The sequence below is a fragment of the Procambarus clarkii genome, chromosome 48 (genome assembly GCF_040958095.1).
Source record: "Procambarus clarkii isolate CNS0578487 chromosome 48, FALCON_Pclarkii_2.0, whole genome shotgun sequence".
NCBI classification, from domain to species: Eukaryota; Metazoa; Arthropoda; class Malacostraca; order Decapoda; family Cambaridae; genus Procambarus; species Procambarus clarkii.
In genome coordinates, this window is record NC_091197.1 from 15575240 (window position 1) to 15647328 (window position 72089).

Below are 72089 nucleotides of genomic sequence, written 5' to 3' on the forward strand. Positions count from 1 at the left end.
TGTTTTTGGTGAGACAAAAGTTATATAAGGACAAGCAGACCAAAATATTAAAATGTACCGAGAATCCTAAATAATACAAAATCTTAAAATTTAAGGGAATTTAAGCATAAAAAAAGTTTGACAAAAGGATATTACAGTATGACAATGTATCAGATGATAAAAATCGAGAGAAAATCACAAATGACAGAAAATAAAGATGTTAACAAAGACTCAAAACAGGGAGAGGCAAATACAACACTTCAATTACTTACTCGCTCAGGCGAGACTGAGCACCGAAGAAAGAAATACGATAGTTTAATTTGGGCTCGAATATTAAGGCTTCCAATTGTGTAAAATGCTAGAAGTAAAAAAAAAAAGGAAATTTAAAACTTACTTTAAAGGTCTCATTCTACGCGAGATATGTGAAGAAATCTTTTATCTAACCGGTTCTAGATATACAATGTGGTCCAAGTCGTTCGTAATATATACTCTGAGCACGTCACAAGCAAGATATCTAAAAGACAAGATATCTACAAGAATACAAAACTCCCTGACTTATATTTCCATACTTTTTCACACACAGGTGCGTACAAGACCAGACAGACGACTTCTGACTCTAGTTATCAGGCTTATAGAGCTTTCCCTTCCCATAGCTCATGGTAAAGTTGAAATCACTTGTTTTCGCTGAAACACGACCCACCAGTCTTTTACACAACCAGGAACCCAATCACTGCTGGGTGAACAGAGGAGAACACTTAATGTTTAGCCCCTTAGTGAGTCCTCCCTGGCAAGGATGCGAACCTGTACCAAACCCCTCACGGGGCGAGTGTCTTACCACTGCTCCACCATGCTATCAAAAACAATGTTATATCGTAATATGGCAAGACCCAATATAATAAGAGACCTTCTACTGAGATAGAAACTATTCAAATTGAGTATCAATTGAGGTCTTGAGAACATACTATGTGAGGAGAGACTGTATCACCGTACTGTGAGGAACGACTGTGCCACCATACTGAGAGAAGCGACTGTGTCATCATACTGTGTAAGTGCTGCACTAGACAAAGCTTCAGATCCTCACAAGCTTCCACTAAAAATATAATAACTTGCAATGTTCTGTAGTTTATTCACTTGCAAATAACAGCCGAGCTTTGTATTGCATTGTTTTTAGTGCTGCAGTCAGATATGCATTACGAGAAACATTACATTGCACGACGACCTTTACATCATCTTTATTGGTCATTTCTCTATAATTAAATACGAGCGTAATAAGCAAAGTAAGGCAGTAATGGCGGTAATACGTCACATCAGCGCCCATTATAGCCAGAGATTTAGGTACCACATTAAATATCATTAATCCTCCTCTAGGAATTGAATAACTGCGCCAATTACAATGAATTCTCAAATACCAGTTTTGTTATTTTTTTGGATCACGATTTCAAGGAGTCAGGTGTAGATGAAGTCTCGGTTCTGCGCGCGTCCGCAAGTCTGTATCAAATTATTATGAGTAATAAATGTGGTAGAATCTGCCTCAAAATGCAGAGATTTGGGAAAGTAATTTATTTCCTTGCTGTTGGATTAAAACTAATCTAAAGTGTCAATATAATTCACGTTACATTTATATGACTTAATGAGGTTTTAAGGCGTTGTATTTCTAGGCGTTTGTGATTGATAATATCTAATTACTGCTCGTTACCTCATTGAAAAAAACATGTGAGGAAGCAAAAAAAAAAAAATACTGTTCGATTTAGAATCTGGAGACTAACATATGTCTTGCCTAATAGCCAGAACAACACTACTTGGCTTAGTATTCAACGTCCGAATTGCCTAACAGGTCAAATGATTTTCGTTATTCTCAAATAATTCTTTCCAGATAGATTATTATTGTTAGAAAAGAACCAATTGTATAGAAAACATGAATTACTGACTTTGTTACGCTATATTATGTTAGGTTAAGTTATGTTATACTTGGTTAGGTTAGGTTAGGTTAGGATAGGTTAGGTTAGGATAGGTTAGGTTAGGTTAGGATAGGTTAGGTTAGGTAGGCTAGGTTACGTTTGATCTAATTTCAACGCTAGTTTTAGCTGAAATAACTTAAAAATAATAATCATATATAATATAATGAAACATTTAATATTTCACATGAAAAAAAGTTAGTTGCTATTAGGTACGACACACTCACACATTATATATATATATATATATATATATATATATATATATATATATATATATATATATATATATATATATATATATATATATATATATATATAATTTATGTAAAAAATGGAATGTTAGAAGCGCCTGGGGCATAAGTAGTGAAGAAAATCCAGATTAAGGTGATCAAGGTGACTGTGAGGTCAGGCGTGTGGCTGCCAGCCTCCTCCCAGTCGACCCATTAGATAACCCGAGTTACAGCACATTACCTCGACCCCCGTTCATGGATGGTTAACCAACCGGGCGAAGAACGTCCCATTCTGCCACCATTCCCAACAAATTATCCTATCGCTCTGAGTCTAGTATGACAACACCTTTAGCATTGTTATGGTGCCGTCTCTGTCACACTCCTGTCTCCGGTTCCCGTCTCTGTCACGCTCCATGCCGGTTCATGACGGTCTCGCTTCATGCAGGTCGGCGTTCAATCCCCGACCGTCCAAGTGGTTGGGAACCATTCCTTTCCTCCCTGTCCCATCCCAAATCCTTATCCTGACCCCTTTCCCAGTGCTATATAGTCGTAATGGCTTGGTGCTTTTCCCCTGATAATTCACTTCACTTCTCATCTTCATCTCCCGTCTATCTCAGGTTCCTGTCTTCACCTTCCGTCTATTTCTACATCTCCCGTGCTCTTGTGTCCTCGTCTCCGCCTTCTGTCTCCGGTGCTCCATACCAGCTTTGTTGTCGAGATTAATTGGGCATCTAATGAAATTCATTATAAAATGATGAAGAATTCTTCATCATTTTACTTTTCCTCAGCTAAACCAATTCATTCTTTTCACAAGACGAGTCAGTTAGACACTGGTGGAGTCCATAGAGAAAGAAGTTATTATATTTATATATTTTTTTGTATAAAAATGGTTCAACTTGGAGTATTTTGATAACTTAAAAAAAAGAGTCCGAGACCGAGGGGGGGACTATTAGGAGAAAATACCCAGCCATTGCGACTATATAGCACTGGGAAGGGATCAAGATAATGATTAGGGATGGGACGGAGGGAAAGGAATGATGCCCAACCACTTGGACGGTCGGGGATTGAACGCCCACCTGCATGAAGCGAGACCAACGCCCTACCGTCCATCCCAAATGGTTGGGCGGTCCGAGACAGAAAGAAACGTTATTTAACTTTCATTTCAGTATCAGTGGATGAAGGGGGTTATTAGTGTGTTCTTGCTTTTTAAACACACTCTACAGAACATATTGTCTCTTCTACCTGAGAATCTGCGATAAAATATAGGAGTATATTATTTGATGACGTTTAATCTTCAAGTGGAGCTGTTCAAGTGGTATGCTGTTCAGTAGAGCAGTACAAGTGGTATGCTTTCTAGCAGTACAAGTGGTATGTGGTAAATTTCTAGTGTGTGGTCTGGTCAACAAGTGGTATGCTGTTCAGTAGAGCAGTTCAAGTGGTATGCTGTTCAGTAGAGCAGTTCAAGTGGTATGCTGTTCAGTAGAGCAGTACAAGTGGTATGCTGTTCAGTAGAGCAGTACAAGTGGTATGCTGTTCAGTAGAGCAGTTCAAGTGGTATGCTGTTCAGTAGAGCTGTTCAAGTGGTATGCTTCCGCCTTATACAAGGGGAAAAGTGAGCAGTATTTGTCGGCAGTCAACCAATTATCAGATAAGGTTAAAGTTGGCAGTGTCATCACATAAGCCATCTTAAAGGTCTAGAAACACAATATATTAATTTGTTGCTTGGGTACGTGGATATTAGAGATAAATCGGATGCCCTTGCAGGGGTTAGCGCGGCCGACCACACGATCCTAACACAATAATCAGGAGCAATAAGATAACCAAAATCGTACGCTTTTATCCCTGTGACCGAGGCGTTGTCTCAGTTGAAGTGTTATTGGCATGCCATGACAAGATTCTCCATGGCATAGAGGAAGGCAATTTCAGATTTTTCTTCCCCTTAATGAAGTTTCATTACCTGTAAATAATAGAAAAATAAAGGTGTTTTTTCTCAATTTTTTTTTAGTTTCCTGGGTTTGCTTGGCAGCCAGGAGGCAAACCCGGCCATACTTTTGGTCCCCTGGCTGATGATCGTGTCCGTCCATCTCTACAGCACACTAATTAGTGAGTTACGGAAATGGGAAACCTTAATTACGCAACTCAGCTATTTTCTGTATTGCCAAATAGCTAGGGAGGCGTGATAGTCTGGGAGTTGTGATACTTAGGGAAGGGTGATAGTCCAAAGGCGTAATAGTCAAAATTGTCACGAGTGCTGTCGGGAATTGGGGGTTAAAAGTCAGACGACTTCGCAATACTTTTGTACAGTCTGTTGGTTGAGTGGTTATAGTACTGGACACGCCAAGGGTCATGGTGGCTCTGACTGACCAGGTTCGAATCTTTCAGGGGTCAAGAGCTTTCTGGTGCATGTTGGTTTAGGGACCATTCAAGCTTGATGCATATGTGTGTGTGTGTATATATATATATATATATATATATATATATATATATATATATATATATATATATATATATATATATATATAAGAAATAGGGAAGGGAGTACCACCTCTGGCTGGAAGAAGGGGGACCCATAGCCTCGGAGGAAACCACACATAAAGCATTGGAGGGATTGTAGATCCCCTCCAATACAGTTTCTGTGTGCTTTTCTCCTACCACCCCCTTCCTTTTTTTTTTTTTTTTTTTGCTTTATTGTGTATTTAAAGGTTACAAAACATACAAGACAAATGCCTAAAGGTTATGGATCTCTTGAAGCTCCTCCGCTTCCGGACAGGAACCGAGGACGCAGCAAGCATTTCCCCTCTGGATATATACATACATATATACATATATATATATATATATATATATATATATATATATATATATATATATATATATATATATATATATATATATATATATAATGTTTATTTAAGTCCAGGTGAATATATTCCCCTTCTTCTCTACGCATGTTTATCTGCAAATTTTAGTGTAATTGAATTACATAACGTCATCAAAGATATTACCACCTATTTACAACACCCTCCACGGCGATCTCATTCATTTTCCCCTGCGCACTAAACTGTCCGAATCATCTATTGTTGCGCATGCTGCGGTCAGCCACTGGCATGCCAACGAACCGCCCACTGAAAAACACTAATAAATCCCTTCTCCCCTCCCCTCCCCCAGAGATACCCCATGAAGGGAAGGTAGTGGTGTTGGTATCAACTCATGGCTATTCATGCAGATTGCGATCAAACTCTCACAGCCAGATATGCGTTTAATTAAAAGAAACTGTTCGCTTCTCAAGAATATACGGCCCGATTAATATCTTTCTTGGCTGCTCTGTTACAAACAAAAATTAAAATTAAAATCTTAAATGCAAGGGATTTTGTAAATAAAAATTTAAGAAACGTATGGAACGGTTCAGCTACTGGAATATTTAAGGAATTTATGCGCATCTTGTGGTTTTTCGTTAATTGTTACTGATTGATTTTTATTATTGTGTAACTTCCTCTTGACAATTTTAATTTTTTTTTTGCTAAACAGTGATTAGTACAGTATTTAAAATAATAAATAGTCCATTATATATATATATATATATATATATATATATATATATATATATATATATATATATATATATATGAGAGAGAAAGAGAGAATGAAAGAGAGAGAGAGAGAGAGAGAGAGAGAGAGAGAGAGAGAGAGAGAGAGAGAGAGAGAGAGAGAGAGAGAGAGAGAGAGAGAGAGAGAGAGAGAGAGAGCTTCGGCACTCTATAACAAATCCGTCACCATTATCGGTTTATTACGTACTTGATTAAATGTGAGTTCCACACTCTCTCTCGCCTAATATTCAAATTCAGGTTCCTGAACGATACTCGTGTTCATATGACGCAAATTACGATATGATGCCCGTCTATGCGTTCTTTCAATGTTCGCTGAAAACTACGAGTGTTCTTATGTCAGTGCTTCAGTTCAGTTTATTATGCACCCAATACCCATACTTTGAGCGGTAGTGGTGAAGTTTGCAGTGTCACGTTCAGGGACTGATCCACAATTGTCGTTTAGCTATGCAAATTATACAGCCATTGAACAATTGCAGAGGTTATTAAAATACCAATCACCAGCAGAGCTGTGTTAAGTCTTTGTTGGAAGCCCAACTTTGTTAAGTTGGGCTTCACCTTCTATATATTATGAAAATTTAAAAAGGAATGTTTTATCTGTTAATGTTATTTTTAAAATAGTCTTTGGAAAGTGGTTGAAATTGTTAAGTAATTACAGAGTTATTATCAATTTTTTATGTAAAGTTTCATGTAAAGAAGACAGAATCATTACTTCAGTTCGAGTCATTCATTATAAACTGCCTATTCATTCCCAAACCATTTCTTTCACACTTATTCCCTCTTCTACAATTTTTTTCCCAGCTCCCATTACCAACGACATTTTCATCACAATAAACCCGCGTTTACAGAGCACTCAATGCATATTCCCTCATTTCCCTCATTTCCTAGCACTGAATATTCAGAGCACTGAATATTTCCTCATTTCCCAGCGACTCCTGTGTGTGTGTGTGTCCAATTTCCGTCTATTACCATTTTATTTTAATTTGAACAGTCACTCTTCATCTGCTTGGTCCTTGTTTCTCATTCTTTTAAATGTAAAAATCATTCCTCAAAATAGTTAGTTTTCTTCGTCAATGTCTGTTATTTCAAGCCCTTTCATGTTATCCTTATGTAACTTCCTCTTGACAATTTTAATTTTTTTTTTGCTAAACAGTGATTAGTACAGTATTTAAAATAATAAATAGTCCATTATATATATATATATATATATATATATATATATATATATATATATATATATATATATATATATATATATATATATATATACTTGTAATTACTACTATTCGAATTTCCAACCTCATTCTCTGCAAATATTTGTAGATTTTCAATCTTCTTGTTTTATTAGGCGAAAGAAAGGTAATTAACGATGAGAAAAAACACGGTAATCCTATATTATTATATTGCACGTGGACGATACGTGGAGACAAGACAAGGAAGAGGACGTAGGGATGGAACGTAATCTGACCACTTGAACCTTTGGGGGATCGAACGTCGACCTGCAAAAGCCGAGGCGGCCGCTATACCGACCAGTTGAAGTGGATGGTTCGTGTATCTATGCCGGTTGAGCATATCGGAAAACAGATCTTATGTAACCTAAGTACAGCTGGCTAAATGATTCCTTGTTTAGGTTACTCAAACAAATTTATATTGCATCTAGTTTTGCATTTGCTCGTAACGGTATGTTGCTAAACTTAATTTTTATCTGGACAAGTACATTGCTGCAGTTAATCTAATTTAATTTAATTAGTAATCAACTAATTACTCTACTAATTATTAGAACAATTGGTATATTACTTTATTAATCTAAGAGTAGAGCATTTTAATCTAACTGCTAACTCTTACAGCGGTTAGAGAAAATGCTGTTATTGTAATGTAACCATTAGAGTTACAACAGCTTACTGCAACCGAGAAGGTCGCTGCAATTACATGCATTGCACATCATGTTTCAACAACGTTTGTAATACAGTTTTGTATTTTGTATGAATTAAGCTATGATCGAAAAAATTAATTGAATGAACGTTAATGCATTATTTTAGGAATTAAGCTGTTCTTCTGCTTCTCATAATAAATCCCTAGACACGTTAAATTAGTGTCAAAAGTATTATTACAGTGTCATTATATTCAAAAGTGTGATTTTTTGCTATAATGCAGGCCCAGAATACTGGATATCTTTAAACTACAGTGAGTCATAGAAATTGCAGTGTCAAGTAAGAACTATAGGGATGAGTATAAACTATAATGAGTAATATGAGCTATAGTGATGAATTTTAGCTATATTAATGAATTCTAACTAAAGTGATTAAACTCTAATCATGAGTATTTACAATTCAGATGAATGTGAACCGTGATGACTTTAAACTCAGTTGGCTAATTGGTGCCAACACAAATGATCACAGGAAACCACCACCGGTAACACTACAGTTGTGTTGATATATACAAGTGCCCCATCCTCTCGTGTTGCCTCGACAGGCAGAAAATGGTGTATTAAACATCCGAACCTAACCCAAATTAACCTATTGACTCACACATTGAAAACGTGAATGTTAGGGAGTGGCTTTGATTGATAGTATTCCTGTGGCCATTGGAGATTTTGATGTCAAATGCGGTGTATTATTCAAGAGGACAGATTGTAACAAGTGTGAAGACACGCAGAATGATTTGTGTGTGTATATATACGTGATTTTGTCTGCGTGTGTGTGTGTGTGTGTGTGTGTGTGTGTGTGTGTGTGTGTGTGTGTGTGTGTGTGTGTGTGTGTGTGTGTGTGTGTGTGTGTTTGTGTGTGTGTGTACTCACCAAGTTGTACTCACCTAGTTGTGCTTGCGGGGGTTGAGCTCTGGCTCTTTGGTCCCGCCTCTCAACAGTCAATCAACTGATGTACAGGTTCTTAAGACTATTGGGCTCTATTATATCTACACTTGAAACTGTGTATGGAGTCAACCTCCACCACATCACTGCCTAATGCATTCCATTCGTCAACTGCTTTGACACTAAAAAAGCTCTTCCTAATGTCTCTATGGCATATTTGGGCACTCAATTTCCACCTGTGTCCCCTAGTGCGTGAGCCCCTTGTATTAAATAGCCTGTCTTTATCTACCCTGTCAATTCCATTGAGAATCTTGTAAGGTGTGTGTGTATCTTGTAAGGTAATCTTGTTTGTGTGTGTATGTGTGTGTGTGAGAGAGAGAGAGAGAGAGAGAGAGAGAGAGAGAGAGAGAGAGAGAGAGAGAGAGAGAGAGAGAGAGAGAGAGGGTCGGCGTTCAATACATCATAATCTCTTGAGAGTGGTGTGTTGTTAGACAATGTAGTATATTATATTGGAACAGTCGGGGAGCCAGCACCCCTCCCATTTCAACGCAATTACAGCCATAAATCGCTCCGCTCCACGAGTGCAATCATAAATAACTCTTTGACACTCTAAATTGCATGACGCGATCAGAGGACTGCACTCAATGATAATACAGGTCCGAGCCAATAGCTTCGTGTTTTCATTGCTAGTAATCGTTTGAAAGCTTCTGTTATTGGGGCGTAGGAGCAGTAGGAGGGTAATGGAGCTCTTATTGGCCTATTCGCTCTGGTGCTTGTAGAAGGTAGTCATTGCATGATGCTCTCTTTTTCACCGATCTCGCTCTTTCTGGCACTCTTTCTCTCAGTCACTCTCTCTCTCTCTGTCTCTCATTCTATACCTGTGGCCCCCACCCTATCTCTCTCAGTCTTCTTCCCTTTAATTTTTCATCCTACTCTTCTCCTTCGTTGTTCTCTTATTCTCTCTACCTTCTTCCATCAATGTAACTCATATTTCCACTCTCTTTCTCCCATCTCTCCCCACTCTCATCTCATTTTCTTATTTACCAGGTATCATTCATTCTTCCTCACCTCACTTATTTTCATTCTCAACCTTATTCTGCCTTCCTCCTTATCACCTTCAATATCTTTTACTGTCATATTTACTCTTTCTCTATTCTCCTCTTTACCTCTTCCTCCCCATGGCTAGAAACTAGTTGAGATATGAGTAAATTGCAACGCCCTTGAAACAATAGTAAGTATAGAACACCTTGAGGTGCTTCCGGGGCTTAGTGTCCCCGCGGCCCGGTCGTCGACCAGGCCTCCTGGTTGCTGGACTGCTGAACACAACCCAACACCAGTGATCAAATCCAAAATATCAACATTAATATTTTCCTCATTCCCTGACATTCGAGGAACATTCTTCCCTCATACCTTGATGTTTAGTTATTCATGGACTATAAATTATTACTTTGTATTAATTTTATGGACTAATTTATGGACATTTTTTTTTACTTTTAATTAATCAATGATGGGCTCAATTTTGCAGAATGAGACTATTTTCCCACAAACCAAAAAGTTGAGAAAATGACAAAATACAGAATATATAGAGGGGAGGTAGGAGAAGATAATATGTGAGTGAACGAGGGTGCCTCCACAAGGCTCCCCCGAATGCTACATATGCTCTTCGTAGAGGTTGAGGGTCCCTACAAATGTAACCAAAGGTGGTACCCCTATATTTATATATATATATATATATATATATATATATATACAAACACTCACACCTTTACATTCTTCTCTTATACCTTGATATTTCACTCCACTATCATAAATTCCAAATTCCTTATTTTTTTTGTAGATAATTGGAAATATTGATGGGATTGAGAAACGATTTTGCGCATGTAAAATTTCCAAGTGTGCAATTCCTGAACATACTTGAGGATATTCGAAGCGATTGGGTAAGCATAAGTTCTCCCGTCGGCCAGCTGTTAAGTGGAACTGAGTTTAACGACTGCATGACAATCTCTGCATTCTAGTTCTTAAGTACAGGCCCATTGTTACAGCTCACAGGAGTACGAAGATCCCTTAAGACAAATCTCATTTGGTGTTTCCAGTTAAGAAAACGTGAAATGTAAGAATTTTGTTGTCTTAAATGTGAAAATGTAAAAATTTTGTTGTCTAAATTGTGAAAATGTAAAAATTTTGTAAGAGGCATAAAGGAGTGAGGGTTGAGAGAAGAGGGGGGATTTGGAGAGAGAAGAAATGAAGAAGGGAGAAATAGGGGGTTGAGATAGACTATCCTGGGCACTGCAGGATACCTCGCCTATAATATATTTAAGAGAGAGTTTGTGTGAATTTTAAGGTGATATCCATAGGGTAGTCAGAGTCGGACTAAGAACAAAATGCCTTAGAGATGAGTCGGTCCATATTTCCCTTTCCCAAAGTTAGTGCATATGAAATGTGGAACTCAAAGACCGTAGACTTTAGCGCCTATATTTTTTTTTTTTATTAGCATCACGTAGTTAGCTTTTTGACACACTGTACTCCCCTGCATATAGTCTCGGACAGCTGCACAAATGCAGATGTACCTAATATATTAATAACAAAAATCATCATGTATAGTGCAGACTACTTATCACATGCCTCTGTATGACTATCCTGTGTGAATGCGATTTTTAGCATCACGTAGCTTTTTACACACTCTGTACTTCCCTTCATATAGTCTAGAGCAGCTGCACAAATGCAGATGTAGCTAAATGTGCTAATAAAAAATAAAAGCAATCAGGTTCAAGGGGTATGTTGAGTAACATAACCACCTTAGTGGTTATGTTATATATATATATATTATATATATATATATATATATATATATATATATATATATATATATATATATATATATATATATATATATAAAGTTTACACTTTATTTTACCATAAAACCCCGTAAAAAATAAGCAATGTATCAGCCTCAAGGGACGGCATGTACAAGCAATGTTTTAAAGACTAATAATTAATCTATACTACAACAAACACCAAAAGTAGCACGCCATCGCTCCTGATGTAACGACGCTTACCAAAGCTGTAAGCTTAATTAGAATAATCTACTTATAACCTGCTGTCCCTGGGTTGGGGGAATTGGCCTTCATGATTTATACTCGATAATAGACTCTTGAGTATCCGTTCATTTTCCTTTGTCTTCTTTATCACTTCCATTAACTTCACTAATTTGCAGAGGGTTTTCCTGGACACACACACACACACACACACACACACACACACACACACACACACACACACACACACACACACACACACACACACACACAGACACACACACACACACACAGACACACACACACACACACACACACACACACACACACACACACACACACACACACACACACACACACTCACACACTGTGTGTGAGAGAGATAGACCTGGGGGTTGATATCACGCCAAACCTGTCCCCTGAAGCCCATATCAAGAGGATAACACCAGGGGCATATGCCAGGTTGCCAGGCAATAAGAATGGCCTTTAGAAACTTGTGTACGGAATATTTTTTGGAGTCATATGTAAGGAATATGATTCCATACACAGTTTCAAGTGTAGATATGATATATCCCAGTAGGCTCAGGAACCTGTACACCAATTGATTGACAGTTGAGAGGCGGGACCAAAGAGCCAGAGCTCAACCCCTAAGCAGAACTGGGTGAGTATAACTAGGTGAGGACACACAGACACACACACACACACACCTATAAGAATATGTGAGGAACAAATTGCAATCTTCCATGGGGCATTGACGACTGAACCGGACCAGTTCCACGAGGCAAGAGAAGAGAGACATCCAGATGAGAGACTGACAAATAATGAGATAACCGGACCCGATATAATGAGGTACGTATAGGTACTCAGTATAACCAGGGAAGGAGGAGCAGACAACGTATCACAAATGTTGAGAAAAGTTCACAGACCATCAGAATGCTACTTGCATTTATTTGTAATGATTTACTACCAAGAGACAAGCTTCATAGCAGCTAAAAGACGACAAATGTCACTATACATGGAAGGAGACAGGCAGGAGGCCTTTAATTGCAAAACAGTGTGACCTTCCTGTAATGATACGACTAGTATGACAGTTCAACATAATTAGAGTTATAAATTAGCGGCACCACGAGATTAAGCAAGGGAGACTATGCCAAAAAAATCCTATTGGCGTTATACAACAAATTTATGACACTCAAACATAGAGAAAGATAGACTGTAAATTTCTAAGTGTCAAAAGTCTATGACACAGTTTTTTCGTAAAGTTCTAATAAAGAAAGTACTCGCCCGGTTCTTAGCGAGCGCTGATGCCTGGGTTCGTATCCTGGCCGTAGACCATTGGCCGGGTGCCAATTCTTACCAGTAACCTCTGCTCACCCAGCAGTGAATGAGTACCTGGTTGTTAAACGATTTGCCCGGTCGTATTCCAGGGAAAAGATTAAGACCTGCCCGAAACGGTATGGGTGCTAGTGGGGCTTCACAAGAATGTATGTTGAAATTGAAATTGAAATTGAAATAAGTTTATTGAGGTAAAATACACACAAAGGGATGAGGTAGCTCAAGCTATTCTCACCCCGAAGAATGTATGTTTGTAATACATAAACTAAAGAAACTTCAAAAAAAGTCCCACTTCAAAATCACATAAAATAAGTTTAAAAATATACAGTGATTTATAACGAGGCAGATTCCACAATTACATTTAAGCTGGACCATACAAAGCTAAACAAAAAAGGAGAAAAAGAGCAAGGAGACACGATAGGGGTGCTATGGTGACTCCATAACTCTCCTTGTACCTTCACCATAACTCTCACCTTTGACTCAACAGAACACTACAAAACGTCTAAGGTCTACATACCCCATCAACAGTGTCCAGAGCACTCGCACCCGTCGCCACTCCTCTTCCTGCACATGTGGACATTTCTCTCCTCCAAGTCTACTGAACCCTCAGTCAACGTTTCCTAACCCATCCTCAGTCAAAACGTTTGTCCCCGTCCTCCCCCCCCCCTATTCCCTTCTTCACAACGTTTCTATCCTCGCTCTTAAAGTCTCGCAGCCATCCCTGCCCTGCCTAATCATATTTCTTTTCCCTAATCGTTATGTGGTCCTCCGTAGCTTATCCACATCCATACATTTTCTACAGTCCATATCTTCACGCCTCGAAAATCTACAGAGTTATTCATCTACATCTCGATCGTCTTTTTCCTCCAGAAATGACCACACGTCAACTATCCCTCCCATCCAGGGGTTAATCTCCAGGTGTTTGGAACAATCTTTTCACCCCCTGGGTTTCACCCCCTTGCACTGTCAGTAGAGTTCTAGGCTACCACGCCTTCACAGCTCTGACCCCAGCGTCTCGGCTCAACCGGCTTTAGGTGATAAATCTGCCTGAAGTGCTTAACCCACGTTTAATACCACTTTCCCATCCCTGGCGTGAAGGATGACACTTGAAGCTGGGTAGTTGGTCTCACCGAACACGAGAAGCTTTTACTGGTAACTCTGCGTGGGTCACCTTTGGTGGGAAGGTTGTCCTGTCCCACCATAGTTCACTGGCGCCGCCATGATTCATCCGTGCTGCCATGATTCCTCTGGGCTGCTATGGTTCAAGTCTTTCGCGATGAATCACCACGTAGCAACCATAGATTCGTCGATATCTTGTTGAGTTACACAGCCTCTATTATAATATATATATTTTTTTTAATTTCAGAAAATTTAGAAGCGTCTTGGAAATTCTGCATCAGCAATTATTCTTTTAAGGTTTGTATCTAATTCAGTTATATTATCAGAATATATTTCACAATTTCTTTGAGTTCAAGAACTTTGTTGAAGATTGAGGCAAGTGTATGCAAGATCTTAGGGAGGGAATAATCAGGAGAATGCGCCAAGCCGTTACGACTATAGCACTTGGAAGGGGTCAGGATAAGGATTTGCGATGGGACGGGGCCTTTGGCTAGGCTAGTGAGAGAAAGGGAGGATAGTTGGTAAAGAATTGACTAGTAAGAAGAGGGACGGCTGGGAAGGAAGTGAAGAATGTAAAGAGAAAAATGTTTGGAGAAGTAGGAAGTAGACTCATCTTTTCTTCTGAACTTTCTCACCAACTTCTCCATAACCTTCTCGCACATCTTTAAATCTAGCCAACCACATCTCAACAGCGTTCAAACACTTCCCTTAACCCCATGCCCCCACAGCCTGAACCCCCATCATCTCATGCCAACATGCAGTAGGCCATAAATCACGCTGCAGTGTCCACTCATTGTTTAATGTCCTCGTCCCATCCTCGGCGCGAAGTCTGACACCCGAAGCCGGGTATTTCGATTCGGCGAGCCCAGCGCCTCCTACAGGTAGCTCTTCATGAATCATCTGTTCTTCATGGTTCACATGTGCCGCCATGGTCCCTCGTCGTCCCCCGCTGGTCTCTGGACGCCGACGTTCAGCTGCTTGTCTCCTAAATCAGCTCCCGGGGATGGAACTGTTGCAGGATGACCGCCAAATATGAGAGTATGTGTGCAAGAACCTGCCTTTGAATGCATGTGCTTTGTGTGTGTGTGTACTTACAGAGGTGTGCTTGCAGGGTCGTGCGCCAGGTATTAAGGGGGCATTTGTAGGTTAATAAAGTGACATTTTCTTGAGTTAACTCCAAAACGTCTATATCTAATTCATTCCATTTTCATGTGCCTGCTACTCCGAACATTTCTTTTTATATCTGTCTCTTTTGTCTCTGATCTCAAGCCTGTTTTTGGTGGTCTTCATCATTGTTTCTCTGTCTACATGACCACTTTTCTGTAGAATCTTGGACGTCATCATCATACATTCCAAGTTTTTATTACCTCCTATAAAGTGAGGCTCAGTTTCCTCAGTGTTTGTTCATATCTCGCTTGCCTCTGTTAAGATATGACCCCATGGTGGGAGGGATTCCTTAGGTGGAGAGCTCCAGGCCGGGGCTGTAAGCGTGGTTACCAAGGACGATGAAACAGACGTTTTGAAGACTGCGTTCTTAAAGGTTGTCTGGCCATTGCCCAGATTAAAATATGCTATTACAGTTATTCCTCCGATAAGAATGAAGGTAAAATTGAGTTCATATCTTTTGTCAGCTCTTCATATATCTGGGTTTAGGTCCAAAACAGTTTACAGCCCCTCTCTGGAATTTGCTTATTTCATATTAAAATGCGTCAGTTAAATTATTTTTAAATTTTGCTTATTTGTTATCATCAATATGCATGAAATTATATTTTCTTTTACGGTTTTTTAAATATATACGAAAGTTATTTGTAAAGTTATAGTGTATGTGAAGCTTGGAGTCACCCAAATAACACAAAGAGCGCCCTGTAATTCCCACGTCTCTAACTCTTCCCTCACGTCTCAACCACTTCTGATGGATGGTTTCGCTTCAAGTAGGTTGGCGTTCAATCCCCGACCGTTCCAAGTGGTTGGGCACCATTCCTTCCCTCCTCGTCCCATCCCATATCCTGACGTCTTCCAAGTGCTGTATAGTCGTAATGGTTTTTAGCGCTTTCCATTAATAGTTCCCTTCCCTCCGCAGTTTTGATCCATAATATCATCACCAAGAAGACTTACTTGAACAAGTAGCTACTGTTTCACTACTTGTCAAGTAGTAAACTTTTTTTAACCTGAATGCCACGAATCATAGGTATCTACGAATCCTGCGAAGATCCTGCTTTGTTCATTATTTTTATTATTCTGTGAAGGCTTTTCGTGAGCAGGTAGATTTCCTTGCAGAGTCGAGCTTCAGTTCCCAAGCCTCGATTGTCTCGTAGTATAACTGGCATCGTTCTGGACTCACAATCGAAGGGGGAGGGGGATATGAGTTAGATTGACGGTCGGGACAAATATATCTGTGCACTTTTCATTTTACCTAACGCCCCTGTTCACCTAGCGTAAATAGGTACCGGGGAGTTAGGCAACTGGTGCGATGTTGCATCCTGGGGAGGGTCAGTAGTTCGACCTTGGGGGGGGGGGACCTCGATACAAGTCTAAAGGATATATTAATAGGCTTCATGTCCCCGACAAAACGAATTAATTATTATGTAATATATATCAATAACTGTCTTATAATTTTTCTTATCATATTTCTATTTAAAATTGAGCATACAGTCAGATTTCTTAATTTCTTCCACCAAACGATTCCTGTTATTTACAACTTATTCACTGAAGAGGTCTTGGCATCTTTGTGATTCGTTTGTCTCTTTGATTTCTTTGAGACCTCGTTAAGGTGCTCTAGCTCTAAGCATTGTTTCGTCCATTTTGTAGAGTTCGCTTAGCTAAACTGTGTATGTTGCTCTTATTTCCTCAATATCCCTTCTTTCCTCTAGTGAGTCAGTATGCTGTTCCTAAACTAGTTCCCCATATCTCAGTTTTCACAACTTAGGGACAAGCTTTAAGGTGTACTCACCTATTTGTGCTTGCAGGATCGAGCACAGGCTCTTGGATCCCGCCTTCCTAGCCGTCGGTTGTTTACAGCCATGACTTCTGTCCCATTTCCCTATCATACCTAATTTTAAAAGTATGAATAGAGTTTGCTTCCACAACCTGCTCCTTAAGTGCGTTCCATTTTCCCACTACTCACGCTAAAAGAAAACTTCCTAACATCTCTGTGACTCATCTGAGTTTCCAGTTTCCACCCATGTCCCCTCGTTCTGTTACTATTCCGTGTGAACATTTGTGTGTCTTTGTGTCTATGAGTGTACTCACCTATTTGTACTCACCTATTTTTGCCTGCAGGATCGAGCACTGGCTCTTGGATCCCGCCTTCCTAGCCGTCGGTTGTTTAAAACAATGACTCCGGTCCTATTTCCTTATCATATCTAGTTAAAAAACTATGAATAGAGAACCTGTAACAACCTGCTCCTTAATGGCATTCCATTTTCCTACTACCCTCACGCTAAAAGAAAACTTCCTAACATCTCGAGTTAGAGTGTACGAGTTCAAAGAGAGAATAGGAGGATGAGAAGAATGTGTAGACACGGGGGAAGTTGACAGGTGTAGGGTGTGTTTGGGCAGAGAGGGATAGAGACTGGCCAAGGACATGTGTGGGAAAGGAGATTATATAAAACAACAGCAGAATCAACAAGTCAATAACATAACTGAAATATATATATAATTTGAAAAACTGACTTAAAAAACACATAAATTACCATAATGTTCACAGACACATGTGCAACTCACATAGACGAAAGACAGAACCACTCATTACCGTTAACAAACAGATCTTTAAGGTGAAATAAATATGGCAAATGAACAGGCATTTATACCCGAGAAAATCGTAATTGAAAGCCAATAGCCAGGCCACTGAACTGGGGCGGGAAATGGATTTCCAGATGACCTAGTCACCCTGGGTTATAAACCGCAGAGAAGGAGGACAAAAAACCCCTCAGAGTGGCTTGTTGGTTGTCAGAGCGGCTGCTGGAGCAGTTCGGCCGCCCGGCACGACCCTCGCGAATTACTGTCCTCAAACACGATCCTCTCAACGGTTAGCCCCTGTTTACAACCTTCATGCAACGTACGAGTTGTAAAATTTAATTGCATCCAGTCATATTAAAACTTTTACTGCAAATATTTCATACAGTATTTGTCCACGTTGATATTATATATATATATATATATATATATATATATATATATATATATATATATATATATATATATATATATATATATATATATATATATAATTGACGATTTTGTGATCGTCAATTGCATATATATATATATATATATATATATATATATATATATATATATATATATATATATATATATATATATATGTCGTACCTAGTAGCCAGAACGCACTTCTCAGCCTACTATGCAAGGCCCGATTTGCCTAATAAGCCAAGTTTTCATGAATTATTTGTTTTTCGACTACCTAACCTACCTAACCTAACCTAACCTAACTTTTTCGGCTACCTAACCTAACCTAACCTATGAAGATAGGTTAGGTTAGGTTTGGTAGGGTTGGTTAGGTTCGGTCATATATCTACGTTAATTTTAACTCCAATAAAAAAAAAATTGACCTCATACATAATGAAATGGGTAGCTTTATCATTTCATAAGAAAAAAATTAGAAAAAATATATTAATTCTGGAAAACTTGGCTTATTAGGCAAATCGGGCCTTGAATAGTAGGCCAAAAAGTGAGTTCTGGCTACTAGGTACGACATATATATATATATATATATATATATATATATAAACCACTGGATCGGTTTTATGAGATGAATAAAAGAAACTGATTTAGGAATATTATTCTGTCCTTAAACGATTGGCTACATGTCTTGCCTCGCTGGCCAGTCATGTGGAGAGGCAATACTGTCTGTCAATGACAGGAGGAATTCAACATTAGCAACTCCTGCTGCGAAAAATGCCATGATTTGTAGAACAAATTAAATGAACAGCTGTTATTCCAACTTCAGAAGCAGCAAAATTGTTCTTCTGACAAGGAAAGTTTGCAGACATGTATCGAAATTTGTGGACAATGAGGCAATCGCTTCATTTTGTAAACAGTGTACATAGGAGGCATACATGTAACCAGAATGCATGCGCATATATACACACAAACATTAAATATTTATGTATGTATGTATTCGCGAAAGACAAAAGACACACATTAGCAGCATTCACACGCAGTTATTCACGTAAACGACATAGAGACACGGACACAGGCATACACAGCATACACGATCATAAAAAAGAATGCATCTAAACAGCATACATAAAAAATACTCCAACCTATATACAACACTCTCAAGCGATAGTAAACATTCTATTCATCCTCACTTTCAGACGTGATATAGAGAACTAGAATACAAACAAATTTGTTCCCTCAGTTCGTTCGTTCGAGTTCGCTCAGCACCCTGGTTTAGTACGAACGTTCAATAGAATTCGTTCAATACGTGCTGTTGCATGTGATAATTATCGGTATTAGTTGCAAACCGGCCTTTAAAAAAAAGGTACTTGTAAAAGACATATCACAAGTCACTATGAACTTGTAATATTAACTGACAACAGCGTTTACAAGGCGACTCCAGAGGTCTGAGAAGCTTCGGGTTTGCTGTTCTGAATTAATAAACTATTTTGATCCTATTTTATTTTCCAACCGAAGGTTATCTGGGAGAGAATGATCTCCCTAAGGAGGGATGCCTGGTGTTTACCTTTACTGAGATCTGTATACTGAGAGGTTTTTCCTATTTATTTATCTATATCTTCAAGGTGGGGAACTAAGAGATCAGTTTTGAGACATTCAGCAAGTGTAGGAGGCTCGTTCAATTCAAATAATTTTCATTCCCTTTTGAGTAAATCCTTGCTTCTTCTAAGCTTGACTACACTCTCAGTTTAGCTACACTCACAGTCTGGATATAAGCATAGTCACCCACAGTCTACCAAATATATTATATATATATATATATATATATATATATATATATATATATATATATATTATATATATATATTATATATATATATTATATATATATTATATATATATATATATATATATATATATATATATATATATATATATATATATATATATGAATGAAAACTCACACCCCAGAAGTGACTCGAACCCATACTCCCAGAAGCAACGCAACTGGTAACTACAGGGCGCCTTAATCCGCTTGACCATCACGGCCGTCAAAAGGAAGTGATAGCCGAGGCTATTTGAGCCACTTCCCCGACGGCAACTCGGATGGTAATCTTGGGCATAGCATTTCACCAAATCACCTCATTCTTTGGGGCACACGTGAGGAACACAAATGCGAACAAGCCTGAATGGTCCCCAGGACTATATGCGAATGAAAACTCACACCCCAGAAGTGACTCGAACCCATACTCCCAGAAGCAACGCAACTGGTAACTACAGGGCGCCTTAATCCGCTTGACCATCACGGCCGTCAAAAGGAAGTGATAGCCGAGGCTATTTGAGCCACTTCCCCGACGGCAACTCGGATGGTAATCTTGGGCATAGCATTTCACCAAATCACCTCATTCTTTGGGGCACACGTGAGGAACACAAATGCGAACAAGCCTGAATGGTCCCCAGGACTATATGCGAATGAAAACTCACACCCCAGAAGTGACTCGAACCCATACTCCCAGAAGCAACGCAACTGGTAACTACAGGGCGCCTTAATCCGCTTGACCATCACGGCCGTCAAAAGGAAGTGATAGCCGAGGCTATTTGAGCCACTTCCCCGACGGCAACTCGGATGGTAATCTTGGGCATAGCATTTCACCAAATCACCTCATTCTTTGGGGCACACGTGAGGAACACAAATGCGAACAAGCCTGAATGGTCCCCAGGACTATATGCGAATGAAAACTCACACCCCAGAAGTGACTCGAACCCATACTCCCAGAAGCAACGCAACTGGTAACTACAGGGCGCCTTAATCCGCTTGACCATCACGGCCGTCACTTCCTTTTGACGGCCGTGATGGTCAAGCGGATTAAGGCGCCCTGTAGTTACCAGTTGCGTTGCTTCTGGGAGTATGGGTTCGAGTCACTTCTGGGGTGTGAGTTTTCATTCGCATATAGTCCTGGGGACCATTCAGGCTTGTTCGCATTTGTGTTCCTCACGTGTGCCCCAAAGAATGAGGTGATTTGGTGAAATGCTATGCCCAAGATTACCATCCGAGTTGCCGTCGGGGAAGTGGCTCAAATAGCCTCGGCTATCACTTCCTTTTGACGGCCGTGATGGTCAAGCGGATTAAGGCGCCCTGTAGTTACCAGTTGCGTTGCTTCTGGGAGTATGGGTTCGAGTCACTTCTGGGGTGTGAGTTTTCATTCGCATATAGTCCTGGGGACCATTCAGGCTTGTTCGCATATATATATATATATATATATATATATTAATTATATATATATAAATCCTTATTTTTGATTCTATATTCAGTTGCTCCATATAAATATTATATCCGCCTGAATTTGAAACTGTTGACAAGATCAACGAAACATAACTCTTAGCGTCAGACGATAAGAAAACTGCTTTTTAACTTCCTTCTCAAGTAAAGAATACACAAAAATATAAAGATTAGTGCTAGAATCATTTATCTAATCCTTTCTATCTTATTCAATAACAATAACTTACATCGGTTTTCGAATCTGAATAATTGTTTTGGGGATAAAATGAATAATATTTTGCGGCATGTGTAAATTATAATATTTCGAATAGATTTTTGACTCGTGAGCAAAATATACGACGAATTGCAATAAAAGTTATGAAAAAAAGATTCTGTCAACACCACAAGGAAATAAAAGTCTGATGAAAATAAGAAAAAGAAACACAAGTCAATTTCTTGGAGAAACATCTTGCAAGGGTTGTAAACACTTTATGACCTCTGAATTAATTAGTGCTATTAATATACATCTAAGTGTGACATATACTGAGTTAATGATTATATACTGGCTACCCTGTGGAAGCCATTGTTTAGCTAATGGCTGTAAATCATATGAGAATACTTAAATAAGTTTATCGGACTGCCAGTGAGTCCAGCGAGTCCAGTCAGCTGGTCAGTGTAGCCTCCCTTGGCCCTTATAGCCTTCCCCTGGCCCTTATAGCCTTCCCCTGGCCCTTATAGCTTCCTCTGGCCCTTATAGCTTCCTCTGGCCCTTATAGCTTCCTCTGGCCCTTATAGCCTTCCCCTGGCCCTTATAGCTTCCTCTGGCCCTTATAGCTTCCTCTGGCCCTTATAGCTTCCTCTGGCCCTTATAGCTTCCTTTGGCCAAATCTTTCAAGTCTCCCTGTTTAATAAACTGTTATTCCTTTCCACCTTCAACTTCGTTGCTTTTTATTCCCATTTTGCATTTAGATTTAGTTTGTTTATATTCTCACAATTCTCTCCCGAGTTAATATCCTTCTGCCCAAATTCTCAGTTTTTTTTTCTCGCGTTTACGAGAAAAAATCTGTCAAGTCTTTTCCCAGCATTCCCCCTTAGAACCGATTTTTCCAGCTGCTGTTCCAAAGCATTTTTGTTCTATTCCAGATTTTGGACTGTTTTGTCTCGTATTTCTCGCGTGAGTCCTCTATTTCTTGCCGTTATATTGCTTCAGCTAAATCTCTTCATGTAGACTTTTTTTTAGGGTCCTCCCCTACTCATTTTCGTTGGCTTCATCATCTCTTTTGTGCTCCTTTGGAATCCAAGTTCTTCCCTCTTGTGTTATCCTCCTCTTTACTCTTCCATTACATAATCGTCTTTCAATGGTTGGTTTTCTCCTCTCTGCCATGGAGGGAATTACCAGGGAAAGTGCCATGCTATTACGACTATATAGCACTGAGAAGAGGACTGGATAAGGATTTGTGATGGAACGTGGGGGAAGGAATGGTGCCCAACCACTTGGACGGTCGGGGATTGAGCGCCAACCTGCTTGAGGAGAAACAGCCACTCTACCGTCCAATTCAGCTGGCTGGGCAAAAGGGGGAGAAAGAGATAAAGGAAAGAGAGAGAGAGAGAGAGAGAGAGAGAGAGAGAGAGAGAGAGAGAGAGAGAGAGAGAGAGAGAGAGAGAGGGGAAGAGAAAAAGAGGGAACGAGAGAGAAAAAGATGAAGGAGGAAAGAAGCAAATGGAAGGAGAGGAGACGAGGAGGGAACTAACATGGTCTTCTTAATGTGTTATCATCATCCTTTTGTCAGTCTGCTGTCATCCTCGATGAAGCTCCCTTAGTATTGAGGATTTACACGCCAACACGCCACTGGAAGTATCGTAAGAGTCTTCGCTGTGTCTCCAACTATCTTGCAGTCATCATAAACCTGTCGTTCCTCGTCTCTCCGTGAGGCTTTGACAGGGGTTAATTTCCCTTCCAGTATTGTCACTATCTAACCTTTCACCAATTCTGACTCTCTGAGGCCAATTAGTATTGTACGTAACGAGTTGTTTTGGATCAGGTCCAGACAGTCAGAAGGGCTAATGCCATCTGCTACTTGGCTCATACAACAGACAAGTGAGTTTGGAGACTCGACATCAGTCTGGCTTCAGTTTGACCCAACGCCTTCTGTCTGGTACTGCTGCACTCACTGATTTTAAGATAATTTTCTCCAAGATAGATTAATGTTATTATTTTTTTTACTTTGTGTTAAATGTTAAATATATGATTTTTCTTATTTAATTGTTATACCACTTAAATGTCCTTTGATTATATATATATATATATATATATATATATATATATATATATATATATATATATATATATATATATTATATATATATATATATATATATATATATATATATATATATATATATATATATATTATATATATATATATATGTCGTACCTAGTAGCCAGAACTCACTTCTCAGCCTACTATTCAAGGCCCGATTTGCCTAATAAGCCAAGTTTTCCTGAATTAATATATTTACTATAATTTTTTTCTTATGAAATGATAAAGCTACCCTTTTCACTATGTATGAGGTCAATTTTTTTTTATTGGAGTTAAAATTAACGTAGATATATGACCGAACCTAACCAACCCTACCTAACCTAACCTAACCTATATATATAGGTAAGGTTAGGTTAGGTAGCCAAAAAAAGCTAGGTTAGGTTAGGTTAGGTAGGTTAGGTAGACGAAAAAACATTAATTCATGAAAACTTGGCTTATTAGGCAAATCGGGCCTTGCATAGTGGGCCGAAAAGTGCATTCTGGCTACTAGGTACGACATATATATATATATATATATATATATATATATATATTAACACGATGCTGTGGTGCACTAAACCTTTTTCTTACATGTGTGTTTATATAACATTTAATATGCCTGCAGGATCGAGTTGTTAACTCTTGGACCCCTCCTTTCTAATCGACGGTTGACTAATGTACCGACTCTTGAGCTATTTTTCTCTGTAACATATCTACTACATATATAATTCTCTATTTCACATATTCCCTGGAAACAACCTGCAGCAGCTAACTCCCTGGTACCTATTTACTGCTAGGTGAGTAGGTGCATCATGGTGAACGAATTTGCCCATTTGTTTCCGCCTCTGCTGGGAATCGAACTCGGACCATTAGGACTACGACCCCAAACCGCTGTCCACTCAGTCGCGAGGTCCCCCACACGTGTGTGTTGTGTTATTAGATATTTCTTGTGTCGGTGTGAATTTGAAATAAAGCGAAATATTGCTCACACCTGCTCTCAGACCTTAAGTTTCTCACACCTCTAATAGCTCACACCTGTTATGAGTCACATCTGCTATAATTCGCACTCTCTCTCACACACTTGGGTTGGAAGATAGAGCGACGGAGTCGCTTCATGCAAGTCAGCGTTCAATTCCTGACTGTCCAAGTGATTGGGCACCATTCCTTTCCTCCGTCCCATCCCAAATCCTAATCCTGACCCCTTCCCAGTGCCATATTGTCGTAATGGCTTGGCGCCTTCCCTTGATAATTCCTTCCCTCTTTCTCATACAAATTTTCTTTCACACCTGCTTCTTCTGACACATCTGCTCTCACAATCTTTGGCTCACATCTGCAGCTCTAATCTGCATGAATGCTTCGGGATTCCTACTCCTGCCATCGTCTTTAAAGAAGCCCAATCATGCCAGTTTACATCTTTTGACTAATACCAAATTTGTCTAACTGAGAACATCCTTCAACCTTTATTGAATTTCCCGGAGAAATTCTTGACTTGGCAAAAACCAGCAATTAATCTTCCCCTTGACGTTTCCCAATCAAAAACGAAATAAATACAATTTTTTTTTCGTTACAATGATTTACTTAAAAAGATTATCAATTTTTTTTTTACCTCAAAAAGGTATAAACATTATAGTTTAGAATGCTGTAAATCGCTATGGCCAACCTTCCACAGCAAAAACATAATTGCTGTTATTCTGCATATTCATTGACGTTGTTTATCTTGTAAATTAAATATGTCTCTATCCATCTCAGGAGGCCACGAGCTGAGGCCCGCTGGATGCCTGCTGGTTGTTGAAGCTGAATATTTAATGGTAATTCAACTCTCTGCTTGACTACGGCAAGAGAGCAAGTTTGGCGCTGATGAATTAAATCAACTTTTTATTTTGAGGTAAGTGAGCATGCTAGTAAGACCCAGTTACGCTTTCTTATACTCAAAATTCCGGTCGGCATTGCATATCCTAGTTAATTTTGGTGCGAATGATGTATTTGGTGCAAGAGTTACTGAAGATACATTTTTAGAATGCATTTTTGAGGCATTCATTGTTTTGTAATTTTGATCTGGTCTAGGGAAGCGATGGTATTATCTTATTAAGTGTACGTTAAGTGAGGTTACCCACAAGCCTATTATGATGGCGTCAGACGGGGCACGAGAGGACCAATCAACGCTCTGCATGTCTACATAAATCCCTCTCAAGGTCAGCACAACCACCATTGACTAAATCATTGCCACTTAATATGTGTGACGCACATGTATATGTGCCAGGATTGGATGTTCTCCAGCCATCTCCTCTCTCTCTCTCTCTCTCTCTTACACACACACAGACACACAAACACTCTCACTCTTACTTCCACAGGAAACTAAACTCTTGCTTATTATCTTCTACTTAGAATGTAAACAGTGGAAGAGTGTAAATAAAAATAAAATGTAGAATGAAGAGTGAGGAAAGGAAGTGTGACTAATTTCAAGTGAAGTGTGAGTTAATTCCTTGTCACTCCTGCCTGTCTCTTTAGTCTGTGTACCAGGTTCCCGTGGGTTACCGCGTCGAAGGTTTTCTGACAGTCCAAGAATATACAATCCCGCCAATTTGCTCCATCTTGTTATATATCAACCAGCTGATCTATAACAAGTCACTGGCTGGCTAGTAAGCGGCCAGCCCAAGGCTTCCGTTGCTTCACTTAGTACCCATGATGATATCTGGTCCGACAGCCTTAGTCGGGTCCAACTTAACCAGGTCAGTTTTACTCTATCTCTAGTTATCTTAAAGTTTTACAGTGTTACTTGATATATACTTCTTTTTCTTCTCTTTTCTAGCGTCGTCAGTCTCCCTCTTCATACGTCACCCCTCAAAACTCTGGGACGAGCCTCGTTGCAAACTTCTGAACCTTTTCGAGAATTCTTATGGTTTCTCCTGGCAGACTTCCTAATTGTCCTCGTCTTGTGCTGGCATTGTCTTATCCCTGTATCGTGTGTTGCTTCCCTGTATTAACAGCTTTTACATCGGTGGGATAATGCCCCTGTCGTCCCCTATCCTACATCTATCCCACTCCCTGGTCTTGGCTTTCATCCTTCCCACTTCATTCTTATTTAGTCATTTCTATTCCCTGGTCAGATAACAAGACTAGTTCTATTCTTAGTGTTTTTCATCCTATTTTCTTTTGAAACTTCTTATTGAATTCTTCCTGAAGAATTCAATAGTCTGGCACACTTGGTTCCTTAGATGTGCGAAACGTTTTTTAAATTATATAAACAAGTTTCTCATCAGACTTGTTACTTAAAACAGCTGTAGCTCTTTGATCATGTTTATATTAAGTTTTTATAGGAAGTCGCCAAAACTACTTTCACTCTATTGTCATCTTAAATTATGGTTTGTTTTATATCCTTAATGAAATGTTTATGTATTTGTTATTTTTTTGCTTCAGTACGGATATGCTGTATTTAAATTATTTGTTCCCATAATTGCTTCTGATTATATGTGCGTAATTTATTTAAATATATGGTAATATTATTTTATGTAACATCTCGTATTATTTATCGCAATTTTCTTTTTTACTAGATATCTCATAGGGTTACACACACACACATATATATATATATATATATATATATATATATATATATATATGTGTGTGTGTGTGTGTGTGTGTGTGTGTGTGTGTGTGTGTGTGTGTGTGTGTGTGTGTGTGTGTGTGTATGTGTGTGTGTGTGTGTGTGTGTGTGTGTGTGTGTGTGTAAATCACGAAAATTAACACGTGATGAAAAAGAGACAGAATCACATTTTTCTGAAGATGTATTATTATACGAAAGTACTTAAGGAAATTTCTGTTTCAATTCTTCCTCCGTGGTCTGACAGTCATATATATATATGACAGTGTCAGACCACGGAGGAAGAATTGAAACAGAAATTTCCTTAAGTACTTTCGTATAATAATACATCTTCAGAAAAATGTGATTCTGTCTCTTTTTCATCACGTGTTAATTTTCGTGATTTACACACACACACACACACATACACACACACACACACACACACACACACACACACACACACACACACACACACACATATATATATTTATATATATATATATATATATATATATATATATATATATATATATATATATATATATATATATATAATGAGTACTTTAGTAAAAAAATGGTTGCAGTAAATATATTTCATCAGTGAGAATACCTGTGTTCAGGAGTACACTGTAGGCGTGATAATAACTCATGGCTTGCTGACAGCACCTTAGCCACACCCACAACAATACACACACACGATCAGCTCTCACACACACACACACCCACACCCACACACACACACACACACACACACACACAAGCCCGATAGGAACCCCCTCACCCCAATCCCAAACCCTCCCTGCCCCCATTCACTGCCTTCCCCTGCCACACAAGTCTTCCTTTCCCATTTACCCCAAACACACACTGCCTTCATTGACCTCCATCTTGCCCCACGGTGGTCTTGCCCAGACCTATCCCCCTCCATCCCCTCCATCACCCACCAATCCACCCTCCAATCCCCTATTTACTATCCCAAAGGATAACAAACTCACCTAAATAGGAACCACTTACCAAACCAGTGAGCATTATGATAAAGGACATGATAAAGTGATCTTGAATGTACTCTGACATTGATGTGATTACAAATAAAAAAGTGAACTGGAGGAACCGGCTAAAGTAGAAAAGGTATATAGATGATATATCAATCACATCAACGAAGTTGTCAGGCATTATAAAATATAAAGAGTTTCTGCAAGACTACTATTTAGTGAAGAGAAGGAAGGAGGAGGAGGAGGAGGGCCCCTGCTGATAAGGACTGGAAAAATTGCTACTGGTCCAGGAAATTGCTACTACTACACACGTAGTATGTGTAAAGTAATGGAAAACAGGTGTAGCAAGCAGGAAGCCGAACACTAGTTATCATCTTGGAGATGAAATCATTCAAGATTCAGGTAGAGAGGAAGATCTGGGGGTTATCGCACCTATTAACATGCGAGGATAAAATAGCTGCCACAATAACTATAGTACAGCAAAATACAACGTATAATGCAATCATGATAGACCTTCACAAGACCAAGCATTATGTATATTATATATATAATCTTTAATCTCCTAGGAAACACAAGAAATCGTAACTATACACCATTATACACTGCAATTGAAAAATATCACATGAGTCACTGCACAGAAATATTCTATTTATAACACCTAATTAGAAAATCCGTAGCAGTGATGAAGGTTCGAACCTATGCGATGGGTGTTCCCACGCACACGGTTCTAGCGTCTAGACCACGACATGGATAAGGATTGCAACCCTGGAGTTCTATTGAACTCTCAAGGATTTCCTGAGGCTTCCACTGAAGCCGGAACAGGATTTTCACCCAATCTCCCCCTTGCACTCTGACTCTGTCATCCAGGAATGTTCTACCTCTGACGCTCCTCTTTTAATACACAGAGTGTAATCACACTAACGTGATGCATCAATGAGAAAATTCCCTTTTTTTCGGAAAATCCGGATTTGCATTGATGCAGAAACATTAGTTTCATTACTCTCTGTGTAACACTCCGAATATTATGTATTCTTTAAAACATCAAAAGGCAGATTATCTGTCTTCTAACCATAAGGCAACACTAGATCGTCGGCCATGCAACCAGAAATCATGCATGCTGTTCTGGGAAGGGAATTTGTGCGCATACCATGGACAATGTTCTATTTAGGTTATCTAAAACCACCTTTTGTCCTGTGACTGGTTTGAAAATGTTGATCTCCTGATGCTGCAGTGTATCATCTTATTTTTTCAAGAAAACAGTTCATAATATGCTTATATGTTATTCACATTAAATTTTATATAAATACAAAAAACGAGGAGAGAAAAATTTGGTAGAGAGTTACTTAATGTTTTTAAGGAGCGGTTTTAAACACGGAGACTAACTTCCTATAGTTACTAGGTGGGAAGCTGCTCATGCATACAAAATTTGCCAGTGCAGACTACTGATCAGTTGCTTCTGCATGACAAACAATCCTGCGAGATGGGGACATTTTAATAACATTGTTTTCTTTAATCACTCTCGTGTTCTTGATGATATCCTCACAACGCATCCAAAGTTTGCAATTGCAAGCTATTGATCACATGACTCTGTATGCCCAGCCATCCTGCGATATATATATGTATATTTTTCTAATCTAGCTCTTGATACAATCTATGTATATCTTTCACATATTCAAGGGTAGCTGTGTAAATGCAGATGTTCCTCTGTTAATACAAAAAAGTACTGGAAAATACTTTGGAATTTATGTATATCCACAAGTCAGCGGCATGATATCAAGGTGATATCCATCACTCGCCTTTGCATTAGAATGTTGTGTGCACCAGGACAATATTTCTTCGTATATGTTTCTCTTTATTTATCTTCTCGATCCTGTTTTTACCGGGTCGAGCTTCAGTTCCTGGGCCCAGACTTGTTAATATTAAAACAGAGGGTTATATACAAAAACAACTTTATGATACCTAATTAATATCAGGTTTAATCAATATGTCACATTCATTTATTATTAATGGTCGTCTAACACAATATATAGTGTTCACTGTTAAATGGTGATATTTCTGCTATATAGTGATATCACTGCTATATAGTGATATCGCTGCTATATAGTGATATCACTGCAATATAGTGATTTCTGAGTCACTTCTCATTACATCTAATTTTGAACTGTCTATGTGTACTCACCTATTTGCAGCAAAAAAACTTGAGCTTCAGCTCTTGGACACCTACCATTCCAGATGCTAGTCGTATACGACTTTCTACCTAAATTTTTCTATTATATCTATTGTTAAAATTGTGGTTGGAGTTGGCTTCTACTACCACTTCCTTTTTCTTTAATAATTCCTCCTGCTCTTACGTTAGATTAGTACTTGGCATAGATAAAGAATACTATATTCTAATGACAGATCCGATATCTCATCCGACACTTATATCTCAGCTCCTTCGCCCTCATAGCTCTTCCAAGTGCAATATAGTCATAGCGGCGTAGTGCTTTCTCCTCATAATTACTCTCATACCCTCACAACGGTAACAGTAACCCCATTCATTTGATAAAAAGATTGCCTCGCCTCCTTTCCTTATCAAAATCGACTTGAGAATGGTCCAGGACGGACCGAAACGTCGTTGTCCCTTCACTTTCTAGTGTGTGGTCTGGTCAACTTGAGAAACAGTTCGGTATTTTGGCAAACAAAAGGTGGCAAACAAAAGGTGTTTGACAAACAAAAGGTGTTGCAGGCCTGCAAGAATGCAGGTGTTGCAGACATCGGGGAGCTTCAGCTCTGCACTCCGGGCAATGTATGGATCTTATCCACCAGGGACGACATATTTATTAACTCTAGAAACACCGAAAAAGAGAAGATCGTGAAATGGCTCTCATAATACGGACCAACTACCACCTATAATAAACGTATGTGACGGATATTGATTAAACATGATATTAATTAGATATCATAAACTTGTTTTTGTAAATAACCCTCTGTTATAATTATGATACAAAAGTGGGTAGTCTTTAATCCACACAAGTAATTATTAAGCAAGCGTGATATGGCTGTCGGCGTGGGAGATATATGGAAGCGGTGATCGTGCACACTTACCAACATATTACAGTGTGAGAGTGGCAATTACCGGCGGAAAACTTCATACTTAAACACATATTCAACACTTTCTCAGACATTAGCGAGGCTGGAGAGTCATGCCCTAGCCGGATTGGTTCCAATCCTTCCCTGGCTTCAGAGTACAGTTAAACTCTCCTTAAACACAGATATAACTGTTAGCATTGAGGAAAGGTAGAGTGTTTTAAGTTTGTTGACATTTTTCAGATCCAGTTCTGAGATCTATCAGAACTATTACAGCCGTGTAACAGTATTACAGCCGTCCTTGTACGTAACCTAATTGTGCTTGCGGGGGGTTGAGCTCTGGCTCTTTGGTCCCGCCTCTCAACCGTCAATCAACAGGTGTACAGGTTCCTGAGCCTATTGGGCTCTATCATATCTACACTTGTGTTCTGATGGCGGGGGAAGCTTCCATCAGTTGATACTTTAAATGAAGGCGACCTTTAAATATTCTTAAATTATTACATATATTTAATTATTTATAGCTATATATTTTGCTTGTGTATCTATCTATATCTATATCTATAAATGGAAATATCTGTTCTGTCTCTGTTCGTTTTTCCAAGGTAGGAGGCTAAACTCCAGATTTTTCATGAAAACAGATTATATATATATATATATATATATATATATATATATATATATTATATATATATATATATATATATATATATATATATATATATATATATATATATATGACAATGTGTGACCACGAAGGAAAATAAGACAGGAAATTCCTTATGTACTTTAAATATTTAAGTCCTTCTAAAGATGTGTTGATCAATTCGAAATTACTAAAGGTATTTCCTGTCCCATTTTCCTTTGTGATTAGTCATTGTCACATTATTCATTACGTGTTAATTCCTTCGCGATTTACACACACACACACACACACACACACACACACACACACACACACACACACACACACACACACATACACACACACACGTATATATAAATATATAATATATATTGCTAACCACATTAAACGTGGATAATAACAATATAAAAATTCATTCATTCGAGCTATAGGTGCCAATCCAAAAGAAAATATCACGACATTATGTAGGTACGAACTCACAAGTCTGGTCTATGTTCAGGACTATAAAATACTCTCAAAAATGTTTATTAGCAAGTGTGAAGGCCTTCATAACCCCTCCCTCGGCTGACAGCCCGTAATCCTAAGAGATGAACTCATATAAGTAAACTTTATTAGCTCAAAGTCCACATGTAGTATGTCTTTTATTTTGTTTATTGCTTTCCCGATTACAACGTTATCTGGTAAATTATTCATGTATTTCTCAATCCTCATACCAAAATTAATTCGCCTAAGTCACTTCGTTTGCTTTATAAGAATATATGTAAAATTATGTTAATGTGTGTGTACATGAGACTGTCTGTTGCATGCACCCACCAAACAAAGGCCATAAAACTAATGCTTTAAGTACGTGAGGAATATGAGATTAGTTGAATGTCCTATATAATAGAAGCGAATGTGCGGCGCGTGCACTTCTCTGTGCTGGAAGTTAGAGTTTACTAATGACTTTGATTTGGAAAAAGGATCAGTCCAGTTTAGTTCTAAGAGAGCTATTAAGGAATCTGTCCTCCTTTGTCGAAGGAATTTTCATTTGTGTGGCATTTTTATGTCGCTAGAAGTAAAACAAAAATCTGGTTATCTCTGTGTTCAATTTACTGTCATTTGTTTCCATTTTCATCACCTTACACGCAATTGGGTTAAAATCCTGAAGCCATTTCACAGACTAATTCTGACGTTGGTCTAGGTTTTCTTAAATATATTTGTTAACCTCTACTCTGTTTTGTTATTAATTTTCCATCATCAGTAAATATTTACATGTCTGACTGAAAGCAACAAGTTTGATCACGAACATAACTGAGAAATATTTCGATTCCAAGTATAAATCCTTGAGAGATTCCACTTGTTATCCCTCACCAGTCTGACTTCACTACTCTCATTATGACTCTCTGACTCTTGACTGTTAGGTATTGTCTTATCCATTTTGTTTGCTTTTCTAACTATTTGCTGGCACCCTTGAAACATGCAATCAGTTCACCTATGCCTCTCACTGTCCTATTTATGTTAATTTATCGCAGAACTCCGGCATGTTTGGAAGGCATGATTCTCGTTATTTAAAACCATGTTGGTGCTTGTTTGCTTACATTCCATATCTTGCAGAGTATGTTTGTTGTGTGTGTGTACTCGCCTAAGTGTGCTTGAGAAGAGGGTGGGGGGGGGGGGGGCGGGCGTTGGGCTTTGGATTTTTTTGGACACCATAGTGTGTGTGTGTGTGTGTGTGTGTGTGTGTGTGTGTGTGTGTGTGTGTGTGTGTGTGTGTGTGTGTGTGTGTGTGTTTGTATTTACTATTTGTATTTATTGTCTGCATTTACTATTTGTGCCTGCAGGATCGAGCTACTAGCTCTTGGATTAATCGCACTCTTCTAAATTTCTAACTGCATCTTGGCTATATTTATATCCTTGTTTACATGTATCTTTTTTCTTATGGGTTCAATCTCAGCAGTCAGCAGAGATTGGTATGGCTATGCTGGTATGGAAACCTTTTTTTTATATATTCGTAGTTTTCTGCTGAATTGACCAATGTTTCGCTCTGAGCAATCCTGTCAGAATGTTTGCATGCATGTACAATTTAATTCGTTTTGGTTTTACAAAATGCTGCTGGCGTTTGTGCTGGTAGCATTAATGTCAGCTGCCTGATGAGTGAATACAGGTTTCGCTTGATTGGGCGCGAGGATGCAACATCGCCTGATTGGTCACGGGGGATAATTCACATATACAAAATACTTAAGAGTATTAAATATTGCTTAATGAGTGAATGTTTAATACGAGAACACTTACGTGGAAGATATGCTCGTAAGTCACAACGATAAGAAGAACTTCTCCAGGGGGCAGCGAGGAGAAGGAAGGAATTATGAAGATTAAACTTTAGAAACCTCAATTTTCCACAGTATTAATAGCAGATTTGTCAAGAAACGAACTAGTAAGGTACAGCACAAGACAAGTGGTTCTTAACGAGGGGTCATACGACCAGCGGTGTTTGCTCCTATGCATATGTGTTTAATGGTAGCTCTAGTGTGTGTATATGTTTAGTTCTGTCACACTGTAATTACCTAAATGTAGTTACAGGATGAGAGCTACGCTCGTGGTGTCCCGTCTTCCCAGCACTCTTTGTCATATAACGCTTTGAAACTACTGACGGTCTTGGCCTCCACCACCTTCTCACCTAACTTGTTTCAACCGTCTACAAGTTAGGTGAGAAGGTGATGGAGGACAAGACCGTCAGTAGTTTGAAAGCGTTATATGACAAAGAGTGCTGGGAAGACGGGACACCACGAGCTTAGCTTTCATTCTGTAACTACACTTAGGTAATTACAGTGTGACAGAACTAAACATATACTGCGACAGACACACTGTGTATGCAAATTCGGGTAACATCGGAGCAGTATAATGGGACAACATACGAATCAGAGAGAGAATAACATAGCAAGGAAGCGATTCATCATCGACTTGAGAACGGTCCAGGACGGACCGAAACGTCGTCGTCCCTTCACTTTCGAGTGTATGGTCTGGTCAACATAGCAAGAAAGGCTCAAGAACAAAACAAAACTTCCACAAACATCACGATGACAATGGCCGCGATCTGTCATATAACAAGAGTGGAAGAGAGTAAATAGAATATAAAATGATGAGGAAATATGTGACATATTAAACTAAATCTTCCTGAAGGTGTTCCAACTAGTAACGAAGCATCTCCCTGAAGGAGAGAACAGAGAGAACCATTGAGCGAGAGACTAAACAGTATAGAAGTTACTGTAAAATGACATATAGAATCTGTAGGAGGATCCAGGTGTGCTGGAAACTCTGGAATCAGAAAGCAGAATGTACTCATTGAACAAGTATATCCATCAGAAGACACAGGTAAGGAGACGAGTGAGAAATATATCTAAAGACTGGAGAATAAAAGGGTATTTGTGGGTCTCAAATACTGAGAAATTTGATATCACATGTCTGATGAATATGATAACAGAGGCTAAGAATAGTCACGTAACATATAAATACATAATTACCAGTCAGAAGTCAATGACTGAAGAACGACTGTTAGAGAACCAAGTTTTAAGAATTATGTAACACTGGTCACCACAGTCGCCTCAAAACTAAATGATGCCGGGTTCGATTCCCGGGCAGAATGTAACGTCTGGGAAAGTTTCCTTTCGCCTAATGCCAATGGGAGTTCATTAAATGCTGTAGGTTACCTCCTGATAAAAGTCACTCGTAGGCCTATGGAGACCTTGATAAGCCCAACAGCTCCTCCTGTCCCAGATAACGGAAAGACAAAATGAACCAGATACTGACAAAAAGCAGGAAAGAAAATGAGAGTTATGTAGTGTATTGCAAGACGCAATACGCTACATATCCTTCCTATTATGAGCCCAGACTGGCCTCTTGTAGCACTACAAGATCAGTCACTCATAATACTCACGGCCCCTGTAAGCCTTCTTGCATTCTCAATCTCCATTAATCAGTTTGTCATTCTCCCAAGTCAAAAATGTTTCTGGCTGCCAAAGGCCCTTCTATCTCTGCAAATACATCTTATTAATGGAGCGGCAACACAAGGGCTATGTGATATGTTTGTTCTAGACACCATCAGCATCGTGAGACGCGTTAAGCTGCGGCAGGAAGGGTAAGTTTATGCGTTTATCACAGGAGAGATGAACGCCGTCACTCGACCCGCGATAATGCCACGACTTGCCACGCTCAACTGACAGAATTGATTAAGTAACCACATATACGAGGAAAACATAACCTGTGGTGCATATAAAAGGCAGATAAATGTTGGCCATGTAAGAGACTACACGACCATCAATCCTGGAGCTGTCACGACTCAGAGGTTCCCTGATGGATGGATGACTCCGCCTCTCATCCGTCAACATGACGCATCGCTCGCCTTGTTATAACACCTTCCGCTTATAGTCTCGAGAAATACAAACAAATCCTTGTGATAATAATAGTAAAACATCCGTGAGTCAAATAAAAACAACTGACGCAAGACGACAGCGTGAAGCAAGTTTTAAACTTACTTACTGGTGGATGTTTTGGTGCTGTATCCCCTCTACAGTCAAGAGGCCCCATGGGAGAGGCCCTGAGGCCATATTCGCCCTCTCACAGCCCCCAAGTCACAGTGTAGATGTTAGTTTAGTCCGCTGGAGTAGTCCTCTCCCCCTCCTCTTAAGTCCTAATGACCAGGCCCCAGATTCACGAAGCAGTTACGCAAGTACTTACGAACGTGTACATCTTTCCTCACTCTTTGACGGCGTTGGTTACATTTATTAAACAGTTTACAAGCATGGAAACTTCTCAATCAGCTGTTGTTATTGTTATAAACAGCCTCCTGGTGCTTCGGAGCTCATTAACTGTTTAATAATTGTAAACAAAGCCGCCAAAGATTGACAAAAGATGAACAGGTTCGTAAGTGTTTGCGTAACTGCTTCGTGAATCTGGATCCAGGTGTACTGACTGCTTCCACAACATTGTCGCTTTCTAATGCCAGAGTGGCACCCGGTGGTGCCTAGAGTGACGGTCTGTGCAGTTACACTCGTTAGGAAACACTTTGACAGTTTTTTACAGTTTTAAATTCATGAATAGTAACAAGGGTTGCAAAGATCTACTCTTAAATTTATTTCTACTTGGTTATTATCATGCCTTGTGATAAAACTTCGATTGGTGCCGGTTTTGACTGTAAATGACTGATTTTGATTGATTCTGACAGTCTATAAAACTGTCTTTGAGTAAGTACGGATCTTAAGACTCATTTACGTTAGAGGCAAAAAATTTGCCTACTGATAACCGTTTTTTTGTTTTCCTAAAATAACTAATTTGTTATTTTTTTGCAAAAAATAAATAAAATAAAATAGTCCATGACTGCCTTATAGAGTAAGAGGTGCCAACACCAGCTTGGTATAATGTCATGAGTCTTTGCACATTAAGTCTTCACTATTGACAAAGTAAGTGTTTCTTCGCTCCACATTTATGAGAGCGAAGAAGAGCCTTATGAGAGGAAGAGCCTTCCTTCTCTTAGGAAGGGCTCCTGTATCCTAGACGCGTCTGTACACAAAGTTAGAGAGAGAATTATCAAGGGAAAGAGCCAAGCCATTACGACTTTATAGCACTTGGAAGGGGTCAGGATAAGAATTTGGGATAGGACGAAGGGAAAGGAATGGTGCCCAACCACTTGGACGGTCGGGTGATTGAACGCCGACCTGCATGAAGCGAGACCGTCGCTCTACCGTCCAGCCCAAGTGGTTGGGGACAAAGTTAGACGAAGCATATATGAAAATCAACGATTCTAGCGTTTTTTTTTTTTTTTATGTACGTATCCAATTATACTTCATTCTCACTGCTACCTTTACATAAGAGAAATAAATATTTACGAGATGACAAGAATCATTGCAGCAGTTTCTAAACAACAACTGCAATTTAACTTGATTGTCCTGCGTAATTAATGACACACATATACAGACAAGACTTCTTAGCCTTCAGCAAAACGTTCTTTATCTAACTCCTTCGACTAACAAAGAAAATACTACCAAAGAAAAAATCGTGTAAAAATGAACTCAAACATCTTGTTGTTAACACAACGGTGATACGACTAACGCTAGTCGAAATTATCACAGTAGGCTACATGGAGGCTCTGTAACAAACCGGTCCAGTGTTATGCCATACTACGAGGCCAACTAGCAAGGCATCACCATACAACGGCCCCCAGTGTTGCTTTGCAATTCTACATGCTTAATTGATGCCCAAGATGCCCCCATTGTTACAACGTCTGGGACCCGCCCGCTGGTGACTATTCCCGGGGGACCATTAACTAAAACTAATTGCCCTGAAGACGGGCGTCAATCGCTGCTTGTTGGTCGTCAGAGCCAACCAGGTGCCTAATAACGGCGACCAGGAATGTTGATCAGCACTGTAACTGGCCACACAGAGACTGCATATCTATTTGTTAACGAGACGTGCTGACGTGGCCACAGGCTAAGTCTCAAGCTTATCAAGCTTATTTAAAAAGTAAAAAAGTATTCTTTTATATGTTCTTGATGTGGGCGAAATTTACGCATAGCGGATGTAGTGACAAGAAATGTTGGCTGGTTATTCTAGGCGTTCCCAACGTCCAGAAAGTTTCGTACTAAAGAGGCCCTTATCCTAACCAACCTGAGGATCCAAACCAGAAAATGGGGACAGTGTGTCAATTTCGCGAGCCGCTAACATTTTCTAATACGATAGTTTTTGGTTTTAGGTAAATAATTCGTCAAAAATGCGACTTTCAAATTAGGAGGACGAGTTGTAACCTGTGGAATATTGGGTGGATATATTAAGTAGCTGCTTCGCCGCTACTTAACTGTTTAACAAAATGTAAACAAAGCCGCTATGATTGAGGAAAGATTTACAGGTTTCGTAAGTGGATGAATAAATGCCATGATGCACCCTGTTCATTGTCTATCCATTTGTAGACTATCCAATGAACAGTGTCTTTACACAACAAACTTTACACTGTCAGAAGTTAGGAAGAAGTTCACTCCTCACAGATGATCTATGGAAAACCAAAGTGTTCAGGGAACTTTCTTTTTTGTCCCACACCTGGGCCTGACAGCTGAGTGGACAGCGCTTTGGATTCGTAGTCATGAGGTTCCGGGTTCGATCCCCGGTGATGGCGGAAACAGATGGACAGAGTTTCTTTTACCCTGATGACCCTGTTACCTAGCAGTAAATAGTTACCTGCGAGTTAGACAGCTGCTTTGGGCTGCTTCCTGGGGGTGTAACTAAAAGGAGGCCTGGTCGATGACCGGGCCGCGGGGACGCTAAGCCCTGAAATCATCTAAAGATAACCTGAAGATTACAATGAATTACAATGCATGAATTACAATGAGGGTGTAGCATCAGTTGCAATCGGGCTGCAACATTATCAGCCAACAGTAACTGGTCACCACAGCTATACAATGATGGTCTGTCTTCTCAATTTGCTACACCTCCGGCAACGTTTCGTCTCCCTGCCAGGGTTCGAACCCCCGCCACGATTCCCAGTTTGTGAAACCGAGCGACTTAACTCTCCCCCAATAACAAAGTGTCCGGCGTGACGACCACAGCTGACGTCCTGTAATTAATTCCTCGCCGTCAGGAGACAGGTAACCTGTAATTAGGCCTATATCGAGGTTTCCCTCCTCCCCCCGTTCTAGGTCCAGCTACTGACCATTCCCCCCAGGATGCTACCCACAACAGATGCCTAACTCCCGTTCGCCGATTTACTTCTAGGTGAACACACGTCAAACATCAGTATACAGGATAGTTAGGTGTGTTAAATCAAAATACTTTCACTCAACACTACACAAAGCTACATTGGCTACTAAAGTCCCTGAACACAGAGACATGAGTAAAACATCTCTTAATCATTACAGAAGTATTCCTACACTCAGTTATAATATCATAATTTAACTGATGCGCTTATTAACAGAAAACCCCGCCTAGGTCTGTAACAAGACACCTGGAGATAAGGGGCCAGATTCACGAAAGCACTTACGAACCTGTGCATCTTTTCTCAATCTTTGGCGGCTTTGTTTACAATTATTAAACAGTTAATGAACTCCGAAGCACCAGGAGGCTGTTTATAACAATAACAACAGTTGAATGGGAAGTTTTCATGCTTGTAAACTGTTTAATAAGTGTAACCAAAGCCGTCAAAGATTGAGGAAAGATGTACACGTTCGTAAGTGCTTTCGTGAATCTGGCTCAAGGTGCTCAAGTAACACTTGGAGGGCGACTCGGCGACGTCAGTTGAGCCTCAGAGCAAACATCTAACTGGAGTTTAAACACAGCTTGGGCTCTGGCTCTCCACCACGTCGCTAAACAAACTAATTCCTTGTATCTTAATCTTACTAGTTACAACGGTCTGATTGTCCTGTCAATAATAAAGTTATGTGGCAACAGTTAATCTAGGAGATGGAAGTAACAACTAATAATAGTTAGCTCGAAAATTGCCCAAAGTGTGACGCAAATTGTTGCGTGGATTCTCAGCTTAATCTCTCTAATCAAGCTGTTGCACCACATTTCTCAGCCTTTGATTTTAACAGGATTTACTCCTGAACAAAACTTAGTAATTTTCACTAAATACTGTTGCTGCAATCACATTAAGACATAATAACATGACAAATACAAAAGCTAACTTGACTCCATATTCATAACATTATGGGATCCAGATAAAAGTTATCTCTGAAAGTTATGCTACAGCCCGAATCATTGCATGCCTCCATAACGTGGAGTCATCAGCTGGTCTTAGTACAAACTTGTAGATAGAATTGTCATCTATGACATAAAATAATGTTATGAAAAGCCATAATTAGACTATTACTATTTCCTGAGAAATACAGGTAAATTTGCATACCATCACTAATTAAACAATTTGAGATACTCCTTAAGAATCTCGAATTCAATTTTAAAACACCATAATGCTAATCTCATTACAGCTCTATTCAAATAATATTTTTTCATCTTGAACAAAACTATGCATGCAAACTGATTTGCATACAGCATTTCACATTAGTTACCACTCAAAGGTAATCTCTGATTTTTCCTATGTAAATCACAGTAATCTACTGCTGAGCTGACCACGTCTAAGACCCCAGACCATAACATCCCCGCCACACCGGAAGACCAAATTACGACTACTTGAAAAGATATTATAACATGCCATATAGTCATCACATAATATTATCACTACACATTTACCATATTCTGGGTATTCTCACAACACTTACAAAATGAGCCTTCTCCGCCAAGCCTCTGCCACGGGTCCTCAGATCACTACAGTTTTCACCTTACTGGTCAACACTTTAGCGGGTTGTGGTTCGTGTACACATTCACTACACTTCCGCTTATGCAAATTTCACATTTCTTTTGGGTCATCATTAAGGCTAGTGCCACATTTTCTATGACTAGAGAGTTTTACATACCATCCTGTAGGGATGGATCCTGATGGTAATTGGGAACTATAAGATGCTTATTTTAACATACTAAGTAGGTTAGGTATGGTCGGTGTTTTCTATGAAGCTTTTCAAGGGAAACTATTATGTTTAGTATGTCACCTATGCACGCAACTAATAAGTCAATATTGACTTATTAAATTTGCGAGAACGGGTTGTTGGGTGAGGGGTGGACAGGGAAGTGACTAACAAGGATATGAGAGTGAGGAAATCTCACCGGGACAAAGATGTCACATTAATGCTATGTATAAATGAGAAAATCAGTTGGAGCCGTGTAGAAGATTCGAATCTATGCTCCGAGTACTTCCAAATAGCTTTTTTTTCTCCAGATTCACCGCACTGGAGTGTGAGAGGAGCCCGTGAGTCTCGCACCAGACGACTCACTATGAGTCAAGTCTTTGCATAATACGCAAAAGTCATTCCTATAGAAGAAATGAGATGGAATTTTGACCACTTGGCTATCAAGTCCTAATTCAGCCTTGATGTCGTTCTCAGCCGCTATACAAGAGATACTTACAGCATAGAACAGCATTCTGGAGCAGCTCCCGCTCACACGCAGGACGTTACAAACATTCACTAATGAGCTTCACTGAATATTTAGGTAAATTATGCATGCAGCTCGCCCTTCCTCAAGAGAAAAAATTAGATCATTACGTCCATTAAATCTACATAGTTTTCCCGCGAAGTAACTTCTTTATGAGCGCTTTTGGTCTGATGGGCAGTTAATGCGGCCCCCGTGAGCATTTAGCGACTACGGACGTTCGCAGTGATAATTGTTCGAGGGTCGAGTTGATCCTTAGGAGATGAACAAGTGGTTAATAGTATTTCCGATACTATATTACCCCCCGTAGATTCCCCCATATACACTTCACAGTCTGGCCCCCCAACCCCTACAGATATACCAATACCCCAAACTTAAATGAACAAATCCACAAGGGCCGTGACGAGGATTCGAACCTGCGTCCGGAAGCATCCCAGACACTGCCTTAATCGACTGAGCTACGACTGGGTTAACTTAGCCAAGAATCCCCCCCACTCCCCAGAGGGGGCGACTGAAATGTATTACCAATACAGACAATATACGACATATTCTGGTATGCTTGACACACCGGGTTGATAGCTGTTTCTGATCAGCGGTATTTTCCTAAGTGACAATGAGAAACATCAAGAGGATGAAGAACCGCGATGAAAAAAAAGGATGAGAGGGGAAAAGGGTGATGATAACAGGAATGATTAACTTGAGAAGATTACGAGGGAAGAGGTGAAGGATGAGGATGGGGATGTAGAAGCTGGGGGTCGAATAAGATAACCAAAGCACAAGTCTTGAGGTGTCAACTATATCTCATTGGCTCCGGCTTCCAAGGTCTCGTAATCTTACCCATTATGGAACACACCCTCTCCTATAGTAATATATTGAAAACTTAAACCAACTATAGTGATTGTCTTAAGTCGACAGACGGATAAAGCCCAATGGTAACGCATTTATCAATACTCATACACGTGCAATTATGAACTTTACTGAACGCAAAACCGCAAGAATGACTAATGTGCCCCATTTGCTAATTGGAGCTTATGAATATGTAAAGCCTTAATGGGCGTAGAAAGAATTTAAAACAATTAGCAGCATCGTGTTACCACGAGGAAGAAGGTAAGGTTGCCTGAAGACTCCACCAGGTGGCTCTGTGAGGCGATCTTCACATTTTTTGTACTTACGCTTGCACTTCCTGCTTCGTAGTGAGGGTAACTTCAAGCATTATCTTTTCCAAGTTCGTACGTATAAGCAGTGTATATGTATACTTTATGTTAAGTAATTTTTGTTTCGTAATGTTATAGTATGGTATGTAAACTTCATTCATCACGCGCATATATATACGCACGCACACGCACGTACACGCACGCTGAATACGCAAGACAAAACCATTTCAAGTCAAATGGAAGGAACATTTCTCAACATAAGTACAAGGTTCCAAGCCCGCGGACAACCCGTCGTTCATTACCCTATGCAAACAAGCCAAAGAACATCATGGAGAAGAACTACAAGAAAAATAAAACAGTTAATAACAGGAAGATAAGCAGGAGATGGAGGAGCGAGTATGCACAGATAAGGAGAGTAACAGAGAAGCCAAAATGAGGACCACATTGCCTCTAAAGTTAAGACACACACCAAACCTTCTGCACGACCACAGAGGGCTCCATATATGCACTTTCAGATGTAGATATGATAGAATTCAATAGGAGCATAAACCTGTACACTAGTTGATTGACAGCTGCGAGGCGGGACCAAACAGCCGAAGCCCATTACCCACCACACGTGAAAGTACAGCTAGGCGAGTACAATTAGCCGAGTACACAACTAACAATCTGGTGGTAAAGGTTATTAAGGAAATGGGATAAACGTTGGATAATAGGATAACATTGGACAAGATAAACGAAAGGTTTAAGGAAGTCATCAAAATAGAGTCGGAAAAGCTACCTGCCATGCCAGCAGAGACTCATCCTGAGTACAGCAGATATGACAGAGGAGCAGACAATCTGCAAATACTAGATGAAACAAGCTGTGGGATCTGAAAGACTCACCGTTGATCCTAAAGGAAACTGCTGAAATGCTGTGCAAAACGCAAACTCTCACTGGAGACAACACTTGCTCGATGTTAGGACAGTAAGCAAGGGGATGAAACTAGAAGGGATAGACCAGAGGCGGTACCTGTCTCTAGAATGAAATAATAAAATATATGAAAGGACATAAAGAAATCAAGTTTCACGGCTGTTGCTAAATCCTGAGAAATTCTGTTAGGCAAGTGCTATTAGGCAGTCAAGCACAAACGTACACACACACACACACACACACACACACACACACACACACACACACACACACACACACGGGGGAGGGGCGTATGGGGGGGGAGGGGTGTAGAGGGCCAGTTAACAGGAGCCTCGCGGCTCAATGGACAGCGCTCTGGGGTCGTAATCCCTAATGGCCCGAGTTCGATCCGCGGCAGAGACAAAACAAAAAATGGGCCGAGTTTCTTTCACCCTGATGAGCCTATTCACCTAGCAGTAAATAGGTACGTGGGAGTTAGATGGGTGCTTCGGGCTGCTTCCTATGGATGTGTGTGTGTGTGTGTGTGTGTGTGTGTGTGTGTGTGTGTGTGTGTGTGTGTGTGTGTGTGTGTGTGTGTGTGTTAGAGAGAAATATATATAGTAGACTTATTAGAGGAAAATAAATTAGTTAGAAGGGCAGGGTCCAGGAGCTAATAGCTCGATTCTGCAAATACAAATACTAAATACAAATAGTAAATATACACACACGCACACACACACACACACACTCACACACACACCAATAAAACAACCAAATCAATCCATGCAGAAAGTCATCCAACTAAGCTTCCATAACGTTATAAAACTCACTCAAACATGAAATCTTAATACGTCTCTAGATTAACATAACGACTTCCAGAAATTGATAGTTTATGACACCGATAATTGTCAACATTAAACTAATTCGATATTTCATTCCATCTCCGTTTATCAGATGGAAAAGTCATCCGCGTTCATCAATAAAATTCCAAGTCCCGCAAGACGCAGAAATTCCAACAGCAAGATGCACTTTGATGCATATCAAAACGTTAAGCAAGTTCTAAATCCTCTCCGAAACAAGTGCATCATCGTCCCCCCCGAAAAAATTGGTGTTTATAATCAATCGCAAAAATTCTAAAATAAATTTGGTCATATAATCGGCAGTTTATATTACTTGGGTGCTGCTGCTTTTTGATTAATAGACGATGCTTCTAAGTCAGGAATTTTAATTAAAGCTCTTAACTTTATTAGTTGTAAAGTACACGGCATTATCCATACGCCTCGCTATGTTGCCTATGCTGGTTGATATAGTTCATGCGGATGGAATATATTTCACGTTATAGAATGCATGCTTCTCATAACTGAATCCCACATCTTCAGCTACCGCTTCACTCCTTATCCTCAGGGACAGCTTCACCCCTCACTTTCAGCGACCACAATATGTACACACGTCACATTCAGCGACCACATCCGTCATATTAAATATATCCACTAATAATTCAGATGATAAGACTAACTACTTGGAAACTGCTCTTCATCTTGCGATAGATGTTAGGGTTTCAGATGGTCCAGTGAATCGTCTTAAACCCTCAATTCTCTAACGAAATTTATGTCTGTTGAAAGTTGGAGACCAGACGCTTGTGGCTAGCCTCCCTCAACTTTTCAAGATGATAAATAGGTGGTGTGTGACTGTCATAGGCTGGTCGAGGTCAGCCACTGTGCTTGTCTTTAAGAAATATTGGCCCCTACAGCTACCTCCTGAGATTTTGATAAAGTCTGAAATAGGAGATTTGTTTTAGTAGTGTTTTTGAAAAAATCTTTTTGTAATATTACATTTTCTGTGACAGAAAAAGATAATTAGAGATATAGATAGATAATGAGAGAGACGTGCGTGGGAGGAATAGGAAGGGAAGGCATTATACTCTGTTCAGAAGAACACAGTATAATGACATGAACACGTCAGAAACAACTGACATGTTCATGTCAATAGGGACTTCAATACTTTTCCCGCAGACATGTGAGGCCCAAGTGTGTCTGTTCTGTTATGTACATGAACACATATTTTGGCTGCCAAAGACCTGACACTGTTAATACTCTAAGTACTCTCAGTTTAGGAGGACTGGCTCTGATTTGGTCTCATCTAATTCCTTCAAGTACTTTCCTCTTAATAGTCACCTCGCGTCTCCCTTCCATAGAGGGATATTCAACGCCAGTACCGACATGAAGCCGTTATCATCGAGCGTGCACTAAATATCCCATCCAACAGAAAGTCATTTTGCTTTCAAAACTAAACGCATGTAATTAAATTCAAATGTCAGGTCTCCTTGCAGTGTCACGTGCCTCCTCAAGGTGGAAAAGGATACTAACCAACAAACATACGGAAATGGGAAGGGAGGGAGGGAATTATCAGGATAAATCAACTAGCCATTAAGGCTGTATAGCACTTGGAATGGATTAGGATAAGTATTAGGGACAGACCGGGAAGGGGGATGGTGAAATCCTTCCACCCTCTCAAATATTGCAATGACCCCTCCCCCCCCCCCCAAAAAAAAACTTTGCCCACATGGCCATCCCATTACTCAGGGTTCCTCCCAAACCATATATATATATATTTAAGTCATTTATCATCATTCCTCTATTTTCTCTCTGTACTTTCATGATAATTTTTTCCTGACAAACTCTTCAAGATATTTCACTCACGTAACCCAACACGCCACTTAACATCCATCAACCCATTTTGCCCATTTGTTACGATTATAGGCGTATCAGCATGGGTGGTGATGCCAGCCTTGGGACCTACGACGTCACCGAGGTCACCACGACGTCAGCTTAGCAGCCCGTACTATAAAAAAATATAAGGCATAGTTACCCCTTTGCTCTAAGAAAAGGGGCATGGCTTGAGAAACTTGGGAGGGATTGTCTAAGTTATGGGACTACGGACAAACCCTTAATAGCAGGAAATTTCTGTTATTTTTTCCGAGTTCAGTGAATAGTGGTGTATGGTATTAGAGGATTTTTTTCCTAAAAGTATTTAGCTGTGTCGCTAGCGGGTAGTGTCTAAAACTATCTTGTGGTCAAATGTGACCCAAGGTCGCTTGCAAATTCTGACGACCCAAACAGCCTATGTTCGTTCCGTACCCCAGACCAGTCCCTCTGCCAGTTTTGACGAAGCAAGCCCTAAGCGTCTGCCTCCAAGATTGGACAGAAACAAACAGGTAGACAAACGTTCTCTCTAATAGTATATATACATTCTTTGTCTTGTATGTGGTGCTTTGGCACGATGAAATCGTCACTAAGGCTGCAAGGGCCAAAACAGTTTCTCCACCTCAAAAACTAGCTGGAAAAAATTGTTAGGAATAATTAAGGATCTTTCATGAAATCATTCATTACAGCTGCTGGACCTCAGAGCAGTCATGTAATACATATTTGTACTACATTGTGCCAACTTGCCACCCACAAACACCCATTTCGCATTCGAAATCACCGCCCACACCACCAAAGTCACCCACCGCCCACACCAAAGCCACCTACCGCCCACACCAAAGCCACCCACCGCTTATCAAAGCCACCCACCGCCCACACCTCCAAAGTCACCCACCGCCCACACCAAAGCCACCCACCGCCCACACCTCCAAAACCACCCACCGCCCACCAAAGCCACCCACCGCCCACACCAAAGCCACCCACCGCCCACCCCCAAAGCCACCCACCTCGCTCCGCCCACCTAGGGGCACCAGGGCGTGCGTGAGCCAGCTAATAGAATCCATGGGGTGGGTTTCGACGTTCCAATTCCCCCAAGGATGTAAATCACACACCCGTGAAATTTTCTTAATGACGTCAAAGCTTCCGTATCAGGTGAAATTGCTCATTACAACTCATCAGTTTCATCGAGCGGTAGTCAGCGTTAGAGGGAGCTAAGAGCCTAAGGGATATAAAACTCACAAACCCGTAAGGAGACTACAGGCCCACCGTCCTTAAGCGCCCAGAAGACAGGTCTCCAACATATCTTATTTCCTGACACACAACCAACCGTTGGATTAGGAAACAGAGTCGTGGTTCGAGTACTAAGGTGCTCTTCCACATTTCCCAACACTTTCTGAACTCATTAGCGCAGCAGGAGAGCAAGTTAAACATTTGTTGTTTAGACGAAACTTTACGAATAACTTAAACCGCGCCGCCTAGTTAATGCCATCACGTGCGCCCTCTATAATGTGAAAATGAACGGTGAACTAATGGATTTCACGCTGTCTATTATTACAGAGGAATTTGACTCAAGTTCGCTCCAAGTTGTGGTTAAACTGCACCACTGACGCTCTTCTACACGGAGCGTTGCGTGTTGCACTCAAGACAATAGTGGTGATCTTGAGACGTCGCTAAATCTTGATGCAACGCAAAAAAAATATATATATATTTTAATTACCGTAATTTCTGCCTAATTTTTAACATGACACCTATTAACAGATTATATTTACTAGATACATCATCTGATTTGGTCAATAAATATGCAATTTAGACGTCTTTATATAATATATTAAAATCGCCAGTGTTGTAAAAGTCTAAAAATATATATTGCATTCAGTTGCTTGTGTTTATAATATATACATCATTAAAAAGGGACCTAAAGGCGTGCGAGTTCTAATAACCGTCCTGCATATCAGCTTTAAATTGTATATCATTAAGCAGGGTCAGTATGGGTGGATGTGCAGTCCGTCCTCACCAGGCGTCACAACGGTGCAAAAATGATGTACTAAATTGCCTGACCCTAACCTAACCGAGGACCCACGAATACAAAACGGATTGAGCGCGTCCATTTCGAGAACCGCTATGGTTTACAGTACATCATATTTTGACTGTTGGGGGGATTTATACGTTTAACTGCTATGTACTATTCGTGAGGGTAGGTTGATGGGTATAGACATGTATGGTAACTTTTCATTAACTTGGGCACTAGGTGATTCGAACCACCGACTTCACGAGTGGGAGACACAATATCTATCTACTATACTATGAACAACCTTTTTATATGTATGGTTAGGTTCAGTATGGGTGGTCATGTATGGTTAGGATAAGTATGGGTAAATATGTACTGTTAGGTGCAGTATGAATGGATATGTGTGTGTGGGGTATCTTCTTGAGGTTATCTTGAGATGATTTCGGGGCTTTAGTGTCCCCGCGGCCCGGTCCTCGACCAGGCCTCCACCCCCAGGAAGCAGCCCGTGACAGCTGACTAACACCCAGGTACCTATTTTACTGCTAGGTAATAGGGGCATAGGGTGAAAGAAACTCTGCCCATTGTTTCTCACCGGCGCCTGGGATCGAACCCAGGACCACAGGATCACAAGTCCAGCGTGCTGTCCGCTCGGCCGACCGGCTCCCAGGTAAGGTTAAGCAGGGGTTAAGCTCCCGGGGTAAGGTTAAGCAGGGGTAGACCTGCGTGGATGTAGCCAGTGTGGGTGGACACATGTGGGTAGATCAAGTATGAGAAGTCATGTGTAGATAAAAACAGGACATGTGTAGATACATCTAGTATGGTGACATATTGGATAGAGAAACATAGTTCATGCTTTAATGAACTAATTACTGATACTTCACTTTGAGTTAGAATCCCACACTAATTATATAATAACAATACAGTAATTATCCACTATTTAGTGATTTAATAATACTGCTCGGAGAACAGAATTGACCCTACAGGTTCCCCTGGTTTCCATCGCAAACTAATTATAAAATATGGAAACGATGAGTGACAATAACGTAACTTAAGACAGGAAGACTAAACCACACACCAGAAAATGAGGAGACGACGACGTTGTTCCCTCATTTTCTGGTGTGTTATCTCCATAAAATAGGGAAGATACCTAAGGTCCCACTCGACCCAATCTATACACAATGATTCAACGCGACCAACGGGAACTGACGACTCGGGCAAGACCAACGGAGCCTGCAGCTAAGGAACATTGAAGAGCACAGTGTGAAAGTTGGTGCATCACTTTCTAATGTAAAGCCATATCTACTTACCACAAATGAAGATATTTCAGCGATGCACAAGATCCTTAGTGAGATCTATTGACTAAAAAGCATAACACAAAGACAAGGTCAAGGGAAACGTCTTAGGATTAATGTCTATCAATACAATATGGGTTGTTAAAGGGCACCACAACAGCGTACTGATCAACCGGCAAAATATACATTAGTCCTGAAAAGAGACTAAAGTATATTTTGCATATTCCAGAGTGTATATATATATATATATACACTGTCGTAGGGTAAATCTCTAAGTGAATGTATGTATATATGGTTATCCTGATGATACATAAATGTTCTCAGGCTATGTTAATCCAAGGTGCTTCAATCCCCAAAGACTTGTATGTCAATTTTATTGTACTATGTAACCAACAAGTTGTATTTTCTCAGCTATAAATATTGACATATGTTATGTCTTCATTTATAGTTAGGTCTAGGAGAGGTTACGTTAGGAATTTTGACTTTGTTGGCAATTATTTGTATTTACACTCTCTGGCTGACATATTTAGAGAGGAGAGGAGTTGAACAGAAGAAAGAAGAATTGTTCAAGATAAGTTGTAACCTTTTAAGTTGTGAGTTGTATGTAAAGTGTTTTTCATTCAAGCAAAGAACAAAGGGGGAATAGTCCCTCGTGGCTGTTAGTCTTTCCGGGCTAATAGTTCTTCTTGGCTTTGTGTTAGCTAGGGATCATGATGAAATAGTGAAACACCATCCCATCTTGAATTGGAAGTGCAAGTTGAACACCCACCAATCATGAACAGGAAGTGCTAGTTGAACATCGTGAACTTGAAGTGCTAGTTGAACACCAACCCATCGTGAGCATTCACTAAGCTTATCAGATAAAGCGAAACAAAAATTGCGATTTGACTTGATGCACAACTCGTGGATATAATATAATATCAATATTTACTTAAACACTTCTAAGTGCACTTCAACACTTCTGTATGTACTTAAACACCTCTAAATGTACTCAAACAACTCTGTATCTAAAACCTTTTATATGTACTTAAATTCATCAACAAATACCATAAACCCACACATACACACATTCACTTCCTCCCCTTTCTACATTCACCTAAATACCTTAAAATATACCATTCACCTTAAAACTTCTAAAAACACTTAAACACATCTAAGTATTTTAAAACCGTTAGTAATAGCTTATTTTATAATATAAAACACCACAATATTTGTTCAGATAAAGACAATCTGGCAATTTATTAAATTATTTCTCATCGGATTTAATGAGAAACAAAAGAGATGCATGACTGCTGTTGACATCAGCACAACAATCTAAAAGTAAACTCAAGGAAGGAACAGCAATTAGCACAGCAGTCAAAGGCTATCTATTGAATTATTACCCAACTTGGGAACAAAATTTACCAACATTTTTTTTTTTGTTTCGTGTTGTGAAATGCGAATTTACACCATCATGAACATTCACTAAGCTTCTCAGATGAATAGAAAACAATTTTTGCGATTTCACTTGATGCAGAACTAATGGATATAAAATGATATCAATATTTATTTAAACTCAAAAGTATATTTTTATTAAAGAACTCAGAAGTAAATTTTTATTTAACTCAGAAGTATATTCTTCGATCATTTACTTGATTTTATCAATAAAACATTAAAATAGGATTTTTTTCATTAGGTATAATAGGAAATGTGAAGAAATGGCAAAGTTACATAGTTCTGTAAGACCTGTTATTGCAACGCTGCAAATCGTTCTCCGGCAGCCGACCAGCCATTCACTTACACACATGCCAGGGTGGTAACGTTTGCGCCGCCCTCCCGCTGGCCAGATCTCTTAATCTCTGGAAGCCGCACATATCATGCATATGTAACACTCTAATTATCCACGCTTTATCAGCCACCTCCGAGGAGAGACCAGTTTTTAAATTGCATAATAGTGCCTTAAAAGTCTTCCTGAGACCTATTTATCTCGTAAACTTTTGTCTGATTTTCCTATTTCGAAATCTTTGACCTCACGTGCATAATTTACAAACATCCTACCATTATTTTTTTTGTTAGTATTTGTATTTCTGTGTATAAATTAAGGTGTTATGATACCTTAGTCCTTATGATACTATGCAGCCTTCTTTAAGAGTCATAGGTACTCACATTCAGTATGAAGACTGTCAAGAAATAGTTCTTTTATGTTTCAAGGTGTATATTTTAATATATAAGTCCATATCAGGTTGTGCCTGTACTTTAAGATATCTTTTTGTTCTAAGAAGACGACACGTCATAGAATTCTGACCTGGTATCCACTGACCATGTCCTACGGGTCATGTGACTGGGAAAGCCAATGGGAGAAGACGTATATTATGAGGCATCAGCCAGTCTGCCTGTTAATGGGCTGCAGTGAATCACTTGCTTCTGTGAAATCACAGGCTGAGGGGGGATCTGTGTTGTTCAGTCGTTTGAGGCTTCGCATATGTGAAGATACATATGCAGAAGCAAGTCACAGCATGAGAAGCGGTGATCACTAAAAATGCAACAATTTCCAGAAGACCCACTTATAAGCAAATTTGGTTGACGGTATTTGGTGCAAGATTGACTATGTCAATTGGGACAGAAAATTACTGCTATGTGACAGATGACAGAGACAATGAGGCAGAGACAAAGAGATAGATACAGAGACACACAGGTGCAAGACGTGAGACAAACGTAAGGAGACACACAGAGGTCCTAAGGAACAGATAGTGACAGACTCCCAGATGTTTATTTTCAACTGTAGCTGTCTACGAGTTTAACGTGAAAATCATTAATAGCAGTGATTTATATAATCTCTTGTAACAGGATTCTGACCATCACTTGCTTGAAAACTGTGGCATTTTAGGGACTGAAGCATTGAGCTGTGTGCAGCAATTTTAGAGACGTCGCTCTCAGAATGACTTCTTATAATAAGCTGAATTTATAAATGGTTTTATTTACTCCTTCAAGGGGTGAGGAGACATCAGTCCAGAAAAGATTAAACAAATAGAAAACGGGATTTAACGATTCGGGGTTTGGTTGTTGGATTAATGAGTATTAGGCCATTATTTATGAATTCTGGCTGATTGTTACACATGAATCACAATAATTTATGATCTAGATTTTCTCGAACAATGCTTTACACTCTGTACGAATTACATTTATATACATAATTCATATACGTAATATACATACAAATAATCGCAAAACAAAACGAAAACATGAAACCTAACTTATGCATGCCTTAATTGTACAATAAATTATAATATATATTATTACTAAAATATCACTGAGAGAATATAGCTTTTGGTTACAATGTAAAAATTTAGGCATGTGTCTTTGGGGCATGTGTTCGTTCACAACCAGAACGAACATAGCCTGAGGATATGTTGGGTTTATGTGTTATGTCGTTAAACAATTGAAGAGTGTTGGATTGGAGTGTTGGGTTGGCTGCTGCTTTAAAACAACATTTGGCCAATGTTTCGAATATTGGCAATTTGTCTGGAGCATTTGTGATTCATTTCAGTCTTGATAAACGTAAAATTAAAAACAAAATTATTACTTACGTACCCAGCTTTATCTAGTTATCTATTTAGTCAAATATCTTTGCAGGATTTGTTCCTTCTACTGTTAGATTTCTGTTTAATAAAATAATAATATATATAACTGTTTTCGTTAGTGTATACCACAGCATGTATTTCATAATTTATATATTTTTCCATTGTTTCGTTTACTAGGTAAGGTAAAGTCGGCCTGGGGGCCCACTGCCGCCCCGCACAGAGAACCTCAGATTATGTACTAATAGAGCTGCATGTGACGAATTGTTTTCACACCTAATGACCGTGAAACTTTAAAATATAGTAAAAAGTGGCATTGATTAATTTCATCTTTGCGGCGGATAATTTGCTGTACTAATTCTGAGTTTCAAGAAACTAAGTATTTTTTACCTGTGAAAGGGAGGTTTTAAGGCATATTGCACCTTACTAAGTCAGTCGTGGAGCTTAGTTAATATGCACCAGGACTGGCCAATTCTTTTTACGATAAATGGTGCGGTGGTCACGGTACTGTGTACGTTTTGAAGTGATCCTGGACGTTGTGGGTTCGAATCCTGGTGTTGAATTTGACCAAAAGGGTAAGAATAATGATTCTAACACGAATCTTTTCAATATTTCCTATGTTTTTCTTCACTGTGGGGAAAGTTGAGATGGGCACTTAGTTGGGTACTGGCAGGGGTTGGGGTTGGTAGGACTTTAATTGGGTGGAAGGTGGTGGTCAAGCTCTCACTGGGGATGTTCAACTGCTTGTGGAGGGTTCCCCACTCCCTTCTGGGATTGTAGAGTTCGGAGCTGCGGTTCCCCGATTCCCTTCTCTCTCCCTGCGCTCGTTCCTTGCGTCTGCTGCCCTCATTATCTCCTCCCTTGTCATATCTCTCCGCAGGCATACCGCTTTGAACCTCGTTACATGTAATAACCTGCTCTTCCTTGCTAGAAGGGCCTCTTTTGTGGTCTCGTTCTTGAATACCACCTTTATCAATCGGTCTTTGTCCTTGTTGTACTGGCCAAGTCTGAAAACCTTTTCTATATTTGGTGTGTGTGTGTGTGTGTGTGTGTGTGTGTGTGTGTGTGTGTGTGTGTGTGTGTGTGTGTGTGCGTGTGTGTGTGTGTGTGTGTGTGTGTGTGTGTGTCTGCGTGTGCGTGCGTGCGCGCTCCAGTCCCGCTAGGCCTGTTGCAAGTTTCCCTCACCAAATCCGCTTATCGTTTCAACATTTTGATCACTATATGTAGTGCATTGAAGTCTAACAACATACTGTTATATTTTCTAGCAGATCTATCTTGAGGTTATCTTGAGGTTATCTTGAGATGATTTCGGGGCTTTAGTGTCCCCGCGGCCCGGTCCTCGACCAGGCCTCCACCCCTAGCAAGCAGCCCGTGACAGCTGACTAACACCCAGGTACCTATTTTACTGCTAGGTAACAGAGGCATAGGGTGAAAGAAACTCTGCCCATTGTTTCTCGCCGGCGCCCGGGATCGAACCTGGGACCACAGGATCACAAGTGCAGTGTGCTGTCCGCTCGGCCGACCGGCTCCGACCTAGAGGACACATTTGTCAAATACGAGATATAAAGGCGAAAATATTAGTACAGATGAAGGCATACATGTATGCAAACTTCGTCACTACAAGTTTAGTCCCGCGTCTCATCATTTTCCGTCATTTATCACACAAACTTTAATTAGTTTTCTTACTGGCTCCTTACAGACAAAGAACACATAAATTATATGTAACCTTGGCATGTAATTAAATCACATCTATCAGAACTTTGCCAATTTTTTTTTTTTTTTTTTTTTTACAAAGAGACAAGATGAAACACCTTCAGCCTTCAACGGCTACTACCTTGTGTCTGTGATTCACTGCCTCTTTTTCCTTGCTTGAGGATTTAAAACTCTTTGCTGTAATAAATTCAAACACGAACCCTTCAATAATCATTTACCATCTGTGTTTTGAACTTTGCGATCTATCATTCTTGCTTTGTCCTCTTGAGTTTGAAGATAATTTTCTTGTTTCTCATATTTATTATATTGAAGAAAATGCTCTTAAGTCGAAATAAAAGTGTTATGTTCTTACACAGTTCATCTATATATACATATTTCAATTTCGTTGGATATCATGTGTCTCACACAGATGCTATTAGTCCAGAAAATAGACAACAGCTTTACTTCACTATAGCAATAATCACACAACACGCCAATTATCAACACAAACAAGGCTGAAGAGTGTGGGGTTATCCTGCTGAGCGCTCATAAGTTCAAAGGTAACTGGTTGGACTTGGATCATCCACTAAACCAATTATAAGAGGAAGATGGAGTTCGAGTGAACAGCCTCATTCTTCAATACCTTCATCAGGATGATATCCTACCTTGCCTTTAAGGGCTTAGATTTTGATGGTCTAAATCATCCGGTTAGTGAGGATAAAGCTGTTAGTAATTATCCAGTGAATCTCATATTATAAATACAAACTATCCTTCATTAGCTTCTAGATTTTACCATATCCACTGCTAATAAGAGTTTAGTGTCATCTTTCATGTGAATATGCAAGTTTCTGATTAACACTTTAATCAAGATTTTTTGGGTCGAAATACATGAGGACATACAAGATGTCGGGATCCAACAACTGTGCCAAGGAGGTCAGTACTGAAGACCACACACACCAACACAAGAAACGAGAGGTCACAACCCGCCAAACACACACCGAAACTACGACGTTGGTACAACGTTCGAACAAGTTTTAACACCTCCTAACCAGTTATAACAACCAATATAGCAAGTTGTAACAACGTTCTAATACGTCATAAACACGTTAAGCCAAGATGTAACAACTTTATTACAAGTTGTGACAAGTGGAAACTAAGAGACAGTTTCGGTTTGTGTTTCCAGGGAAGCAAAAATTAAAGGTCACTGCGAGGACAAGAGACCAGTATCACGTCTTGAAATCCGCCACAAAGACTTAGAGGTAATTAGCGAGAATCAGGAGGTCACTTTTGAGGCTTTAGACGCCACTATTGTGACCAGGAGGTATCGCCTGAGCCCAAAAGGAGGCCAACGTCTAATGAGGTAAAAGTGGAGGCTGCAGAGTTAAGTTAGTAGCAAGGTCTCACGATTAGTTGACCAGACCACACACTAGAAGGTGAAGGGACGACGACGTTTCGGTCTGTTCTGGACCATTCTCAAATCGATTGTGTCGTGATTCAAGTCGTGATTCTCCCGATTATACAAGCGTCAGATTTGATGTGGACTTGGTTAATCACACATATACTAACCTACAGGCACCTCCAAATATCCAATCAAGGTTCATTACTCCGTAAAAACACCACTTTGCGGCGTTATTAACTCCTCGAAACCACGTAAATTTGTACGTTAAGGTCACTAGAGTAAAAAACAGCAAAGTGTGGACCCATTGAGGTACGTCGCTCCCCTCCTCCCCCCGCCGCGCAAGCCACCATGCATCAACAATTTCAAGAAAAAAAAAAGAGTGAAGGACTGATCGTCTTATCGTGTGGCTCAAGGGTTCCTGCTGCTCCCATCAGGCAAGATTTATGCAAGACTGAGGCGAGATTTACACCCCCGGTGCCACTCAGTGTCAGAACACCCCCACCCCCGGGGGCAACCCTGGACGGTGTTCTTCGTTGTTCATAATGAACTCAGAAGAATATTGTCGTCTGCTACTCGAAGATTAGCGAGGGCAGAACACGACTGGGTTAAATTTGCAGGTTAAAGTCACTGTAAATTGTTGTTAATCTGTGAATGATGCAAATTTTGTTGCTTTGCCTGATAATTAGACGGCTCTCTACGTAACCCAATTAGATAAACACTGATCCATTGAACAACAGAAGATATATAATTAAGAAAAACTGTGTGTACCCACCTAGTTGTTCTCAACTAGTTGAGCTTGCGGGGGTTGAGCACTGGCTCTTTGGTCCGGCCTCTCAACCGTCAATCAACTGGTGTACAGGTTCCTGAGCCTATTGGGCTCTATTATATCTACATATAAAACTGTGTATGGGGTCTGCCTCCACCACATCACTGCCTAATGCATTCCATCTGTAAACTACTCTGACACTGAAAAAGTTCTTTCTAACGTCCCTGTGGCTCACTTGAGTACTCAGTTTCCACCTGTGTCCCCTTTTTGCTTTCCACCCGTGTTAAACAGCTTATCTTTATCTACCCGGTCAATTCCTCTAACAATTTTGTAGGTAGTGATCACATTCCAGTCTCCCCTAACTCTACTGTCTTCCAGTGTCGTGAGGTTCAGTTCCAGTAATCTTTCCTCATAGCTCATTCCTCATAGCTCGTGGACGAGCCTGGTGGCATACTTCTGAAAATTCTCTAGCTTCATTTTGTGTTTGACTAAATGTGGACTTGATTTCGTTTAATTGGGTGAGATGACCCTGTCTAAATAGGCATCTTTGTTTTATCGCTTTGAATTGCGGAAAAATTAACATGATTTAATGATCACTCAAGATAATATTTAACATCAGTCGAATATTTACTTAAGCTTGACACTGCTCGGCACACGACACTGAGGAGTAGACAGCTGAGTGGATAGCGCTTCGGATTCGTAGTCCTGAGGTTCCGGGCTCGATCCCCCGGGTGGAGGCGGAAACAAAAATGGGCAGAGTTTCTTTCATCCTGATGCACCTGTTACCTAGCAGTAAATAGGTACCTGGGAGTTAGACAGCTGCTACGGGCTGCTTCCTAGGGATGTGTAACAAAAAGGAGGCCTGGTCGAGGATTGGGCCGCGGGAACGTTAAGCCCCGAAATCATTTCAAGATAACCTCAAGATAACTGCTGAGAAGAAATCGCTGCATATAGTTCGATTTAAACGATCTATATCTTCCTTCTTAATAATCGGCGCCCTCTGTGATTTCGATACCACACTTCTCGACTCTATTTATGAAACAGGCGAGTCAAGGACTCACACAACACTCTCTCCCTTAAACTGTATTTTTAAGGATTTAGGTCAATACTTCGTTTGTGCCTGAGGAACTTGTTGGGCCCGAAATTTTTCAGTTTAGTTAATAACGTCCTTCCTGGTAACAACTAAACTAGTCAACTTATCCTGCTCACCATATACATAAATTTATTCACCCATAGGCATAAATTTAAAGTTCTTCACTAGTAAATTAAGCTGTTCTACGGTACCAAAAGTTCTTCTTTTGCAGAACAAGCTATTCGCAAGTATCTCAAGTTATTATCGCTCCAAAATATCATGATTTTCTTACGAATGTGTTTGTCCACACACATGAGAGGTCGCTGCAGACAGGACCTTGACTTGGGAGAAACTTTTGACAGGTCAATTGAATAAAGTCGAGGAACAAACTAACAATAATCTGAGTAACTATTTCGCATAATTCGTCACTACAGAATGACTTCAAAATTTGTCCAATATACTAACAGGTTTATGAAGATGTTTTATAAAATGCATTATGCAAGGTTAGTATTGGGTGACCCTAGTCCCTAGCATCTGACCTATAACCTTAGACAGTGAAGCAACCAGAAATTTGTCTTTGATATAGATCCCAATTTTTAAACCAAGCAAGCCTCTCTCAACCGATGATATATTCTGATATTTAAACAAATGTAAAAAGGAAATCACTCGTCATGTATTAAATAAATTTATTAAAAAATTATTTGGAATGGAGTTGTATTTTTTCTACTCAGGTGGGTACAGGAACAGACGACCTCAGACTCCAGTTAGCAGGCTGAGAGCTGTCCCTTCCCAAAACTCATGGAAAGTCGTACTGACTTGATTTCCCTGACACACGACCCACCAATCGGCTAGCAACCAAGCACGTTCATCAGGGTGAACACATGCCAGCAGTTAACGATTAACACCTAGTCAATCCTCCCTGGCCAAGACTCGAACCAGGACCAAATCCCTCGCTCCGGTGCTTGGAGGAAAGTCGAAAACATATCCCGGAAAAGGTAGATACCTATCTATGAACTTCCTCCCTAATATACATCGATCATAGACAAATGTTTCTAACCAATAGTAGCATATTCAATAAAAAAACTCATTCAATAATTATGATTCATTAAAATCTCTCGTCGTAATTTCACCAAAGTGCGTTCTCATCTCAGGCATTTCTTTCCTATCTGTTCGATGAGAGAGGCAGTAGTAGTTATTATGACGGTAATTACCATCACCCAAGCAATGCTTTTGATGCTGTTCCTCACCAGAGATATATTTTATATAATTGAAATCCTCTCGATTGAAGGATACGCAGCTAATTGAATTAATGCTTGCTTCAAGGACTGGCAAAATAATCAGTGTGCTTGTTCAATTAGAACTAGGGTTTAATCAGAGATGAGTTATAATCAGTGTAGTATAATCAGTGCAGTATAATCAGAGTAGTATAATCAGAATAGCGGACAAATCGGGACCTATTCAGAGTGGGTATGTTGAGAGTTGGGAATATATTCAGAGTGGGTATATTCAGAGCGGATATATTCCAAGTGGGTAGGTAATCCGAGTGGGGTATATTCAGAATTGGTATATAATCAGAGTGGGAATATACATAGTTGGCAGGTAATCAGGGTAGGTCTTTTCAGGATAGGTATTTTCCGAGTGGGTATATAATCAAAGTGGCATATAATTCAGAGTAGGTATATAATCAAATCAAAGCGGGTGTATTCCGAGTGGGTATATAATCAAAGCGGCTATAATCAGACGGAGGAAAAGTCAGAAGTGATGCGCCTCAAGACACATCCTGATAGACATCACTTGTGGGCCAGTTATTGTTCCTAATATGTATTAATGATCTTCATGTTGAGAGAAGCAGCAATATCAGAACATTTAGAGACAAAATCACGACCAGGTTTCAGAATATATTTAAAATATGTAAATATACACTACAATAAAGAGACCAGACTACATATATGATCAAATAGATTACAACTGTATTTCACCCAAGATCATTTAAATTACATATCTTTGGCTAAGTAGCTCTGTCGACTGCAAAATACAGGAATTGATTTATTCACTAATGGAACTTACAGATAATAGTTAGCAGACCTTAAACTAAGATATTTATTTATCAGCGAACGAAATAAAAATGTATGCTCGGGTTTATGTCTATTACACACAGAAATCACAATAGCGTGATGCATCAAATGAACAAATCCACAAGGGCCGTGACGAGGGTTCGAACCTGCGTCCGAGAGCATCCCAGACGCTGCCGTAATCGACCTTCGCTACGACGTGGTTGTCGTGGCGCAGTCGATTAAGGGCTACGACTTAAGGGCCCTTGTGTATTTGTTCATTATGTCTATAAGCTTTAGCCATTGAAACACAATCATTATTCTTTAATTATATAATCGATAGTAAAACCTCATTTGAATGATGCTGTTGCATTTCCAGTCACCATATTGTAGAATGGACACATATTATCTCGAAAACCTGACACTTAAATTAACAAAGTTCATCCCTAGTATTAGAAACCTAGCAAAGACAAGTTATGGGGGCTCTTATTTATTTATTTATTTACTTATATGAAGGTACAAAGGGGTTATTCTAATGCAAGTTTTGATGATTAAGTGTAATGTTCTTGCTAAGGTGGTAATATGCATAGTGTATCGGGCAAGTCTCAGAGCTGACAAAGTACATGATATATTTTAATTGAGAATTTGCTGTGATTTATATGATACAAGGGTGAACAGTCAGCTTAACTTACGAATTAAAACAAGCAATTGAGATACATATTGACAATTAGAAGTTACTTGATAGTTAATATAATTGCATTAAAACAAAATAAATATTGAAAACTAGTGACTGAGGTATTCATTACGTATTTTCAATAATTTGGAAATTAATAGAAGTAATTAATCTTAGTTGATGTATTATGGTTTACATACAAGCAGGTACTAACTATTCAAACGTAGGTAATTACAACTGTATGTTTAGAATGTACGATACAAACTGGATTAGTAGCATTCAGTAGGGTACTAAGCTGTGAAAATTTGATGCTCTGAGTCTCCATTTTAAGTAAAATATAGATCTAGCCATACTTTACACTTTTAGGAAAGGAGTTAAATAACTTCGGTTCCATTACATGCGTCGAGGGATTGCATAGATTTAGTCGGATTCGAGAATGTCGAATATTATTCTTTCCTCCTGTGATATTTATGGGTTCTGTTACAACCATCAACGAGAAGTATCCAATCGGGGATACTATTTAGAACAAATATTTTGTAAATATATAGAACACAAGAGTCTGAGTGGAGTGGGTTCAGGGTATTTAGCTATTCGAATAGTTTGATATCTGCAGACAGATTTTTATATAGTTCTGACAGCTGGGTGATAATAAGTCAGAGGTAGTTTACAGTAATTGAGTTTAATGCAAAGAAACCTTAAATTAGAAAGGGATAAATAATTGAGTATAATTGGGAAATGGGCAGAACTGGGCACATAGAAATCGACTTTTTTAAACTATGTCAATTGTTTTGGAAAATCTTTTAAAATGGGCTGAATGTGAGTGTTTAAGTCTTGTTTATCAATATTAGAGTCTAAGGAATCTTCTCACATGTTTACTCGCAATATTTATATAGTTCATTTGAATGTTAACTTGGTTAAATTATATATTTTCAAATGCAATATAGTACTACTTTTCTATGTTTTGTATCAGCTTGTTGACTGGCACTCATGAGTAAACTGTATATATATATTCACTGTTTATTATATGGGTTGGACAAGAGAAGATGAAGTTAGCGTCATCAGGTACACATTTAAGACAATTGGGGCCATTAGACCAGACATAGTAGAGGTCTTAGTATGCTGCTTCAGGGTACTTGTGTGGATAATGGGAGAGAGGGAGAGGCTATATGTCATTGATGAGTACGTATTGGCGTCTGCTCTTGAGATACAATCGGATACCGTTCAGAGATAGTGGTCAAATTACGCAATGATGGAGTTTAAGTAGGAGGCTATTGTGATTTACGGTATCGAAGGCTTTCCTCAAGGCATTGAAGATGCCAAAACGATAGGCGTATCTAGTGTATAATAATACCGGCAAGGTCCATCATCATATGATTTTAAGTAACTGAAATAAATTGAAATAACTATATAAATATTTTAAAATTAACATTAAGATATATATTTCAAGGGACAACACATTTAAGTTAAAGCAGAAAATCAATAAGATACATATTATCTGAAAGATAATTAACAAACATAAAATCTTAAATTACAAAAATTTAACAGCTTGTGTAAGTTACGTCAAGAGTTTAGGGAGCCGGTCGGCCGAGCGGACAGCACGCTGGACTTGTGATCCTGTGGTCCTGGGTTCGATTCCAGGCGCCGGCGAGAAACAATGGGCAGAGTTTCTTTCACCCTATGCCCCTGTTACCTAGCAGTAAAATAGGTACCTGGGTGTTAGTCAGCTGTCACGGGCTGCTTCCTGGCGTTGGAGGCCTGGTCGAGGACCGGGCCGCGGGGACACTAAAAAGCCCCGAAATCATCTCAAGATAACCTCAAGATAACGAACTTTGATCAATTTATCTTTCAGGATTCTAGCGTGAGGAAGGGGGGGGGGGTCATCAATCATGTACCCCTTGTCTTAGAATCACTCCCACGGTGGCAATTCTTTCAGTACTGCGTCAGTGACACAGCTTCTCTTTCACGCTTCAAGGAGCAATACCTTCTTAGCATTCTCCTCCTCCTCTGTTGCTTCTCTAAACATCACTCATTTCCCCTCCTACGTTATTCGCCAAGCATCGCGTTTTCAGTTATCTCCTAGAGCAATAGTGGCTCAGATATCACTCATGAGCATTACCGTCGCCTCATTGTCTCATCATTATTCACAAAGATTCCACCCCCCAACATCACTCTCTTAGCGCCACTTCTCAACATCACTAGCCAGGAGTTACTTGCCTCGTAACACTTGGCTAGTGAAGCCCATAGTCGCCTCCGACGCTCTTGTTACACCATCTCTTCCCGACAGTACTCTGCAGCGTCACTGAATCGTGGGAAAGGCACAGTGTCAATATGTCTCTATGCATTGTACACCTCCTACGGCATTACTTTGGCGTCACTCCCTCAGTGTCTATAAGCCACGTATCCCTCTCGAATCATCACTACCCCCAACATCAACTCCCCAAGCTCTTCTCTTAATGTATTTCTATCCCATGTATCTTGAGGTTATCTTGAGATGATTTCGGGGCTTTTTAGTGTCCCTGCGGCCCGGTCCTCGACCAGGCCTCCACCCCCAGGAAGCATCCCGTGACAGCTGACTAACACCCAGATACCTATTTTACTGCTAGGTAACAGGGGCATAGGGTGAAAGAAACTCTGCCAATTTTTTCTCGCCGGCGCCTGGGATCGAACCCAGGACCACAGAATCACAAGCCCAGCGTTCTGTCCGCTCGGCCGATCTGCTCCATGAGTATGTATGAGCAGTAAATTCACTGCACCATCAAACATCAGCACTGCCTCTCTTTAACTTGCACAAAATTATTCCCATCAGCAAAACATTCTCAGAATCACTCAGTGAATCACAGTGAGTCATTATACTAATGAATCACTAGTATAATCCAGCCAAGCATCTCTAATCCACGCACACAGAGTGATGCCCCCACAAGAACCCACACGACTGACAGTAATCAGTAAGTTTATTAACTCGCGATAATCCCTAACAAGTTCACACTCTGGGTTAATATTCATCAAGCACTTACATTGTCCACTTATGAGATTGTACCTCTTACCTGGATCACGGCGACGTAGGCTGTATTTATTAAACATCACACGAGCTACAAAGCACTAGGAGGTCCTCCTCAACACAAGGTTATTATTGTTATGGGCGGACCTCGGACGGCTTCTGAGCTCGTAAACTGTTTTAGAAGTAAGCCGCTGAGCTAAAATTTACAGATCAGGTAACTAGACACGAAATTGCGGCTAGAATCATGGCCCCCGTTAATAATTAATTATATTACGTCACATTGCTTTATTTACTGTAAGTTGAATTGCCACTGGTTAGTTCTGGCATTGGTCAGGGTGTCTGGTTCACCCAGGATCACTAGAACTGTTCTAGTGATCCTAGCCGGGTACACCATCTTTGTCTCTACCTATAAGCGAGAATGTTTAGCCTCAGTCAAATTTACAAAATATATTTTCTGAGGAACGGGACAGACATGTATGCAGGTAGAGATAGGCCTAGGTTAAATGCTTTAAGAAATATTAGCAATTATAAACACGCCAAGGCCATTTCTATTGAGTAATTCATGGAGTCAAATGTGAAATATGGCGTCTGATTAATGTGGAAATGCTTCTTTTAACTATATCATTTCTTAGAACCATTCAATTGCTTCAGTCGCTCTCAGTATTGAATTTTCCCAGAGAAGGGGAGATGGGGGATGCAGAATGGGAAGGGGGAATAAATATATGAATAGATAAATGAATATATAGATGGATAAATCGATGGCAGGATGCATGAAAGTATAGATAGATGGATAGATAGATAGAAGGATAGATTGATGTATAAATGAAAAGATGAGTAACAAAGGCAACATCGGTATCCCCTCCCAAGTCCTCCAATATAAGATGTCTTTGTGGAAGGATAGAGGATAGATGCTTGAGACTATCCTCAAGAGACTATCCTCTTGCAACATATATATACATGTGACTCCAGGCTGGCAGATATTAATAACGTACCATAATTGAAAACGAGATGGTATATTAAGATAATTACAGGTATATATGTCTTTAATTTCCAGATTAACCAAATATTGTAAATGATAACAGTATTTAAAGGGTTTCTTGCATTTAAAACTGACTTGGGTGCTTTCCGGTGTAGAGTCCTTAACACTACAAACTATTACAGTTTTAAAGTAGCTGAACCTGCAGCCCATCTCATCTTCAAGTCTGGAGAGGCACAAGATGCTGGGGGGCCCAAGTCTGTGAAGAGTGTCAGGCGTCATCTTCAGCAATCTAGGTAATGAGGTATAAAATAAGATTTCAACGCTGTTATGAATTATAAGTGATGAAGTTGAGTGGATATAGAGAATAACGAAACTGTTATAAGATGATGGAAAGTCTCTCTCTCTCTCTCTCTTTTTACTATATATACCTATATTTATATATTCCCCATTCTCTTTTTTCTTCGCCGGTGGGAACAGGAGTAGACGATTTCTATCTCCTATTTGCAGGCTGAGGCCTATTTTTCACCCTTAAGCTCATGCTCAGTCCCTCAGTTATTGGTTGGAGAACTTGATTGTGCAATTTAAAGACCTTATCCAGTCTTCCTCGGAATGAAGATATGCTGGTGTTCATTTCTTGTGTGTGTGTTTCCGCCTCACGGCATTTCGAGCATCTCATAATGATAAGAGAGATATGAGATAATAATGTGAGAGATAATTATCTCTCACATTATGAGAGATAATTTCTTATCTCTCATAATGTGTGTATCTGTGCCACCCAGATACATCAGCAACAATAATCAAAACAAGGACAGGCGGGATATTACCTGCAGGCTGAAGAGAATTTAGTGAGTAAAGAAATAGCAGGAACATTTATATAAACATCAATGTCAGGTCAGTAGCAATTACAGTAAAATAATGAACACAACAAATGCTGTAGAAACAGGTCAGAGGATGATTAGAAACAGCTGCAGTAGAAGCAGCAACAATTGAAGTAGGAGCTAGAGCAACAAGGAGCATCAAGAGAGACTGTAGACGTAACAACATTTAATGCAACAGAAACTGCATTATAAGAATCCCCAGCAACAGCAGGAGACGGAAAAGGGGGAAATTTAGGGACAGGAGCCATCAAAGAAGAACGAAAAGGAAATATATCAAAAGCTGCAGAAATAAAAAGACAAGAAAATTCAACAACAACAACAACAACAACTCAACAAGAAAACTCCTTCTTGATGTTCTCAACAACAAGAAGCAGGAACAAAAGCAGCCACAGTAGCAGCAACACCGTCAACAACCTCTAGTGCAGCAGCAGCAGCAGCAGCAGCGGCGGCGGCCTGCGGGACAGACCTGCCGAGCGTCACCACATCTCAGACCACACCATTAGCTCTACTGTCAACCACACCATCATCACTACCATCATCATTATTCCTGCCAGCGCCTCCCTGACCCTACCAGCCCTTCCCCCATCCTCTTTCTTTTTTATTTTGTAATCCAGGAGGCTGTTGGCCCCCATTTATACTGTTGAAGCTGTCGGAGACCAGGGCCTCGGACCTCCGGCAAGAAGATCAATTAGTATTGCGTCTTGGCATCTCCCGTGGCGACAACATTATTCCCCGCTAATTGTCCTTGTTGGTAATACGAACAGCAGTATCCTTCACGGCGCTAGACAGCCAAGGCTATCTGGTAGACCATCATTATTCTTCGGCTTAATTTAATAGCCACTGTATCAAGAGCTTACAAGTCTATTCCCCCCCCCGATACCTGGGGTAAGCTTATCGCCGAAGAAGCGCAATGAAGACTATAGTCCGCAGCTGCAGAGGCATCCTGCTGCTGCTGGGTAATCAGCTTTATCTATAAGATGATGTTCTACGATGTTGTTTACATCTGAAGGAATGTCTATCGTATAATTTATCCAAGATTTCGTTTAATTACTCCATGATTTCGTTTAATATATCCAAGATTTCGTTTAATTTATCCAAGATTTCGTTTAATTTATCCAAGATTTCGTTTAATTTACCCAAGATTTCGTTTAATTTATCCAAGATTTCGTTTAATTTATCCAAGATTTCGTTTAATTGATCCAAGATTTCGTTTAATTGATCCAAGATTTCGTTTAATTGATCCATGATTTCGTTTAATTTATCCAAGATTTCGTTTAATTTATCCAAGATTTCGTTTAATTTATCCAAGATTTCGTTTAATTTATCCAAGATTTCATTTAATTTATCCATGATTCCGTTTAATTTATCCAAGATTTCGTTTAATTTATCAAAGATTTCGTGTTGTGATGTTCTTTAACGCGAGTTTCGATTTTTTTTATTGTAATATGCACGTATGTGGAAGCTTGAGAGTGTGTTTACGTTTGATGAATGTTTATGTATGTGTTTGGTGATCTATATATCTCTGTGTGTGTGTTTGTCAGGGCTTGGGGGACGAGGTGTAATGAAAATTGTATTTATGCGAATCGCAAGATCTGTATCCAGGATGAGTGGTGACTTACAACTCACAGCCCGGACGAGTAGTAACTTACGACCCACAGCCAGGACGAGTAGTAACTTACGACCCACAGCCCGGACGAGAAGTAACTTACGTCCAACAGCCAGGACGAGTAGTAACTTACGACCCACAGCCAGGACGAGTAGTAACTTACGTCCAACAGCCAGGACGAGTAGTAACTTACGACCAACAGCCAGGACGAGTAGTAACTTACGACCAACAGCCAGGACGAGTAGTAACTTACCTCCAACAGCCCGAACGAGTAGAAACATGCTACCAACGGCCTTGATTTCTGGCCTAAGGCTACACCACTTCAGGCAGGAGTAAAATTGGTCAATCGTTTCCTTCCTCAATCGTCTGACTTCGAAGGTTCAAAGACTGTGTTCAACCTTGTTTACTGCATTCACATTGGCTGTGCTTTGCAGTGGCATCGTTAACGTATAATTGTTTTCGGGGGAGTGAACAAAATGAGTTGTTAAGCAGTACGTTACGCAAATGTGCTTTATCCTTGAACTAGATGGGATAACCTGCGGTGGCCGGGTCTCTTCCACCAATCTATTCTACTTCCCTCCCATTCTACCACCCATTTTTCCCCATCAATAGCGCATAGTATTCTATGATGTGTGTCTTATCTACACAAAGACGTACATGTATTTGGGAGGTACTAAAAGGAGCCCACGTTCAAATACAAACTCTTTAAAGAACTTCTGTAGGGAACACCAAACCAAAGTTCAATCCCCGACCGTCCAGGTGTTTGGGCACCATTCCTTCCACCCGTCCCATCCCAAATCCTTATCCTCATATTCTTTCCAAGTGCTATATAATCGTAATGGATTAGTGCTTTCTCCTGATAATTGATTATCTTACAATTAATGGGCAAGATCATTTCAATTACTCATTGAAGAGCAGCATTGGCACCCCCACGATTGTTAATGCTTTTTATGTGTTATCAAAAACGACAAATTAATTTATACCATAAAATATTGGCTATATAGATAACCTGAATCATAGTTACAAATCTATGGGCTTTTCTAGCATAAGAATATATGATTAAAAGACACTGCAGGAGGGCATTATCGCCTATACGAGGCCACTCCTATTTATATCCACACAAAAATTATTATATATTGTCTAACTTACACTTTCAAGAATACAGCTATCCCACGTTAATTATGCCAGCCGGTAATTTGTTCTATAAATCAATTTTCCTATTTTGTTTTGCGTTTTTTTATGCAAGGATTCCATGTCGATTATGCGAACTCATGAACGCGCGTTTAGGATAGGATGTGATTATCATTCTAAAGATTTTTTGCGCTGCAAATAATCGTCCCCCTATTTTTTTGTTTATCTCCGATCATATCAGCATAATTTTACATTTATCAGGATTATTATATTTTTGCACATGGCCTGTGCTGTGTCTACGCCAAGCCCTTCATCTCTCTTATGTTTTATTGCTCTGCAGATCTTATTTATCACGCTGCTCCATCTTCCTTATCTTGCACTTGTTTGGATTGAAGTCTAGAAGTCATTTGTTTGGCCAGTATTATTGCTTATGTGTTACTGTGGTAACCCTTATTCTAAGTCAACCCTTGTTCTCGTGGTATTTTGTATCGTGTTACCATTACCTTGCATTAATACCTAACCTCCAGAGGCCGGTGCATCATCCATATTCCGGAACTTAGGTATTAAATAAATACCAGTCATTTCCGATTGGTTGAATTCGTAAACAATGCGACCAGTCGGGTGAGAGGACTGGATGTCACGGCAAATATAGTTACCGATGCCATTTTATTACATGTTTAACTTATGCAGGCGATGAGTCACAATAACGTGGCTGAAGTATGTTGACCAGACCACACACTAGAAGTTGAAGGGACGACGACGTTTCGGTCCGTCCTGAACCATTCTCAAGTCGATTGTGAGAATGGTCTCACAATCGACTTGAGAATGGTCCAGGACGGACCGAAACGTCGTCGTCCCTTCAACTTCTAGTGTGTGGTCTGGTCAACATGTTTAACTTAGCATCAATTTAATATTACAAAGTTCCAGGCGAAAAAAACATCTACTTAGCATTGATCTTTTCAAGTGACAACCTTGCAGATTTCAACATAATCCTCTTACATGTATACAAATAGGAAACCTATACATGATTGTTGCATAAAATTGGGATGAGTACACCAGGTACTGTACTCATCAATCAATGTAGGGGTGTACTTTCACTCCTTGTACATATATAGTCATAATGGCTTTGGCGACTTCTCTTGATAGTTCCCTTCCATTCCCTTCTCTTCCTTGTACATGCTAATTGGTTGTCAGTCTATTGTGGTGGCCCTAATAACCCTCCAGGGGATGAATTAGACCTTCAGACTAAATCAGTCATACACCTGCAACATTGCGCCAATGTTTTGCAAGTTGTCAATTGTATTTCCTTGTTTCGTCGCGGAGAGTCAGCTTCAGCTTCAGTTTCAGCTTCAAAACTGTGCAGCTTAATCGTTAATTCGGTGGAGTAATTACTCGGCAGCATCAATCAGATTTCTTAAATATATAGAAACAAACTATGTTGTACGTTTCCATTTCTTTCTCTCTGCAACCACTTGGGCTGGTCGGCGTTCAATCCCCTACCATCCTAGTGGTTGGGCACCATTCCTTTCACCTGTCCCATCCTAAATGCTTATACTGACCCCTTCCAGGTGTTATATGGTTGTAATTGCTTGGTGTTTTCCCTTGATAATTTCCATCCCCTCATTACTTGCGTTCAGGCGTTTTTCTTGTAGCTGTATTGCAAAGGAAGATTCCATATGTATTTTCCCCATCCCTCTTGGCTACTTCTCCTTGTCCCAGTACTTGTGTCCACTGAACCTTTTCTTCGGCGACGTGACATTTATTTTACATACAACTGTCAATCAATCTTAATCAATAATCAAGTAGTTTTAAACTACTGTTTTTCTTCATATACACTCACCTCCAGGAAGTAGCTCGTAACAGCTGTCTAACTCCCAGGTACCTATTTACTGCTAGGTAACAGGAACATCAGGGTGAATGTAACTCTGCCCATTTTTGTTTCTCACCAGCGCCGGGCCACAGGATTACGTGTCCAGCCTGCTATCCACTACAGCCACCGACCCCCTATGTGTGTGTGCGTGTGTATGTGTGTGTGTGTGTGTGTGTGTGTGTGTGTGTGTGTGTGTGTGTGTGTGTGTGTGTGTGTGTGTGTGTGTGTGTGTGTGTGTGTGTGTCCGCGCGCATGCGCGCGTTAATAGTAGCGTGTTCGTGTCCCGCAAGAGGTTTACTTCCCTGATCACTGAACTCCATCAATATGTCATCATTAACATAAATTGAACACATTTCCCATCATCGGAGGAGAGTCGCTGAGGCGCCCCCGGTGACCGCTGGTCGCCGTGACCCATCGACGGAAACGACAACAGACGCCCAAAGATGCAAGGGGAAAATATGGTCGTTTACGGAGGGCCGCGCTGGTTCTACCCAGGTGCTTCGTCTCTCCAACCACTACTTTGAATTAAGGAGAGGCTCTTTTTCCTGCTGGGCCTCTCCTCTTCTCTTCTCAAAATGCCAACTATGTGGGACCGTAAACTGTGCTGTTTATGCTGCCTTTTTTGTTCGGTTCAGTGGTCAAATAACTAGTTGATTTGCATTTTAATGAATTTCGCGGACTCACATACAACATTATCCTTCAAGATTCCGGTTATCAACAAGGGAGCAGTGTTTCAGGTGCTACTCAAATGAGGCGGGGGGGGGGGGACTTGGAGGCTACTCTTGTTCAGTAGCCAGTTGAACTGTCGTGTTAATTTGGAAAGTAGACCCTTTTTGAGGGTCAAGGAGTGCACATGGCGCTCTATCTTAGAAGCCTCCGTCTGAACATACTCCTTAAGAGTATTTCCACGCCTCTCTTATCTTTAGTCATCGCTATCTTCCCCCTCTCTAATCACCTCTCTAATCTTCCCCCTCTCTAATCACACTATCTATCTACCTATCTATCTGATGTGCTATCCTGTCCTACCAGGAGGAGTCAAGGCTAGGGATGAGATTTCTCACACAGTTCTCCACCTTTTCCAGAACCGAGATCAATGACGGACGACAGGTGCGACAAGAGAGCGGTGTGTACTCAAGATGGAAGCGCACATAATTTTTTCCATCCGCTGCTGTGAAGAAGGAATAAAATGCGAAGTAGGGTTTTCAGTTTCTTGGCTGCTTTGCTTGCTTGTTAAGTACAAGTTGCTCAGGGACATTAAATCCAACTTCATTTCCAAGATGCCTTCACTAAACACCAGGTTTTGCCACTCATACTTGT